Genomic DNA, 72,089 nt, shown 5'->3' with positions numbered 1-72,089 from the left:
CCTGGACTCTGTCAGCTCTGTCAAGTGCTTTACATCTCCCCCTCTGCTGTTCAACCTAACATTCACTATTACCCTAAATGTGAACCTATATGTGGGGTTGTCTATCACATGCCTACTTAGGGCATTATGCATGTCTCCATTCCTGATACTGGATATATGCTGCAAGACCCTTATTTTTAACATTTTATTGGTCTTCCCCACATAAAAACTGGGGCAGTGACTGCACTCAGCTAAATAAACTATGTCTGTGGTGCGATAGGTGGCCCTCCCCTTCAACAAAAATTGCCTATGTGTAACCGGGTGTACAAAACTAGTCAACTTATTGATGCAACCACAAGCTTTGCATCTCCCACATGGAACTGTACCTACTGTTGTAATGGCCACTGTATTATTAATATTGGACCTCTCTTTACATAATAAATCCTTCAAGTTTTTATTCCTTCTATATCTGAAGGTTGGTCTATGCCCTATTAAATCTTTTAAACCCTCATCACTGGTTAGGATGTTCCAGTTCCTACGAACAATATTGCAAATATCACCTATATTACTACTATCAGTAAACATTAATTGTGGGCCTCTATGATTCCATAGATTTTTTGGATGTTAATATAGTACAAGAGGATAATGGTTTTAAATCTAGGTTGTACAGAAAAGATTGTTGAAGAAACACATTATTGTCATACGACAGCATGCACCCCCGTTATACTTACTCTAATATCGTACAGGGGCAAGCCAGCAGGGTCTCTAGAATATGTCTGGCTGATAATGATTATGAGGAGGAGCTGAATAAACTTAAGGGGTGTTTACAACATAGGGGATATCAAAGCAGTACAGTGAACAGAATAATAGACAATAGTAAAGGTTTTAGGAGTAATAAGTATAAACCATGGTTAAGACGGACTCCAGCCGAGGTTGTTACCACTGATGATAGACCCATAGCACCAAGAGGCCAACAATTAATGTTTACTTATAGTAGTAATATAGGTGATATTTGCAATATTGTTCGTAGGAACTGGAACATCCTAACCAGTGATGAGGGTTTAAAAGATTTAATAGGGCATAGACCAACCTTCAGATATAGAAGGAATAAAAACTTGAAGGATTTATTATGTAAAGAGAGGTCCAATATTAATAATACAGTGGCCATTACAACAGTAGGTACAGTTCCATGTGGGAGATGCAAAGCTTGTGGTTGCATCAATAAGTTGACTAGTTTTGTACACCCGGTTACACATAGGCAATTTTTGTTGAAGGGGAGGGCCACCTATCGCACCACAGACATAGTTTATTTAGCTGAGTGCAGTCACTGCCCCAGTTTTTATGTGGGGAAGACCAATAAAATGTTAAAAATAAGGGTCTTGCAGCATATATCCAGTATCAGGAATGGAGACATGCATAATGCCCTAAGTAGGCATGTGATAGACAACCCCACACATAGGTTCACATTTAGGGTAATAGTGAATGTTAGGTTGAACAGCAGAGGGGGAGATGTAAAGCACTTGACAGAGCTGGCAGAGTCCAGGTGGATTATTGAGCTAATGGCCAATCGGACGCCTGGACTGAATGATGTAATACCTGTTAAGCCCACCCTCCAAAACAGGCGGGTTTTTCATTGAGTGCTATTGGATATGGTTTGTTTAAAAAGGTATTGTTTAAAGAGAGCTTTGTCTGATGAAGGGAAGTATCCCGAAAGCGCTCACCTTGTGATTTTATGCAATAAAAGTTTTAGAAGTTTTAAGGAATAGCAGTGTCCTGCCGCGTTTTTTCTGGTATCACTGATTGGTCTCGCCTGGTTGGACTTTGGTACAGCACAGAATTGTTCATTCATCTTTAGCACAATGTATGCACATTTAAACACTGGAGCGGAGCATGCAATTTTTAAGATATGAGTATGGATTTGGATTATTTATTTATTTATTCAGTTATTATTTATTTTATTTAACATTTGTTGACCAGGAAAGTCTGACTTGGAATGAGCCAATTTTCAGTGGAGACCAGGAGAGAAACACTCTAGATGCATTTCTTTGTAACATGGGAGGAAACTCGAGTACCTGGAGGAAACCCACATGAACACAGGGAGGACATGCAGACTCTGGACAGAAGGCACCCCAGCTGAGAGCTGAACTGGAGAACCTCTTGCTGGAAGGTGACAATGCAAACTGCTGCACTACTGCACCACAGTTATTATTGTGGAGAATTGCTGTTGCCATTCTGGATGAACACTCAGGGTTGTTTGTGAAACAAACAAACACAGAGCAAACTCATTAGTAGAAACAGAAACAAACACAGTAGTAGAAAGGTGGGTGTGCATCTGAAATGCTGTTAGGGATGTCAGGTTGGTTAAATTATTCATAGTCAAACCCTTTATCTTGAATACAGGACCACATAGCCTGAATCCTCTACATCAGCTGCCAAACTGTCATCAGTAAGTGCATTTCAAAGGCTGTTGAGTTTCTGTGCATTTTCAACATTGTTGAGTTTCTGTTTATTTTTAAGGAATGTTGAGTTTCAAGGGAAGAGAAGTCTATTGTTGTCCATGCTAAGTCTATTTTCAATGAGTAACTGTTTAGCAAATACCCATCATCAATGCTTGTGCTACACATTTTAAAAGCAGTTAGTAACACAACAGGTTGCATAGTTGACTTTGATGCAGAAAGCTGTGGGTTTTACTCTCACATCCTGAAGATGGAGTGTTGATATTGCAGTGCCCCCTTTAAGGGGGAATGAGGGTGCTGGTGCACTCCTGAGTGTATCTTCCTTTAGATGAGATGCCTAATAACTGTTGACATGTTGCAGGTTTGACAATCATTCCATATTGCAATATTACTATCTTACCAATTTTCTTTTTAATATAACATGGGCAGTTTATTCTTCAAGGGAAGCAGGCACTGCATTTAAACATGAAAGAATGAAATGTAAAGTTGTTTGCCAGAAGCAATCTCTTCATTAGTTATAGATCTCTTTAATATGGAATTATTCAGATGACTTTTACTTCTGCAGAAATTGAGTATATTGACTGATATTGGTGAATTGTAATGACAGAAGTTTGAGTGGCCTTTTCTGGCTGAAATGCTCTGTAATATGTAGTTTTGTCATTACTGGTTCATATTTTTTGTTTCAATGCTTACTGTAAAAATGTTCAAATCTACAAATCTAAAACTAACTCTAACAAGTGGTGCTGTATTATACAAGGAATTTAACTTAATGTAATCAGGGTGGTGTCTTAAATATCACATGCATGTATGCATGGTCCAGAAATGTGTGCAAGGGGCCTATGGTTTGAAAGCAGTCAAAATAAACTTAATCTGCCACTGACCAGATGTGTTTTCTTTGAATGTGGGTTTTAGTTCCATTTCAGTGAATGTAAGTTTCAAGAGCAGAGATGCTTACTGTTCATGCTAAGCCTATTTTTATTATAAGATTATTATTTGGTTTAGAAAATGACTGTGAGTGTTTATGCTATAAAATTTGAAATACAATTTTTGTCTAATTGTTGTAGAAGCAAAGTAGAAAATAATATGCACACTGACAGGTTTGAACTGTTTATGGTAACTGAGGAGAAATTGTGAAGCAATGGGACACTGGAATGGCAAGGTGGGTGCCACCTGGGGGGGATCCATTACCCTGCCTAGGGACCCATTTGACAATGATCTGGCTTTTGATGCACAATGGCAATGAATTTTGAGTTATGAGAAAAAGTCCACTTTATGCCTGTTGATCCTCAGTCCTGTAATCTGGGTTGAGTCATCCAAAACCTCTTATGTTCTATGAGTGTGCTGGAGAGGTTTACCCAATCACAATACACAACTGTCTGCAAACCAGGCTGTAAGCAATAAAGCTGTGCTGTGTATTTTTATCTTACAGGTGTGTTGGGCCTTATGCAGATATGTTGATTATAGTCATAGCCATAACAAAAAGAAGACAAGAAAAGGGGCAACCTTGTGTGGTACCCCTCCTCAATTCAGTATTGCTAGAAGGCATACCATTCATAGCTAACAAAGCTCTTGGGGTAGTGTACAGCTCCAAACACCATTTGATGAATTTTGCAGGGATTCCCAGTAATGTCATAGCCTTCCAGACAAAGTTCCAGTGAATCAAATAGAAATCTTTCTGGAAATCTATCATTAGTGCCCCTCCCAGAATATCTTCTTGTTGACACACACTGCCTCAGTATTAAACCATGTTCTTATTCCATCTGGTTCCTTGACTTTCTTTTATAAATCTCAAATGGCTAGTGCCAATAATATTTTGGAGAAGCCCATCTAGCCTATGAGCTAATAACATGGCATAACTTTTAAGGTCAGTATCTAAAAAGGAAAATAAGCTGATAATTAGGGGTCTTTTCCTTATCTCTATCCCTATCCCTATCTCTATTTGGCTTGGGAAGCATTATTACCCTTGCTATAACCATAGATGCTGAGAATCTTCCTTTCTCCAGAGTGTGCTGGAATATATTCAACAACAAGAGTCCCAACCGCTTTTTAAAAAGCTTGAAAAAGTCAGTATTTAAGCCATCTGGTGCGGGGCCTTCTCTCCTAGAAGCTAATCTATCAGCTCCAGTACATCCCATAAGGATATTGCCTGTGAACTCCTTATGCATAACTGAGTGGAAAGCCAGGCTCACTCCTCACTTCACAGTGTCCCTGTGCTCCTGAGTATCTACAGTCACAGTGCTACTATACTCTTCTGAAAGGACTGTTACTATTATCCTGCATGTCCAATGTAACCTTCCCCAATTTTTTTACTTAAGTACCCTAACAGTCACCTCTGCACACCAGTCCTTCCATTTGCTGGCTAGCAGTTCAGAAGATTTTACCTTTGGCCTAATAAAGTAACCTCCATCTCTCCCATCTTGTTGTAACATGACAATACTGCAATTGTCTATAATCTTGTTTTACACTTTTAAGTGCCCACCAACTATCACTAGCTTGAAAGCTTTTTGTGTTGTATCTAGCCTCCAGTTCTTTAGTCCTTCTCATGATACTGTTCAACTGAGTCCTGGCTTCCTTCTCTTATCTGAAGTTGAGCAGCCATGCCTACCATTTACACTTGTCCTTAAAAGCCAACCATGCAGTGTCCTCCTCAAGCACAGCTATTTTATCCCTGTCTCAATACTCCTTAATCCTACAAGCAACAAAGGAACAGTTTTCCTTTCTTTGTAATAAGAGTGGATCTAATTTTCATGGGGTCTAGATGCCTGGCCACATGTTAAAATTCTTATAAGACTCACAATTGAATGGTCTGAGAGCAAACTTGTTTCACTCTGGACTTCCTGCACCATATGTAGATGGGTTCAGTTTGCCAGCACAAATTATAAATGACACATGCTCAAAACATGCATAAAATTTGTATTCAAACTCCCTAGGATGCAATACAATCCAGACATCTTCTAGAATGAGGTCCATCTCCATACAAGCCAGTGCCTTTCTCATTTTGTTCCACCTAATGTTGCCAGCTGGCATCCTGTCTAGGACTGGGTCCATAACAACATTAAAATCCCCCCTATCAACAATGGGCAGTGGTGCTTATGGGCCTCTTGTGTAGCTTTATAAACAACAAATGGTGATTCCACATCATTGTCATTTGGGCTTTAGTAATTTGCTACCATTATATCAGTGTGGGCTGTTTCAAATACTACAATAAGCTGTCTCCCTTGTAGATCCTTAACAGTAGACTTAACCCTCCAGTTAACCAAAGTATGCAACAATATAGCTTTTATCATCTCTTTGCTGAAGCTGAAGCTACAAAAAATACTCATGTCCTTGTATTTGCCAAGGGGCTTCCCTTCCTTGTACATTTTAACTTGCCTTCTTGCAACAACAACAGTAATTGTGCCTTAACCTTGTTGAGACAGCACAGTAGAGCATGTGCTTTAAGATCAGTGGAAATCCCCCTAACATTACAGGAAATGCATCCAACTTTAATCTGGTTATATATATTATATATATATCTATGTATATATATATATATATATAGATATATATATATATATATATATATATATATATATATATATATATATATATATATATATATATATATATATATATATATATATATATATACATACATATACAATACTAGTTTCAAGTTTGTGATTATTCGCTCATGTTAGTGTTCGAGAGTTTGTGTTTTCGGTTTTATGACATAGACTATATATATAGACTATATATATATAGTTATATATATATATATATATATATATATACATATATGGATTCACTTTATATACTCGAAATCCTGAAATATCGAATTTCAGAATCTCGAGCCAATAAAGTGGAAAGACTAAAACATCAAACACCCAGAAGCATGAAATTCAGAATAACGACTTCTATACTACACACACACTGCACACATGCACATACACATACACACACCTTTCTCACCACAAGCAAACACACAACCCAATCCTATGCATTCTCCATGTGGGGGGCTGTGCCCTCCACACTCCTCCTACTTAAATATACTAAGTCCAGGTTCACACTATATACACAAACACATGAAACACCATCACACAAGCTATATCCCCCTCGCACACACACACCACAGTAACAAAACACACAAAATCTCCAAAATGCGAGATTTTGAATTTTGCGCTTCTGGGTGTTCGATGTTTTAGCCTTTCAACTTTATGGGCTCGAGATCCTGACAATTCGATATTTCAGGATTTCAAGCATATAAAGTGTTTCCATGTATATATATATATATATATATATATATATATATATATATATATATATATATATATCGAATGAGCAATCGTCCGAATCCATAACAACCGAACACACTTTAATGAAAGTGCTTTTATCGGAAAAGCGCTTTCGTTAAAGCGAGTTACAAAAAAAAAAAACACTGCCCCCCACACCCCCCTACTTTAATATTCTCCCTCTGAAACTGCACTACAGCGTAGTACGGCCTCGGCAACAGGCATACTTCTTCGATGAAAAGCACTTCCATGTAAGTATGCCCGGCTATTTGGGTTTCGGACGTTTGCTCATTCGAGCAAACGTCCAAGACCCATATATATATATATATATATATATATATATATATATAGATATATATATATATATACACATATACATGTATGTATGTGTTCATATAAAATAAAAAGTAACCACACCTTGATCAGATCACTCTAAAAGCATTTGACATAATTACACAAACTGGAAATGTAATTGTGAGGTACATGCAAAACTTTCCCAATAACAAACCATATACATGGAGTACTATTAAATTCTTGAACAAGTAAGAAATGAAAACACATTTCACAACACACTAAAATAATATCTCTAATTTTCACCAGGAAAGCAAATGGTCTGGGTACCAAAGGACAGATGAACCTCAACATTTTACTTTCAGCTAGGATCACAAAACCCTCATTGTGCCAGTTTGAACTTAGTTCACTGTGTTAGCTGTACAGCATGTGTTTTATAAATATATATATATATATATATATATATATATATATATATATATATATATATATATATATATATATATATATATACATATACACACACACACACACACACACACACACACACACACACACACACACACACACACACACTCACACACACTCTCACACACACACACACACACACACACACACACACACACACACACACACACACACACACACAATAGCAACCAAGTATTCTGACAGCCCTTACCATACCAACCATCAGTGAGCATAGAGTTGCTTGGCACCATGAACTTGCAGAGGGGGGTATTCATGAGAGTACCACACAGCACCTAAGTTGAGATCAGTCTTGTGGCCTAGTCATTGTGCTGACTGCCTTATAGCCATCTTCCACTTTCACCAAACCTTATCCCCATCCAAACTTTAACTGTCAACATGCGAGGGATAAATTAAAAAGAACAGCCAGCAGATAAAGATATGAACCCATAAGTGCCCACATAGAAAAAAAAAAGCAAAACAAAAAGTAATCCACATCCCTTCAAAGAATGCATCAACCTCACACATAGTGATAAAAAAGGAAGCAAGAGTTCTCACTTACCACTCTTGCCCAAGAACCTCACATCTGAGGGAGTACATTCAATCCTAGGTAGCAAAGCATATTTATTCAAGGCATATCAACTTTCCTTCCCAACTAGACCTTACTCCCCTTAGCTCATGTGACAAGAAGTGTTCAGATTTTCAACCTGCTCAGCAGATCTTTCAACAATTAAGAAAGAAGTGTCATTAACCCCTCTGTCACTTGATGGAAGGATAGCAATGGCCTTGAATCTGTTATCCCCTTCACTCCTGGTTGGTAAAAGATTCTACTTGTCCTGTATAGGTTTGCCACCAGCTAAATGTGAGTGTCAAGCCCGTGTCTCTCTTCATTTCTTTCCCACTAGGTGCTTCATCGGAGAGATTGACTGTTAGCTGTCTCTCATGTTTTGAGATGCAGGAATGGAGTGGTCTTCCTCTCATAGCTTTGACATATGTTAGGGGATCGTTGTGAGATAATCTGATCAAAATCTGCTCCACTTCTAAAGGGGAATAGAACTGGTGTTGGTGACCATTTTTGTTGATATGTAAGGTCAATGAGAACTTCATATTAACCAACAATCCCATGTCACTTCCTGCCTGCTGGAAAGGGATCATCTACTTTCTTTTAACAAATATAACAGTCCTGTAGTCTGGAATGATCCTTATGGAATGACCTGTTATTTTCAATGATGGACCTTCTTGCCAGGCTTTTTTAAGGATGGCGCCTTAGTTATTACAATCCAAGTACTTCACAATGAAGTGTCGAGGTGCATTGAGTTGTTTGCCCTTCAGATTAATCCTGTGCACCCTTTCTATCACCAGGTAGCAGCTTGACCCCAACAAGTTCCCTAGTTCTCTTTTAATAAAGTTTATCAGATCTGGCCTTTCACATTTTTACACAGACCAATTATTCACTGATTGCTCAGCCAGGATCTATTCTCAAGATCCTCCAACTTGAGCTCCAACCTTTGAGAGTGCACCTGTAACTCCTGAATGTAGTTTGAGTGGGAGGCTATAATTGTCCATTGTAAGTTCAGCTCATACTGTCGCTATGACAAGGAGTCACTTATTTGTTGTAACTGGGAATCCAGGCTGGCAGTGGTAACATTGGTTTGCTGCACATCCACTATCATCATTTGTACCAGTTTAATTAGCTATTCCAAAGATAAGCAAAAGGCCCATAAGTCATCAGTCATGTCACAAGCCTTGGTAGCCATGGCATATTGATCAATCTCTGTTGCTTACACGAAGAAATTCTATAAGACTATTCCAAATTTAAAATTTTCTGTTTTTCTCCCTCAAAGTATTTCTTGGTGATTATACCTTCAACATATACAAGATGAAAAGTAATTGACTGCCAGCACTGGCTAATTTAACATAATGGTAATGATCATGGCAGTGGAACACAAATGAAATTACTCCCTCACCATGTATTGTACCATACGCACCCCAATATTGTACATGTTCTAGTGTTCAGTTATGGCTAAAGACATTGTTCACATTTTTATCAAGTTCCTGCCAGGCCCTGGTGAAGGAAGACCCAATCTTTCTTATCAGTATGAAACACCTGCTGACAATGTTCACATAAGACTTGCTGTATGATGTCATTCTCTGCCTGGGAGAACCTCTTCATCCTCTTTCTGTCCTTCACAGTTATTCTGCTCTGAAAATGTGAGGGCAGACACATGTAGGTTATTAGTTTGTTATATCTCTCCTACCCACAATTCAGCACCCCACAACAAAGCCTGGTGCTACCCTGGAATGTGTTATATCTGACCCACAAAAAAGTACACACCTTCTTTACAGGACGTATACCATTTTGTGGCAGTCAGTACATCACTGTATATGTGTCCTTGGCACACAAAAACATTGACATTTATCTTCCAAAAAAACGTGCTATCCAGAAGGGATATCTGAAGTATATCATGTATTCTGTAAGTCATGAGCTCACAACATCATGAATACAGTAGCCATCACAACTTTGGATGGGTAAAATTGTGTTCCTTGCACACTATCTGTCTCCCTAACTGCTGCAGTGATTCAGGGCCTACCTATGTACCTGCATGCCATTCTATGTCTCCCACTATTCCCATAACACATACTATTAATGAAAAGACACTCATGCATGCACCATGAATTTTGTTCAGTTGTGTAAGACCCCTGGCCTTTGTATGTGTAGGTTGCAGACTTAATGCAGGCCATGAGTGAGCATATCATTAACATATCCTATTATGATCCAAATACTAACTTTTACACATAGATATCAGTACAGCCCCCATCCCTCCATCCAGCACACAGAAACATGTGATAGATGTATTACAACCCATTTCATATAAGCAACATAGGTTTTATAAACTACTTCACTAAAAGCAACCCCATAAATATAGATGGAAATCCCAACCTCCTTGCAGCAACACCATGGCTGTACAGTTAGCACTCCCCCCCCCCCCACACACACACACACAAACATTGAGTACCATAGGTGATTGTTAGAAAATAAAATCTCTCCATCGATGAAGGATGCTGCATCAGACAATAATTTGCACTGAATGGTCATGCTCAGTTACACTCCATTGAGCCATAGGCTAAAATGTACCAACAAGTCGACAGCAAACCAGGATCTGCTTGAAAAATCATTCACCCTACAAGCATCTACCAAATCAGAATGACATACCAACTGTCATTTTCAGAACCCTGTTGCCACAGTTCCACATGACACATACAAACAAAACAGAACAACAAAGGAAAGTCAACAATGTGACATCCACAATCTTCAGCATAACCATAGAGCCTATGAGCTCTTTGTTTTACAAAACAAACCACAGTCCTCTTGCTCTTGCACTTAATGTACAGCAGCGGCTTACTTCATAATAATTTAAATATCCCCGCTTGTGTATATCTCTCCTAGTCAGCTGTTAGTTGTTTTCCAACAATAATGCAATTTAAAGAAACCTCATTAAACTTGGCAAACAACCAGAGATCTGCAGGTGATGTACTAAACCTATTTCCAAGAATGTGCAGACAGTATCCTCTTTTCGGGTACCTCAATATACTGTCAATGTCCGGGAATTTCGATTTGCACCCACTTCCTGCAATGGCATTGTCTTCTGTACTGTCATGTCATATTCCTTCCTCATTTTACCACTGAATACTTAGCAAATGGTTTGTACTTCTGTAGCTACCAGTATGTCTGATAGTCACATACAGATATGATAGTAATGTGTATTTTCTCCCTAGCTCTTTCTGTTTCTAGCCGCCTTTATATTTTTTGTTTGATGTTTATTGTTTTAGTTATCGTCATTTCTGTTACTGTTTTTGCAATGTCGGACACAGGTATGCCTGTAGTGTGCAAAGGTCCCCATAATGTCTTCCTACCTTGCCTTTTCCTGCTGGGTCTCTATCTGCCTCATGAGGTGCCATATAAGCTATCCAGTGGGGGTGACCTGGAGGCTTCCATGGTGGTCTCCAGCTTTGGCTTACCAGAAAAGGATGCTATTGCCCACTCCTCTGGCACTACCAGTTGGACCCAGTATGTAATTCAGAAGACATTGGAAGAGGTGATGATGATATTTGTGGCCTGGCAGCTTTACACATACATTGGCTTTCTGGAAAACATCCCTATGTGAGAGTCAGAGTCTAACCACTTCCTGGGACTACCCGACCTGATAACAAAACTAGGACCCTATAGAGGGGGGCAGTCACAGAGGGGACTGAACTCTTCCTGGATTCTTCCCTTGTGCAGAGTGAAATAGAGCAATCACCTCACCCTAATACCCATCATGGTATTCCCTTTCCTTGGGTTTCACCTCTCTTTACAGTTTGCATCCCCCTTTTGTGTTTGCATGTCTCCTGTGGCCCTTTGCTTGTGCTTGTATGCCACTGCTTCCAGCCCTATACCCTCTTTTCTTTGTCTTCATCTCACATCCTCCCCTACCCATTTTAAAAGAATGAAAATCAGCCCAAAAAAGATAAAAATACCCATTCTCCCCATCCTATCAACCTTTCTTTCCCTGTGCCCTTCTACATGTCCCTCTGCTTATTCTTCTCCATTCTGATGCTCAGTTCCTGTCATCGGTAGGGACGTTTTCTGGGGGCCACATAGTATGGATCTCAACGGTACTTGCAGCAGCGTGACATTGCACTGGTGGATGCACCTAGCCACATGCGTGCTACATGAACACTACTGGCATATCCCCAAATCACATATTCACAGCCACAGTATAGTATTCTATTCATGGGCAGCGTGTGTCATTTGTATGAATAGATTAATTTGTTTTATGATCGCTGTAATGTTAATTGACAACTAGTAAGTTGATAATTAATTTAGGCAATATGAGGATACTTCATCTCATTGAGGTGGTCATTGTGTGGCCATTTAAGGCATGTTTGTGAATCTCAGGGTATTTCTTGCATGCACTAATACAGGTTGTTATATATAGCATAGCTGCTGGAAGTAATATAATTATTTCTCAAAGAATATAAAGAACAGATAACAGTAAAATATGTGCTCACAGACTTTAAACATATTATTTTAAAATGCAAGCATGAATCTGGAGAGTACATGAATAAATAAACAAACCCACCTATGAAATAAAATTGCACTTTTAAATTATTGAACTCCGCTCCTTCTCAATACCCATACACAGATGACAATGCACTGTTTATCTAAGGCTTTAGATATGCTCTCAAATGACATTGCCATTCAGATCCTTTACTTAATAATACATTCATCCCATTACTTCTTAAAATGTACCTGGAAGTGGTGGTCAGTCATCGGAATTTTAAAATATGCCCTTCTTCTTTCTTAGCTGTAGTCTCTATAAAGCAGTATATCCCCATCCAATCCAAAAGTGAATGGATTTCTCTTTTTGGAGCTCGTGCAATTTATTTCTTATAGCCAAAACATTTTGTGTTGTCAACCTTGTCATTCTTGAGAAGGCATAGAACACAAATCGTACACATGCATTTGCCTGAAATACATATATTTATACAAAATACAGAGCCAGATATAAAGCAAACAACACATATTAAATGTATTAAATCCCTATTTGTGTTGATTTCTTGAGTAACATAAAGAATTTCTTTGTCTCCTCTACTGAACGAAATAGTGGAAACGGCTGGCACTACAGAAACCACATACAATTTACCGAATGGCATGTTTCTCAGATGGGTAGAATGGCATTATTAGCAAGCTTGATGGGGAGAAAAGACTGCCCATTTCAGGATAGAAAGGATGTGTAAATGTTTAGGCAGTTGCTGGAAAGACTGATCGATGTATTTTCCACTGACATATTGCCACATACACAAAGTGCCATAGGCATGCCTAAATAGTAATGGGCATAATTTCAGAACATAATTCCAAAATGTACAGGATTCCACACAATGTTTTAATTTATGCAATATATTTTGGGCAGGCCGTACAATAAGATACACAAGTCAGTTGGAGACGTCATAGGCAGCTAATGCAAAACACTTGTTACTCTATCAACTGGCTAATTGTCTAACAGCAATATTTAAAATGTATTCATGATAGTGTTCATTTATCATCCAATAAATGATGTATATCTTCACAAATTCCTGCACTAAGATTTTGAGAACTAAGAAATGCACACAGGACAAAGTGAATTAACAATTACATATATTCCATAAAAAGTGCATAACACATCAAATGCACTATAACTAACTGGTTTAGCCACACTCACAAGCAGTTGGTATAACCTGTGGGAAGAACTTTTTAGTTTGCTTAAAGGTGTATATATGGCTAGATGTCTTATGGTCCCTGTGATCTCAAGTCTAGTATGTTCCAATGTTCCTATATTCCTCTTGGTACAGTGACACATGTAAAACCTCAGAAAAGGCACCACAAGTATATGATTGAAAAAAAAAACACAACAACAATCCAAACATTTAGGCATCACTTTGCCTACAACTATTTCAATTGCCAGTACAACATAATCTGGGGAGCTGTACTCTGAGATATTGCAATGTGTCAGGTACCCACAGTCAGTTACCCCTCCCTCAGTCTATAATAACAGCTAAGCATAAAAGCCACAGTGGTCAGAATCACGTGTACACACCACAGCATAATACTGCATTACAAACTATACAAGTGGAAAAGGACAATTGTAAATGTCATGCCATTAGCATACACTAAAAGTATCACAACCATGAAGCACAGCTAACAGATACATACATAGAAACCATAACAAAAACAGTAAAACACATACAATCACCTATGACAGTAAACATACAAAATATGCTACCTACACCAGTGTCATATTGTAAACACATCACTGCACTATAATAACTGGCAGCATGTTCAGCACAAATAAAAATTCACAAGGCAAATAATAACATAAAATAACTTACCCTCCAACACCATTAAGGGAAGAATATCAATGGAAAATCATATCAACAACTCAAAGGAAAAAAATGAAATTAATACATTTTCCCATTCATGTACATCTTTAGTCACAGCATAAAAAGTCCAGTGTAAGGCACTGTTACAGGAATATGACTAAACCTTTACCCACCAAGTGACATAAAAAGTATGACAAATAATATGGAAGACATTCCTATATTACCACAAAACATAACTGCACACACAAGTATCCATGGTCAGTGTACATGTGTAAGGATTCACAGTCCAACACTGATTTCTATCCAAGGGAAACCATATCCCACTGCTGTAAAATATATAAAAGCTGATAAGCAATGTCCAGCAACAGTCCATCAGCAACCATCACTCACAAACAGTGCCATCTCCAAATGTAGTATCAAAGCATACAGCCATGGAATGTAATGCCCAATGGAAACATCCACAATGACACACATTATTACACAATATGACACACAGTGGTGAATACTAGGCATAGCACAAGAAACAGTGTGCAGTCCCCTGACAGACTGCCTATAACTACAGAAAATTAGTTCTACATAGGTGAAAATCATGTACAGTTTATGGTGCATATGGGACACATACAGCACACAGAACAGACATTCACTGGAGCAGCTATAATCATGGAAATGGCACAATGTTGCCCTCATCCATATTGAACACAGACACATGACAGTGAGGGAGCAGAACACATACTGTACATCTGCCAGCTGCCAGACTCACCTGACATTTCCATTGTCACATTGCCACATTGATGATGTAACTGTTTTGCTACCCATTGCAAAATAAATATGTTACACTGCACTGTATCAGTCCACACACTAAACCACTAACAACTCCAATGTGGATCACAAGGGAAGACAGTGAGCAATGACCCTGAGATAGTTATGTGCACAATATGTTGTCATATATGTTACTAATGAACAGAGGTTATCATTGCATTTGGTCCACTGGCACCACTTGTGGGAAGGTGGTAAGCCACTTACAATGGACTTCCTTGGTCTGTCTACATGACCATGCTCATAGGTGATGACATTCAGAAGTTCATGCAAACCGACAAAACATGAATGACACATGGACCTAAGGCACCTGTGCCAGCCTTCAACACTATTTTGTGTCTGTGAAAGTGCAGTGGCAGTTAGATGCTGCACAGACAAGAACGTGGGAGGAGAGGGTGGTGAAGTACTCTGGGCACGTAACATGTTGGTGGTGTCTTACTTTTGTTGATGGCCCCAAACATAGTTATCATAAAACTGCTCCCTGAGGGTGATGGTCAAGGGTGATGGTCTCATGGCAGCATTGCTTGGAAGACATCACAAGCCTCATGGATATCCCCAGTAGGTAGGAAAGCCAAAGGTAGTGTTTTCTTCAACTTCATCTGGAATGACGGTACACTAAAATACCCCAGAAACAGATCCATCTGCTGTATCTGAATAATATTTACCCATGAAGAAATGCATACCTCACTTCATTCACTGCTTTATGACATGCTGGGGATGGAGGTCAACACCTAAGCCCTCTGATGATCTAATAATATCATTAAATAGGTGATCATATGCATCCTGACATACCTTCCACAGCAAAACCCACATTACAAAGATGATCTAGTCCATCTTCTACCTCAAGGAACTGTACTGCAGGTTCAACTCAACTCAGCAATGAGAATTTTACTAGACTCTATATCCTTCTGTCGTCTCATTTCCTTTACTATTTGTGAAAGCTACAGCACTAACAAATGGCCCCAAGCTATTCATTCTTAATTTAAAGATTTTTATGGACTATTTTCATCTGTTGAGTTAGATATTTATTTTTGTTATCTATTATAAAGTCAGATCATCTTTTTTGCTGTTTACCAACAAGTTCTGTTAACCCTGCAGTTTTCTCATCCTTGTCTCATGCGTTTTTTTTTTTTGTGTGTCTTTTTCCTCCCAGTTGCTTCTTTCAGTTAGTGCTAAAATTTGTTCAAGGTTAGATTAAATATAAGATAAAATATAAGTCAACAGAACTAGGAGTTTATAATCATATTAACTGGTCTATACTGATATCACATGAATGATTATCCAGCCACAATTTAAATTGTCCCAACCAGTCTCATTCCCTTACATATCCTTACAAATCTTGGAAGAGAATTTCATAATTTGTCCACCCTTATGTAAAAATTATATTTTTAATGCTGTCATGCCATACTTTGCCTGTAGATATAGGCTACTGTTCTGTGATTTGATTCCATGTTTTATAAAATTGAAATTCAAGGTTGGTGGCAACTTCTAACCCATTCTCTGACATCTATACAGCTGGGTTTGGTTACATTTATTTGGATTTGGCTTGACTTTGAATTTAATAGTTGGTCTGTAATATGGTTTACATTTGCTTAAAGTACTCTAAATGCAGTCACAAAATTCTGCCTTCTGACTATCACACTATCTGTAATATATTTAGAAGCTTAACATTTTTTTTTAGGCTGTAAGATTTTCTCGAGTTTTGAAAACATAAATTTGAAGGACTGTAAAAATTAACTTGTTCTTAAGGGGTTGCTTGGTAGGGACAAGTATAGGAAGGGAAATCTACTTCTCTCCGTCAGTGTCTGCAACCCAAATTTTAGAAGAGTCATGAGCCTTCCGCTTCCCACTCTACATCTCCTGTCTTTGTCAATAAATCACGAATGGAGGACAATGAACTGAAGGAGTATTCTGATCAGGATTCCTTATTTCAACCCTTCCATTCAGTGTAGTTTGACTCCATCATCAGAATTAGAACTGAATAGACATACGTCTTCCAGGTTTCCTTCATTTAGGTCTGTCTATTGTATCTCAGCCCATCAAAGTACTTCAGTGGATATTAGCTATTCAAAAATAATGATGGCATTGTTGAAAGTGGAGTCAAATATTGATCTTATTACATTTCTCTCTGCATCCAATGTGGACCACAATTCTCTTCTTCCTGTTTCTTGGCCCCAACCTCATTGTGCCTAGTTCTGAAGTTTATTACTGTGGAATCTGGTGGCCTACAGCCTACATCTATGCCAACACTGAAAAATATCTTGGGAATGACCACAGTCACTAATTTTATCCCTCAGATTTTTGTGACTTAGGCAACAGGTCTGTCTTCTCTACCAGTTGTTTTGGATCCACTGACTTTGGTGTTAGTGGCACAAACAGTTCTAAGATTCCAGGTCAGAGGCTCAAGGTAGGTGCTAGATCTACTTCCTTTATTGCAGATCTGAACTTTAACTTCATCAACCTTCAAGTTTTTAGTGTCAAGTGGAACTTTAGTACCGGGGTATGTGACAATAGAAAGACACCTCAACATCAAAATTGACATTCAGTTCAATATTTGCATCTTTCTGTGCTAAGTGCTAAACATCCACCCTCCTGTTTCGATGACACCATGTTCTAGTAAATTTTACAACTAATGCATAAGAAGGGAGAGTAACCTCTTTGCACTCCCTCACTTCAGATGAAAGCTGTTAAGAAGGCCTTTTATAATCTCACTTCAATGTCTAAGCTGGTATCATTGGCAGGAAATAAAAAAACAATATCCTTTGCCATCTGGGAGGTTTGGAAAGACTCTAATGTGGTGCCTGCCGTGCCAAGAGGAATTGACCATATACTTTAGCTGCCTTCCTTCTGGAGTACATTAGTATAGCTTCCCATTATTTATTCTTTTTTTTGCTGCAGCAGCACTAAGAAGGATCCAATTGTTCAGAATTGGGTAATCAACCTTCTCAACAAATAAGGAATACAGGCCTCTGGAATGATACAAGCACCATGAATTTGCAGCTTCTGTGTCTGTAGTATGGGTGCTTAATTGCTTATGACATATGTTAATACTCCATTGTCATCTTGAACATGTGTATGAGTTTCACAAGAAACATAACAGTTGTTGGAGGAGATGAATGAAGTCAGTGCAAAACAGATGTCTTGGAAGGTAATGGAGATATAATTTTTTAATATTTTTATGTGCCTCATGCATAATATCATGGGTGGCTAGATGAGCAGGTATAAGCATTGTGGTTTGCCACAATGCCTGGCTGTTAATATATTCATGGAGAATTTCAATACATTTTCTTGAATGGTCTGTTCAATCACTCTGACCTTTTCAGATTATAAGTAATAGAACAGCTCCATGGAAGAAAAGGAGACAGAGGAAGAAAGAGAGAGAAAGTGAGTGAAATAGTGAGAGAGATGGCAAAGCTTTTGCTACTGTGGCGGTCCATTAACAGACAACAGACAAGAAAGAGAACATTCACTCATTCACTATGATCAGGAAAAATCCTAACAAATGTGGTTCAACTGTATCTCCCAGGAGAAGAACGAACAATCTATGAGGGGTCAAAGTGGCTGAGTGTCTTTCCAAAACAGACTCCTGCTCAGACTGCAGAAAAATAGTCCTCAAGAATTCTCATCTACTAGGCAATCCCAACAGAAATCCTGAAGGCTTTCTCAAGTGTCTAGCACTGGAGATATTATATGAAATTACATATCACTCCATTTTCTTGCATTGATGTTCATCACACAGAACAACAGGATAAGGGCAATTATATCCAGAGGCTACAGAATTCCATCCCATACTCCCCAAGGCAGTTCTCAATTCATTGCATGATACCCCACCCCATCTAAGGAGAGTGGCAGAAGAAGAGGTAAATATTCTCATGGAAAGAGAGCAATCACTCAGCAAATCCATCTAAATCAGACAGTGTCTATCTTTTATTAGAGATTCTTTTTGGTTTTGAAGAAAACAAACAACCTCAGATGGATTCTAGGTCTAAGATATCTAAATGAGTTTATCCACAAAAACATTTTTCTGGGGGTCTTGGTGCAAACAGTTCCCCTTCCCTATAAATGGGAGACTGGCTGTGCTCTGTACATATCTATGACACTTAATTGTGCATCAAAATAAGATTTTATGATTCAGAGTAGGAGTCAGTTCTTAACAATTTTGAGCCCATCTATTTGGTCTCACAACAGCTTGCAGGGTTTTAACCAAATGGGTGTTGGCTCGGGTCTATATTAAATCAGTGAATTCTTAAAAAAGTGAATACTGATTTGTCAACCCCATGTAAGTGAAAGCTTACAATCCCGAACAGTTAGAACAGCGCCCCCCCCCCCCCGGGGAAAAAAATTGCTGCTCCAAAAAAGGAAAAAAAAACTTTAAAACATTACATAAACACCCCCTACTTAAATATACCAACTCCGAGATCACACTACAGTGACAAAAATGGAAAAATAATGAAGGCGGACAAGTGATTTATTTCCCAGGGAGAAAATTTGCTTATATGCAGCTTTGGTATTTTGCCGTTTCGTGCTTTCAAGTTTGATCAAGACACATTTGAAAGAATGTGTCTTCGATCAGATAATAGGGAACTGTTGGCTCACCAGAGGCAGCAAGACACAAAAGTCTTTCCTACTTAGATGACTATCTCTTGGTTATCCCAATGCCAGAAAGGCTAGTGCAGTGGGAGACTTTACTCCTTATGTCTTAGCCTTTGGTGCAATTATGAAACCTGCAAAGGTGCAAATGAAGTCTACGCAAAATCTGACCCTCAAAGGATAAAATCTAGATAAACAATATTGCAGTCATAATCACATGGCAGAATCCCTCCCTTTTAGTGAACATAGTCCTTCAACAATCTTCAGTGCCATCTCAGTTATTCCTTAAAGCATTAGGCCTGATGACAGCAGTTATATTTCTGGCTCTTCGCACAAGGCTTTATTAGTGAACCCTTGAGACATAGTGTTAACAAACACTTGACCATCTTTCTCCCCTCAAATCAGAATTTGAAGTCAAAGTGATCTGATAAAATCACAAGTGGGTAAGTACAGCACAGCCATCACAGGCAGTAGTGACTATCACTCTTTAAAATGTCCTAAACTGCAGAGGTAAAGACATTATGGAAAACTCCTTTCAGGAAAAGCTCTGCACACTGACCAGCCCATATCTGATTATCCACAAGGGGAAAGTAATGTTATGTACTAACCCTTCATTTATACCAAAAATGGCTAGAAATACTAACTTGAACTAAAGCACTGTGCTTCCAGTCCATTTTTTCTATTTCTTGTAATAAAAGAGTGAATTTTCAACATTGTCTTGATGTTCATAGGCCACTGATATTGTATTTGAACAGAACAAACATACTCAACAGAAAAAAAAATAAATTAATTGTCAAGGTATATTAGCAGTATCAACTGTGTGGGTTATGCTGTATTTATCCACTTTTGCTTTTCTTAAACCACTCTGGATTCACCATCATGAACAAATCCAGCACTTGTGGGTAGAGTACAGCCCAAAAAGCCAGTGTTGATCATTGTTTATTTACACAGTTCTCAAGTGGTCAGGAGCAATGGTATGCAATGTAGTCACACATTAAAATAACTACAATCCTGGCAAAACATAGCAAGACTATAATTTAAATCAATGTTTGAGAAGAACTGTGATTTAAAGATATATTGATTTAATGAATTACATTAAATTAGTCATGGGATATAGCAGTGTGGTAAAAATAAGCAAAGATGAATACATCACCACCGGCAGAGACCATAAATTATAACTGTCTAAAGAGTGCAATAGCAATGTGGTAAAAAATAAGCAAAAAAGAATACATCACCACCGGCAGAGACCGTAAATTATAACTATCTAAACAGTGCAAGAGGTAGTCATACAAATATTTATTTACTTATTTATTTATTTTGAATTTGTTAACCAGGGTAGAGAACTGATCCCCTTGCACCTATTTCAGTCTCAGCCAATGGTAAACAGAACAGCTATATGACATTATATACAAATTGAAATACAAAACGCAATATATACATATATTATATATAAAGTGAATATCATAGCTAGCTTGAGAGCATAAAGGCGATAGATAAATAGATATGCTCAGAGCAATCATAAAGTTTGCTTTAGTAACTTGATTCCATGCTAGAGGAGGAGGAAAAGGTATTCCTGACATATACTCAGCTAGCTTTACTTATTCATATCAAGGTAATTTTTAAACTCTGAGAATGATAACTCTGTATACATCATTCCTTTTCCTTCTTTCCACTGGTGTATCTTCAGTATTCATTTTATTTTTGCTATTTTGCATTTGGTTACTGTGATAATCTGACTGGGCAATAAACCCCTTTTCAGTGGAGGCCCAGAGAGAAAAGCTCCACAAAACTGCAAAAAAGTAACATGCAGACATAAACCTAAATACAGACAAAAAATATAACATACTATAGAATGGTTAACAGTATTTGCAAGGCATACTATCCATGAGTGGTGAGGTGTTGTCCCTTTTTGAACTGATATAGTTGAATGTGGTCGACAATGCCAGTGCCAGCATGCTGAGGGGGTTATTATCCCAACCACTACAGAGTGTGTTTTGTGGCCTAGCAGACTGCTATCATAACGGCATTCCTACATATATTAATTTATTAATTCATAAATGTAGGTACCTAGCACTAGGTATTGTAAAATAAAACAAATTAATCAGCAATGTAAAACATAGCAGATTACAACTGCTTCAATATGGTAAACAAATAAGTAGTAAAATAATTACAATAAACTAAGAAATGCAAAAACACAACCAATCAGCAGGCTCAGATAGACCCTCTTAAAATGACTGTACTTAAATGTGCTCGAAAAACAGGCCCTGCCATTGTTTCCTGGAATCGGGGAAGGGAGCTGATTCCAAAATACCTGAGTCACAATGCATAAATGAAAACCTGCCAAATATCTCAGGACTGGTCTTTTTATCACCTTGCAGCCCCTCACCTGATGATTTCAGTAACCTTACCAGGGTATTGGTCATTAGAATCAATTTTAAATACACAGGAACTCAGTTTTGTAGCATATAAATACCTTTTGCTAAAATTCACTCCAAGATCATGAATGTGTGATGCAGATTCCAGAATACCCCCACAAAATACAATACGGAAGTAAAATAGAGAACAATTAAACAAATGGTGACATGAACTTGAATCACCTCAGTCTTTGCCATGTTGAGCTTTAACCAACTTTATGCCATTCAGTGAATGATGGAATCCAAGCAGTCTTCAATGGTGGTAAAGTCTTTCACAATAATTTGACTACAAGATAGTTAAACTTGAATGTCATTAGCATATGATTGATTTCCAATATTTTTTCCTTATACTGTAACTGAAAGAGAAAATAAAGTTCCAAGATGAAGCATTTCAATTTGATACAGAAGAAGTCTCACTGGACAAAAAAGCCTGCTTCTTATTGGACAATTTGATACAGGAGTAGTCTCACTGGACATAAAAAAAGACTACCTTCTTATTTTAAAATTTGACAAAGGAGAAATCTCGTTGAAAAAAAAGCCTGCCTTCATATCTGGCATTTCTCATTAGTATGAAGAATGATGAGCATTCAGACTAAACTTGACCTTATACAGATGGCTACTCTACCTTTTATATGCAAACTGTTGACTCAGTATCCACACTGCATGAAGCAAACCAATGCTTAAGGTAGCAAATCTGAGGAATACATGTATTGGGGTGACAGTACCCAAAACAGTAGCTACAAACAGAATGTTGGCTGTAAATAGAATGTCTGGATTGGTAATGCAGTTTTTTTATTTATTATTTACTTTTTATTTCTCAGAACTTCATAAAGAAAGGAACATGTAATAAAAGAGATCTCCACTGGAAGATGAGATCATAGAGGCACAGACCAAGATCAAATGAACATTTATATTTTACCTTGCAAATATATATCAAAATGAGGAGCATACAAATGTAGTTTTTACTGAGTACTCAATATAATTTTAAATGGTCATCCAGGTCTCTTATATCTAATAGATTTAACACATAAAAACTGGATCCAAATGCAAAAAGTTATTTTGCGTTGCTTTCTGGGTAAACAAGAGATACATCTTTTTATGTCTCCAAATTCAGATGCTGACTTCACGATTCAGGCTCTCTGCAACAAAACTTTGTGTTTTTTTTTTACTTAATTAGACTTTAGTTAAACTTGAAGTTGTATGCCTATGTAAAGGGTGAAGTACATTAGAAATACTAATGCTGAAGAATAGCTGAGTTGAAGCTCGTTTAACAATACTGTCTCTATCTGAACAGGAAGAGAAAATTTCCAAGTACTGAAACTTTATGTAGAAAACTTTAACCAACTATACCCTGGAGATACGACTGAGATGGCAAGACATTAGATAGTCCAAGAATTGTACTTCAAAGTGAAATGGCTAATTTAGGGACATTAGCAAAACTATTATTTTACCCATTCCCTATTCCAGCTAATGCCAACATTGCTTCATAAGAAACTACTAAGGCTGTTAAGAATAAATATAAAGAAATTAGTGCTCATCTTCTTAATCTTTCAAGTGAAATTGAGTAAGAAATTAAAAGAAATAAAAATCAAAGTAGTCAAGGTAATAGATAATGAAAAACCTTAATCAGTAACTACTTTTACCTTACAAGGAAAAAGGTTAGATAGACATATTAAGAACCAGAAACTGAACATAGTCGTTTGAGATTAAGCCAGTATGCAGAGATCAGGCATCATTAATATCATCAAGCAAACTTAGATTAATTCCCATTTGAAAAGTAGAACACATTACAATCAGAGCTTATTCAGCCATTTGCAGAATGAAGAGAGAGACAAACACCATAGTAAAATATTGTACTGTATAGGAGACAGTCTACTTCTTCACCTCTGTTTACCATATATATTCAAAAACTAAACACACATACACACTACATGCGCACTCACCAACAAACACTCTCACATATGCACTAAACACTCTCACACATGTGCTCACATGTACAACCACACTCACAAATGTATATATTTCCATATTGGCATTATACATCTATCTGCATAATCATCTATACACACACAAATGCACACACACACAGATACACACAGACACACATACACACACACATATTATCTAGCAATATATATATATATATATATATATATATATATATATATATATATATATATATATATATATATATAGATAGATAGTATTTTCGGAAATTACAACTATGCATGCAACAATCTTTAGTATATGTTCAGTTGCTTTATCAAAACAAAGTCAGCAGTCTCAAAGCTGTAGAGTACTAATAACTTTTATTTAACCTGAAATTGTCTTCCAGACCAATTCATGAGATATACTTCTCTAAAACAAAACAACAAATCACTTTAATGAAAAACAGTCTCAGTTTGTTTCATAGCCCATTCTCTTGTAATTTAGACTGGATGCCTTCTTGTAGCATTGTGTCTTGTAACTCAGTAAAATAATACAGGGTGTAAATAAAATGTTCTATGCAGACTGCCTCAAGGCCATATCCCTGTATTCTGTCCACTTTTGAGGGGAGATCTATGCCTGGCATACAGGGCACTGTCAGGCCCCACTCTGATGGACCTCCTGCATATCCACAAAACAAACAACACCAGAATTACCTGTCCTAAAGACTTAAACCTTGCCTGTGATATAAATAAGTCCTGCTAGAGAGATAGGTATGTATCCCACAGACTACCGGGTCTATGGAACAGGCTCCCCATCCATGTGAAGCAGTGTTCCTCAGTAACCCAATTCAAGTGCAACTTGGACAATTGGATGGGAAACTGGAAATTCATCACTGGTTTGGCACTTATGTCTCTAATGGACACAGGTAACCTGTAAATGGTTCATCTCCCAAACCCCTGCTTACACTTATCAGGGGTATCAGAACTTGTCAGAGATTTATGATGCATGGCTAGGCTTAAAAAGGACCTTGTGGTTATTAGCCTAGTAAACACCTATGAACCTATGAACATGTCCATGCTATATTTCTGTTCATCTGTAACATTAGCTGTTTTGATTCTTGCAAATGTCAAATGACTCACCACCAGTTAACAACTCTAACTACAATGCTCCTATCCCAGCCTATTTAGTCTTTGCTTTCCAGCTCTGTCTCTTTCTTGAGCTATTTTCAGGCATCTGCCCATCTCTCTCTTGTGAAGGCAATGTCTATACCACTGTCTCCATCTCTGTCAGTGTGTCTGTCTCTGTGTCTAATCTCTTTCTCTGTCTCTGTCCCTTTGTCTGTCCCTGCCTTTGCCACTGTCTCTGTCCCTGTGTCTGTCAATGTCTCTGCCTCTGTCTCTGTCTCTGTGTATCTGTCTGTCTCTGTCTCTGCATCTCTCTCTTTCTCTATAGGACTCTGCTTTTCTTATTCTTTCTGTTCCTGGCCCACCATGTGTTGTTAGAGGGGCATATGTGAGTCTTCCTCCCATAATGTTTCAATACCACAGCTCCACATACCTTCCTTGGTTGCTAGGGGCACTATATCACATGACGCCTCCAATCTCAGACCTTTGGATATGACCAACATTATCCAAAGAGATCCTACCATATATGACTTACACACTCAAGTACACATGGTTGCTTTTTTCTCCATGCATTCTTCCAGCTGGGACACTCCCACAGATTCCTTTAAAGACCCAACACAGGCTATATGTCTCATGCTAAAAAGGCCCTGCTCCCACAATATGCCAATCTGCAATATATGTTAGCCAAGACAAGCTAAGACCTCATTATCAGCTAATTTTTATGTCACTGAATTGCATTTACATTGATATGTGCTGATTGCAAACTGTTACTCATTTAGACTGTGGCATCTACATAGTCACTCTCCCACATGCACAAGTACACAAAACATGAAAACACACACACACACACACACACACACACACACACACACACACACACGCACACACACACATACACACACACACAAAATCACAAAAAAGTATGTCATACGTACCCTACACCATCTTACTTATGTGTGCTATCCCTAACAGTAACTCTAACTCTAGTCCCGCTTCTAACTCCTGCATACCTCCACTACATAAAACTAATTCCAACCATATGTTATTCACCTAACTGAGCAGTTACTCATTTGCGCTTTCTCTTTTTTTGCATCAACTAAACTTTTCTAACAAATGTGTATTCAGCCTTTTTTGAGTTACAACTATATATATATATATATATATATATATATATATATATATATATATATAAAATACACATACACATATATATGTATACATAAGACACACACACACACACACACACACACACACACACACACACACATATGGTGGTTGGGAAACAAAGAAGATTGGCAATCATACAGTTGTCACAGTAAGGTAGAAAAGTAAGGTAGATAAATAATATTAATAAAAGGCCATGTATTTCAGTCAAGCTATAAGGTATGAAGTGATACTTTTCAGAAATATAGTAGAATAAGATGGTAGGGAAATAGATGGGATATAAGGATAGTCTGGTGGGATTAGGGATTATTTTCAACTGTCTTGATGATGGCTGGCATTTCAGTTTAAAATTGATAGAGGAAAGTGTTCAGAGGGCTGTTGCTGCTATCTGAAGACTGTCCAAGTTGAGGTCCAGAAGTGTAGGTGGTGGCCTGAAAGGGAGGAATGGACATTTAGAATAGTGGTTTGGTAAATAGAGGAATCATGTTCCTGATCAAGAGGTAGAGAATTACAGTCAAACTGACAAGAGAAATATACTCTTGGTTTAAGTAATGAAACAAACTGAAATAAATGGGAAAATCTAAAAATGGTGGGGCATCCAGAGTAAGTAGGATCAAAAAAGTTGTCAATGAGGATGGATCTAAGATGGGATGTATGCTAAGCAATCAATTTTACGGTGATGAAGAAATAACTAATAGTAAAGCTGGTAAAAGAATGTAAGAGTGTGGTGATGACCTGAAGTTGGACCAAATGTAAATAACAAGTCAGTTCTTTGTAAATGTGCAAAGTAAATTGCTAATGAAAAAAGAGGGGGATCTATATCATACCATGTTTAAGAGTGATTATAGAGAAGTGACTAGGCCAGACTAATTTTAAATACACTCTGGTGAAACATTAAAGAGATAAATAAAATTGTGGTACTAAATATGGTTGTCTCAGATCACTCAATAGTGTTAGCAGAGTAGATGATGTCTATTGAAGGCACAAACCAAACAGGCAGCAGGGGAATTAGCAGTCAACAGTCCAAGAATAAATTGATTTAAAACTTCTTTAATGAAAAGACATACGAAGTGGTTAAGTGCTTTCCTCTCTACAATCAAAAATTTCATCAGAACTAACTGAAAATTAATTACTTGACATATATATTTAAAAAGTACCAATCATATGCTAGTGTTAATTAAAATCAATTAGTTATTTAAAGCAACACTCTTAGTAGTACAACAAAAGACATAGAAATGATAAAAAATGTTAAAATTTCAAACCAAAGGTTAATAGTTCAAATAAAAGTCTGTTGAAGGCATCCAGGAAGTAGAATCTAAGGAAATATAGAAATGTAATAAAGGGTAGCTACTTAAGGGCATGAAATGATCAGTGGTAAGTGAAAATGAGACAGATGATAGTGGTTGGTGGATTAAAGAATTGGTGCAATTTAAAGTAGCATGAGTAGGTATGATGACGTTTATGGGAAGAAAGACAAGAGAGAGAAGAAAGACAGATAATATCAATGGAAATGTGTTCCAATGGTTACAGAGCAGAAGAGTAACATTTCATTGGTAGAGATGAACGGATGCTGAGATGAAAAAGTGAGAGACTTACCAAAGATATAGGCTGAAGAAGAAAGGGGTAAGTGAACACAGAAATGTTGGTTTATAAATTAAAATCTGTAAAGCAGAGGGCATGTGTTAGTTGTATAAATGTGATGAGAGAAGAGTGTATATTACAATAAGGATATTACAGTGGTGTTTTATTATTATAATGTTATATAACTAAAGATGGAAAGTTATTAATTTAAGTTATAGAGGACACTAAAATGTGCAGTGGAAAAAAGGATTTAGAATACATGAAAAGATTAGGCTGGGGGAGGTCTTGTGTGTCTGAAAGCTGGGAAAGTAAGAAGAAACAATGAGCAATTGATTGCTTTCCAAAAACAGAAGGCAATAAAGATTGTGCAATGTATGAGTATTAAATGATGTAATAGGACAGGGGGGTCTATCAATAACCATGACTGAGGCCACACTGATAATTTCATTGTCTGCAAAAACCACATTTATACATACCTGGTGTTTTATTACTGTATAAAGGGCCTAGTAATCAGAATGTTGCTCTAAATAATGTTTCATAGTTTTACCTTTCATATAAACTACAACTGTTTTTTCCCCAATTTTCTCCAAAACATAACTAAAACAAGAAAATATTACTCAATTTTTAGTCAACACATTCCTAATATACGAATCTTCTAGCCAATGCTTGATAGAAAACCCACATATTGTTATAGTTCGTTGCATTTTGAAAGTAATCATCCAGTGCACCAAAAAACTGGGATAGTTAAGTGTCAGTACATCTGGTTGGCCAGAATGCTCTTGGATGATGGCAAATTTAGAAATGAATATTTTAAATTAGGTGAAATATTTTATGCAAGGTGATACCCTGAACACACGGTTATGAATGTTATGGTAGATGTTAGTAGTAAAAGGGAAAAAAGTGAGATTTTACCATGAATTAGATTTACTTACAATTTGGTGTCCAAAATGGTTAGATACCAAAAAGATAGGTCAATGAGTAATCACCCAGTTTTTGTTATCGAGTGTTGGCTAGAGGATTCATATATTAGGAATGTGTGGACTAAAAATTTCATAATTTTTTTCCTGTTTTAGTGATGTTTAGGAGAAAACTGGGGAAAAACAGTTGTAGTTTATTGGAAAGATAAAACTATGAAGGATAATTTAGAGAAACATTTCAATTATCAAGGCCCCTTATACAGTAATAAAAAACCTGGCATGTATAAATGTGGTTTTTGCAGACAATGTCAGTATATTTTGGAGAGTGAACAAATAGTTGTCAATGGGACAGTCATAAAAAATAGATCATATTGTAATTGTAACACACAAGGGGTGGTATATAATGTACTTTGCCAGATGTGTAAACACTTTCATGTAGGTAAAACAGAGAAAATTAAGAGAAAGAATATATGAACATGTTTTGGATATCAGAAAAAAGAACTTGAAAAATGCTTTGGTGAAACACTTCATCCTGGACATGGATTTTTATTTTTTGTAGTAGATCACATTGTGAATAATCCTTGGGGGAGGGCATGGGAAGATCTTATAGAAGAGAGGGAGTTGTGGTGGCAACTTAGATTAAATGCCAAGGGCTCCCCGGGGTTTAAATGATCATATTTCAATCAACAGTGTTCTTAAATTGAAATCATATAAAATTTAAGTTAGGAAAATGTTTATGAGATTTAAAAAATATATATTTATGCATTTATGATGTACTAAGGATTTTAGGTATTAAAAGGAAAATAATATTCTTTTTACTTTTTATATACAACAATTAATTATTTAATTAAGTGTTTCACAGCCATGTGCTAGGGATAGATGGGATAAATAAGATGTATGCAGTACAGTATATTGATTTTGATTAAGTCTATGGTGATAGACAAAGGCGCTCAACCCTGTATTCATTTATTTATTTTATTAAACTATTTTATGGTTATTAACTTTTTTCTGGTGTGACCTGGACTTTTGTGGCCTCTTGGATTCAGGTGTTGGCTGATTCTAGTGGATATTGTTGCATGACAGGGTTTGGTTCTGAGTTTCTTGTGGTTTGATTTTTGGGATTTGCTCTGCTGCTGTGTTTTTTGCCTTTTCAGTACTTAGCAGGTTGACTGCTTACATTTCAATAGGGCATATTTATTTTCAGAGTACTGCATTTTTATTTGGAGAAATTAAATACATTTCTACCAGAGATCTTTACACTATTCATTTTTTGGCTAAGTCTGATTTAATATTTCACCAAAAGAAATTTATGATTATAAGAAAAGACAAAGGGGATTGGAGGGAGGAAGGATTGCCTTGATTACAAAGGGATAAGTATTTATGTTTTCAAGATATATCTAACGGTACAAGAAGCTATGAGTACCAACATTAAGGAGGTAGGAGGATAAATAAGGGTATACAGGTTTGAAAAATGTAAGGATGGTTTGGTATACCAGATTTTAGAAGGAATGTTCTGGCTAGTAGGTGAATAGTATCAAGATAGTAATCATACAATGGGGTATTTGGGAAAAATCAGAGTCTAGAAATATGCTCTTGGGAATGACCGAAATAGAAATTGACAGAAAAAGTAGCTAGAGATATTGTTATGAGGTATTGTGCAAGTGAATGAGGCCACAGACAGAGAAACTATGGCATGGTATGCTTTCACAGTGAATTGGGAATAAAATAGTGAACAGGCAAATAAAGGGAATACACAAATAATGGAACAATTGCAAGACTAAGGGGAGGGGAATATAGTGAAGATTCAAACCCTACAACAGAAATATGGATTGGAGAAGGGAGATTGGCTAGTTCTGAGGGCTATCATAGCTCTTTTATTCAACACTTGGAGAGGTGTGAAACTGTGAGTAACCAGCTTTTCAAAAAAATGGAAAGAGAAATAAATTATTTTAATTATTTCTATTCTGCTTAAACGTTTGAGTTGCACTTAGTGACGTGAGGTGATACAAATTCACACTTTTCTGCTCTGTTCCATCTAATTGCATTTTTTAAATTGTTCCTGGACCTTAGTTATTCTGCACTTCTACTTCTACAACTACAATTACTTGTAAAAGCTGTTTATATTTTAAACCCTGCTGGGCCAAAGACTTGTAGTTTAATTCACAGTTGTGGCATAACTGGGCAATACCACTACTAGATTTGTGCCTTAATCATTTTATTACTCCATGTTTTTTCCACAAACAGTGTTACTGGTCAATTTCTGCATCATGTGGTGCCTTAAACTGTAGTAGAAGTTCAATAGTGAGAGAGTTGTCTCTATTCCTGTTTGTGCTTCAGTGCTTTTATATTTTGCATATCATTTACCTGCTTGCATTCTGTGTCTGCCCCATCCTCCACTAACATATTAAGCTAAAGCTTCTGAAAGAGCTCCAATATTGCCTTTATTTGATTGGATATTTTTCTATCTAGCTCCTGTTTCCAGCACAGTTACCCCTTCCCAGTGTCTTTTATGCAGTACGTGGAGAGGTGTGGAACTGTGAAGTAGCTAGCTTTTCAAAAAAGGAAAGATAATTCAGTTATTTTAATTATTTCAATTCTGCTTACATATTTAACTGCACTTATAGTGCCCAGTGTGATGTTACTGATTTGTAATTTTCTACTCTGTTCCATCTGATTATATTTTCAATTTGTTCTCGACCCTTAGTTATTCTGCGCTTCTATTTGCACAAGTAGAGTTACTTGTAAAAGCTATTTGTTTTTTAAATCCTGCTGGGCCAAAGTATTGTAGTTAATTCACAGCTGTGGTAGTACTGTATAGTGCTACTGCCGGACTTATGCCTTAATCATTTTATTAATGCATTTTCCATTAACAGTGTTACTAGCACATTTCTGCATTTGTCTAGTACCTCAAAAAGTAGTCCATAGGTTCACAGAAGAAGATTAATAGTGATAGAATTGTCTCTGTTCCAGTTTGTGCTTTAGTGTTTTTCTATTCTGCTTATCACTTACCTGCTGGCATTCTTGATACTCTCCTCAACTAACACATTAAGCTAAAGTTTCTGAAAAAGCTTCAGTATTACCTTTATTTAATTGCTAGCCTCTGTAGCTAGCTTGCTTGTGCCTTGGAAAATTCACAACCACCCTTTTGTTGTTGTTGTCTTAATAATAAGGCTGTGGCCTGCACCCCTTATGATTGTCTGATTTCAAAAGTTCCTATCTCCCCTCCTTCATTGCTATTGACTGTTATATAAGCTATGTATCTACGCTTCCCACCCATTGTTTCCATAGACCCATGATTCTGAGTGCCCACCCAGCAAACCAGTGTTGTTCTTGAGTAAACCTCCTTTACTACATACTGTCTCCTGCTCATTTTCCTGGAGCTGACCAAAGTTGTAGTACTAGCCTGCATTCCAGAAGTGTTTTACTTGTATCCAGAGCCATCCAGGGAAAGTTATTGTTAAATTGCACTTACGTTATTTTCAGTGATGATTTTTGTTTCCTGCTTTTCTGTTTCCATTTCACTGATTTTTTTGTGAAAAAACGCTCTTCCTCTCACTGTTACTTTCCTCAAATTTTGTTTCTTGTTAGCATTCCACTTGTGGGCCTCTTTTACTGCGTTTTAATATCAAGAGGACTGCGTTTATTCATCTTTTTGCAGGAGGTGTTTGCCTGCTCTACCTGAGCTGGAAAATATGCAAAGAAAGGTCTCATAGTGTAGTCATTGTAATGACCAGAGGGCTCATTATTTAGTTTTCCATTTTTCTGTGCTGCTATACATTTGCACGTTTCTCTGGGTTAGCAGTACCCTGTCCAACAGCAAACACTGACAAAGCAAAGTTTCTCTATAGAATGGTCCATAAAACTGTAACCTGTAAAGCTGCAATATTATGCAAAGAACTTGTGCTCCACCAAGCTTAGAGCAGCTAGTTGGGCCTTGAGTGGCAATACCTACAGATTTAGTAGAATTCAATATTGTATAAACAGTAAAGTTAGTAGAATTTAGTACTGTTTAGCTGAAACTGTCCCAGTAAAGCACCATTATTAGTCTGTGCAAACAAAACACCCTTAATAGCCTTCTAACCCCAATACACTAATCCTTGTAGCTCACAAATCAATGGAGTCAATGTTATGGATATGCAATTTCGTAACATTTCTCTCATCAGCTTTGTGGATATGGGCATCTTGAGACAATGGAACAATTGTGTCATGTTTACTAGCAAACACTTAACCCTTAAAAATTCAGACAGTATGCAAGAGGTGTAATTACACAATGACTCTAGGGGATAAACTGTTGCATACAAGTCCACATCCGAGTGTCAAAACCACACTCACAAACCCAAGTCAGATACTATACAACAGACCCATAGAGCAACATATGCTGAGGCACTTAAAAACACGCTTCCTAAACAACGACTTCACCTAAACAACCTGTTGTCAAAGCTATGCCTAAACAAGCCCGAAGGCACTCAGAAAAAAAAAAAAAAACACCTAACACCACAAATACCGTCACTTTCAGTGGAGCCGCAAACTCTAAGCAACTAAGGCAAGAAAACCCACTTCCCCAGGAATCTTATCATAGTCAACTCCATTGTAAGATATACCGATGCCTCTCTAACCAGCTTGGACATGGAGAAGATAACTGTTAATTGCTTATCTGGAGCCAGGATTCAACAGATCATGCATGTACTCAAGTCAGTATGCCACAGGTACTAGTATGATCCCATCATAGTCCATGCAGCTGTAAATGACCTGAGTATACCTCTATGGACTACAGGAAGAAAGACATTATGGAACTCTCAGACTATGTGCCTTGGGCTGGTATGACCCTGGCACTCATTCTAAGCGTATTCAGTATTTGTCAGATTGTGAGAATATTGTCAACAGACTATGCCGCTTTGTCATGGATGGTCGGCACCTTTCCCCTCTAGGATTTTCAATACTAGCTAAGACTTTGTCTGATCCATAGTGCCTTTTTTTGGGCAATGCCAAATTGACAAACCTACCAACACAGTAAAATCAACTCAGCTGAACCTCAAGGTGTTATTGCTCAATACCAGGAGCCAAAAGAAACACTACACTCCATCCAAGCCCTCCTCACACTTGACAGTTCAGATATTCATGCAGTTACCAAGAAATGGTTTAAAGAGGCACAGAGCACCCTGGCAGTTCAAGGTTTCACTGCCTTCCACATTTTTAAACTAGCAACTACACAGACAAAGGCTAAAGGTGTAGGTGTCTCAATATAAATCAGTAAGAAGCATACCTGTATGGTGGTCAAACAGGATGATGTGCAATATCCCATACCATATCCTAGCCAGCTATAGGTCAGCCTCCATGAACCAAGAAGATCACAATGCATACTTGGACCTACAGGAGACACTTAGTATCTAATCTAACCTCCTACTCATGGGAGATCTTAATTACACCTCTATAGATTGGGAATCCACTACAGACTGGTGGAAATTGGGCTATGGTTGGCCAAAGGAGAAGGAGAAGAAGAGGGGGGAGGCATGACCAGAGGCAGAAGGAGAGGAGGAAAGTTAGGCATGTGGAAGTAAGGGTAGGAACTTTGAAGTTTGCCAATATGACTGGTAAAGGGAGATAGCTAGCTGATATGATGGAGAAAGAGGTTGACATATTGTGCATATAAGAGACCAGATGGAAGGGGAGTAAGGCCAGATGTATTGGAGGTGGTTCAAATTATTCTGCTATGGTGTGGATGGAAGAAGAAATAGGGTAGGGGTTATTCTGAAGGAACAGTATGTCAAGAGTGTTTTGGAGGTGAAAAGAGTGTTACATAGGGTTATGTTTATGAAGCTGGAAATTAACTGTGTTATGATGAATGTTGTTAGTGCATATGCTCTGCAAGTTCTGTGTGAGATGGATAAGAAAGGAAAAGTTTGGAGTGAGTTGAATGAAGTGATAAGTGCAACCAAGGGTGAGAGAGTGGTGATTGGAGCAGATTTCAATGGATGTGTTGGTTAAGGGAACAGAGGGTATGAGGAGGTGATGGGTAGGTATGGTGTTAAAGAGAGGAATGCAGAAGGTATGATGTTAGTGGATTTTGTGAAAAGGATGGACATGGCTGTGGTGAATACATATTTTAAGAAGAGGGAGGAGCATTGGGTGATATACAAAAGTGGAAAAAGATGCACACAGGTGGATTATATCCTATGAAGGAAGGCCAGTCTGAAGGAGATTGGAGACAGCAAAGTGGTGACAGGGGAAAACATAGGCAGCATAGGATGGTGGTCTGTAGGATGATGTTAGTGATCAAAACAAAGAGGAGCAGATTGAGGGTAGTGACAAGACTTAAATAGTGGAAGTTGAAAAAGGATAACTGTAAGGTGGAGTTAAGGGAAGAGTTAAGGCAGGCACTGGATTCTGTATGGTTTTGAAGTGTTACCAGATAGCTGGGCAGTCACAGCAGAGGTGGACCACTGGTGGTAAAGGAGACAGCAAGAAAGGTGCTTGGTGTGACATCTGGACAGAGGAAGGAGGATAAGAAGACCTGGTGGTGGATTGAGGAAGTACAGGAGAGTATGCAGTGGAAGAGGTTGGTGAAGAAGTGAGATTGTCAGAGAGATGAAGAAAGTATAAAACAAATACCTACAAACCAGGAACCTCACTAAAAGGGCAGCACAGCAGAAGAAAACAAAATGGAATAAACCAGTACTGGAAAATGCAGCTCAATCAAACAAGTAGAATCAAGATAAAACCATTTATTGTAAGTGCTTCTATTTAGAACAATCTCCAAACTTCATCAGGCAAAAGTATTTTAAAAATTGAAGAAAAGATAAAGAAGGTATACAGGAGTACAAGGAGATGAGGCATATGGTGAAGAGAGAGGTGGCAAAGGCTAAGGATAAAGTGTATGTTGAGCTGTATGAAATGTTGGCCACTAAGGAGGGAGAAAAGGACCTGTACCAATTGGCTAGACGGAGGGACCAAGCAGGGAAAGATGTGCAGCAGGATAGGGTAATAAAGGATAATGAGGGAAATGTACTCGCAAGTGAGGAGAGTGTGTTCAGCAGATAGAAAAGTACTTTGAGGGGCTGATGAATGAAGAGAATGAAAGGGAGAGAAGGTTGGATGATGTGAGGATGGTGTAAGAGTGGTACAGGATATATACTAGGGCAGTGTGACAGTGGTGAGGTCTGCAGTAGAACTGACGGATGCATTCAAGGTGGAGGTGGAATTACATCAAAGATCAGCTCTGAACCCTTTCTTATTTGCAATGGTGATGGACAGGTTGGCACATGAGATCAGACAGACAACCCCATGAATATGATGTTTGCAGATGACATTGTGATTTGTAGTGAGAGTAGGGAACAAGTTGAGGAAACCCTGGAGAGGTAGAGATATTCTCTAAAGAGGAGAGGAATGAAGGTCACCAGGACTAAGACAGAACATATGTGTGTGAATGAGAGGGAGGATAGAGGAATGGTGAGGATGCAGGGTGTAGAGGTGGCAAAGGTGGATGAGTTTAAATACGTGGGATCAGCAGTTTAGAGTAATGGTGAGTGTAGATGAGAGGTTAAGAAGAGAGTGCAGGCAGGGTGGAGTAGCTGGAGAAGAGTGTCAGGAGTGATTTGTGATAGACAGGTACCAGTAAGAGTGAAAGGGAAGGTCTATAAGATGGCAGTGAGACCAGCTATGCTATACGACTTGGAGATGGTGGCACTGATGAAAAGACAGGAGTCAGAGCTGCAAGTCGCAGAGCTGAAGATGTTAAGATTTGCATTGGGTGTGATGAGGATGGATAGGGTTAGAAATTAGTATATTAGAGGGTCAGCTTAGGTTGGTCAGTTTGGAGACAAAGCAAGAGAGGTGAGATTGCATTGCTTTGGACATGTGCTAAGGAGAGATGCTGGGTATATTGGGAGAAGGATGCTAAGGAAGCTGCCAGGTAAGAGGAAAATAGGAAGGCCTAAGTCATGGTTAAGGATGTGGTGAGAGACGACATTCAGGCGGTTGGTGTGACACAGCAAACTGCAGAAGACATGAAGAAATCGAAACAGATAATCTGCTGTGGCGTCCCCTAATGAGAACAGCCAAAAGAAAAAGAAGAAGATTGGGAATCCTGTATGGTCTCAAATCAACAGGAACTGAGATTCCTGGACATCATAAATGCAAACACCCTTGACCAAAGAGTGAATACGCCCACTAGGGGCTTCAACATATTGGATCTCATGCCCCCAATGTCTTAGCCACCCTGGTAAGGGCCGATCTTAAAGCTTTCTCCTTCAAAATCAAATTCAACTCAATAATCCCATTAAAACCAGTAACAGTTAGGAACTATTCCAAGGCAAATTAACTGTTATTTAGTGATGATTTCACAAAATTACATGCACCTCCAAACCTCAAGAACACACCAGCCTCTGCTGAAATCCTCTCAGAAACTCTGTACAGCCATGTCAATGACTGTATAGAGGCTGCTGTACCTACAAGAAGTAGCTGAAAACTATCTCCACAAACATGTCGCCTTTGTGGAATCCCAAATTAAACTTGACATACAACAGAAAGAAAAAAATATGGCAAAAGTCAGGAGTGGTAATTCCCGTGAAGATAAAAACTCTCTGATCAAAGTAAATAGAATACTAAGAGGGTTACTTAGGTCCAGGTAATCAAACACTGAAGTTAAGATATCCTCCCAGGTGAACAATGACTATAATGCCTTCCACAACCATATCAGAAACCTCAAGAGCAACACACAGCAATGTTCTGAACTGGTGGTTAATGTTCCACATTCACTGAGCCTGGCAGTATAGCAAGCCTGTTAGAGAACAAATTTGGTTTCAACTTTACCACCATCCCTCCAATAATTCCCCTCAAACATAACTGCTCCAACTATAACTAGGGAACATGTGCTGGCTGAACTCACTAAAGCCAACAACACAGTCTCAATATGCCCCAATAAAATCTTGGGATGCCTACTTAATAGTCTGAAATACAACTTATCATGACCCCTAGAGTCATTATATAACTATAGTGTTAAAAACAGGCTTTGTGTTACTGTGACAGTCATCTACCTTCATAAGGGAGGACCTTCAACAGATCCTGGAAACTACAGACCCATTAGCCTGACAAGTTTTATTTGCAAAGCCATGGAAAGAATCATTATGCAAATTATCAACAAGGATATAGGAGACCTCATGATACCGGATACAACCCAGCTTGGCATTGTCAATAGAAGTTCATGCTTTCTGAATCTATTGGATTTCTTTGGAAAGGTTACAAAGGCAATGGATGAGGGGAAAACTGTGCATACTGCCTACCTAGATCTGGCTAAAGTATTTGATAAAATACCACACTTGGGCATTGTCAGCAAACTTACAAAACTAGGTATAAACCTCCTTTAATAACACTCTGGATAGCTCACTGCACACTGATAGAACTCAGGAGGTTAGAATCACTGAGGCCACCTCCACAAAGAGGCTGGTCACCAGTGGAGTCTCCCATAGCTCTGTCCTGGGCACACTCCTCTTTGGCATCTGTCTCTCAGATGTCAAAGCCAATGTCAAAGGCTTCTGGCTAACCATATTTGCAAATGATTGCAAACTGGAAACAGTTACTGAATTCCCTAGGATGAGACCACCCTTCAGGAAGGTCTAATTTTGGCTTTATTGGCCTGAATGTGTCTATTAAACTACTTAAAAAGAAAAAAGTCATGGGTATTTAGAATCGCCATATAGCTGAAACACCTGATGTTCTTATGGGTCATTTGCATATATCCCATGAGCCTCAAATACAAGACGTTTAAGGATTAACACAGTGGAAATTCTTGCATGGCTCGATTTTTCTTGTAGTTTTTACTAATTGTTTTTTTCTATGTGACCTTTTTATTCATAGTTTTAATACAGAGAAACAAAACATTTGGTGCCAAAGCCATGTCTTAAAACTCGATACCAAGAAATGCATTATAGTGCCTTTTAGGAAGTCTGCCACCCCGGTTAACTATAGCATCAATAATGCACCCTTAAAAGTTGATTTACTAGTCAGGGATCTGGGAACTTATGTAGAAGGTAACCTAGTCTTTGACCAACATGTGTCCAAATTAGTAAGTCAACCCTTCTGCGTTTCTCAACTTATAAGCAAGGGCATGGCATCTGGGTCCAGAGTGGTCATCATACCACTGTACTCTGCCCTCATCAGGCCTATCACAGAGTATAATGCCACTTTTGGTATGCACCTGACTAGACATATGCAGCAACTGGAACACTGACAAAGATCCCTTATTAAAAGAACACAGGGAGTAAACACAATGTCTGATACTGATCACCTCAATGCCCTGTCTTTTACTTGGTATCATACAGACTTCTGAAAGGTGATCTTTGTCTGGTGTACAAGGCATCTCTGGACCCTGTTTTGATTAAGCTTTTGTACATCCACAAAACAAACAGCATCAAAACTAATAGATTAAAAGACTTACATTTTCCTTGCAACATAAATAGAACATGTTGGAGAGTGAGATATGTTTCTCAGAGAATTCCCATTCTCTGGAACAGGCTCCCCATCCATGTAAAGCAGAGTTCCTCCCTTTCCCTAGTTAAGCACACCTTGGACCAATGGATGGGTAATAGGGAATTTACCACTGGTCAGGCTCCTATGTGTCTGATGTCTGTGTGTCTGTTTATCCCCTATAAATCAAATATAAATCAAATTTGTGATTTATATTTGGGTTGCACAACTAGGCGTTTAAAGGCCTTAATGATCATTAGCCAAGTATACACCTATGAACCTATCAGGAAGAGTATTGTAAAATGCAAATAATATAAGAAAAAAAAATGAAAAGAAAATATTAGTGGAGAAACAGAAGGGGCTTATAGTGGTAATATACACATAGTTGCTGACCAAAGGTCTTGAAATTGCTCAGTTTAGAGCTACTTCAGTTAAACAACATATCAAATTGTTAGAAGAGGAAGGCTGAGAGGAAGTTTGGAAAACATTACATACCTTGAGGGAAGCCAGTCTAGTTCAATATATTCAAAGCACTTTCTCCAAGATGGTATAAAACCTCTAGTAGAATAAGGATGGAGGGATAGTAGGATGATTTTGGAGGTATGGTGACATTGAAGCCAACAGTAAACATATCTGATAGAGTTGTGAATAGCTCAGAAAATTGTAGCGAGAACTGGGAAAAAGTTGCAATATATTAAGTGAGAAAGAGGTGAAAAGGTTTTTTTTTTTTGTTCTTTCTCTTTGGAGTACAAACATTTTTATAAGATAGTCCTATGAGTAACAGAACTATAATTTATAGCAGGCTTGTTGAAGACTGCAAGAATATGAAAGAAGGTAGAAAGGGAGGAATTGCAGAGGAAAGCATGAGTTTGGAGCTCATGAAGGGTCAAAGGAGAGGTGTTATATGAAAGGAGAAAAAGAAGATATAAACAAATAGGGATAGGAGGAACTATTGTGGAACAATTCCATAAACTTGAACAAAATGACAAAGTAACTTATATATAAGGTGGTTTATATATACACTGCCCTGAATACCTGTACAAGAAAAGTAAAGTAGAATAAGGTGCATATATTAAGGAACAGTTGTTGAAAGAGAAAGTGTCATTAAAGTAAAAGAGTACCAACAGAATTTTTTTCTCGACTACAAGAAAATCACATGGTTTAATTGCACAGCAACCATGAATGGAAAATCTGTGAATATTGGTATATCAACAATGGAGTTTAGTGGTGGAAATACAGAGATGAAAATGCAATAAGACAAGTTGCTTCCAAAAGCCTAGAAGGAGTAGGGTTTTGGCAAGATTAGATTTACATAACTCAAATGAATACTTCTTTTATAGCACAGCGTACATTCTTACACATTTGTTGTGTTTCCCTTTTTTAGAGTACTGTTTTTATCCCTTGTTTAAAGTATTGTAATTGTTTATTGTTTCTTATCATGTTCTGTTTAAGGAAATAAAAAATGAAGAATAACAGCAGCACGTTATGAAGGACTGATAGTGTAAGTTGGCTATTTTGCCCTTGATATGACATTTGACATTATTTCATATACTAAAACAAACAGAAAAATTAAAAGCATTAAAGTGTCAATCTTTAGATAGCTCAAAGGATAAAACACTGATTAAACAACAGGATAAACTATTGCCTCTCTGTCATGGTCAGAATTACCACTTGTTTCACACAGTGCATTTCTGGGGGAGGCACTTATTATTGGACTATTTTTTTTTTCTCAGATGTAAATGTGGGCAATGAGCTACATGTAACTAGAAGTGCAGATAAATGCATCCCTCTTTTCATTAAGGGATGTAGACATTGGTGAAGATGTTCTAGACAATATATATATATATATATATATATATATATATATATATATATATGGTTCGACAACAATATCCTTACCATTGGTATAACTTAAAGTTGCATCATGAAACTAGTCAGAAAAGGACCTAAGTTGCAATTACAAAAAAATGTTCAAACTAAAAAAAAAATGACTGATTACTAAAGATCTAGGGATAATGGTAAACAGCAATTTAAACTTTGAATAACTGTATGTCTGGCAAGGTCAGAGAATTATATTTCCCTGCTCTTCGACTGATAAGTGCATATCAACTCACTTCAAGAAGCTCTTTGCCTCACTTTATAACACATTAATATCATTAATACGACAAATTATTCAATACAATGCTAGATGTTGTAGTAGTTGAATAATCTACCTGAAACGCCTCTGGAAGTTATGACTCCTTAGTAGAAAAAGTATCAGGTTAGAAAATTAAATCCTCAGAAAGGGCTTTTGGAATTCATTATTTTAATTAAAGTGACTCAGAGGCAACCTTTGCCCGTTCTGTAAGCTAATAGTTGATCATGTTCTTTTTAAACGACTAGGTATAGTTGGGTGGTTGTGTAACACTGGGGAATGTGATATAAAAAATAAAACAAATAAATAAATAAATGCATATCAGTGATAAAAAAAACGTAAAATTTTACAGATATTTGGAAAAAGCTTCCTCCTGCAGTCAGAAGTATTCAGATGTTAGTTACCTTCAAAATAGTCTTGACAATTAGATCAGAAAAAAAATATTACTTGACCTATGACAATTTGAGAGGCTATAATATGATTTACACTTAATTATTTCTTGTAAATCAAGAAAACTAACTCAAAAATATGAAAACAACAAGCTCCATACCCCCTTTATGTTCCCAAACAGATACAATATCTTTAGATGTTTAGAGAATTTTAATGAATTAACAGGTATTTAAAAGGGATTAACTTCTAAATCTCAAAGCCCATATTATTGAGTCTTAAAATCTCAAAAGGAAAATAACAAAACATCAGAATCCTGAACGGTGGATTTCACACATGATAAGTAAACACTAGGCCAACTTACACTGAAATTCACACCGAGGTAAGTAAAACTCACATAGGTGGGCCCCCCAACCAAATATACCAACTCCAGGATCACACTACAGTGGAGCTCAGGGAATGTTAGCTTCAGTGTGGGTTCCAGTTGGCCAAGCATTTAATTACCATGTGTGAAATCTGCCATTTAGGATTCCGATGTTTCATTATTTCCATCTCAAGATTTTTAGACTCGATAATATGGGCTTCGAGGTTTAGAAGTGAAACCATTTAAAATCAATGAGATTGGCAATGTTTTATTATTTGATTTTTGCTAACATGACCTGATTAATGAACCCAGAATTGCCTGCATTTGCAATTGATATGGTGTGATCACTATTATTAACATATTTAAGTATACCTAAATGTTTTCTTTATAGGACCATCTGATCCAAGAAAGTTGAAACTACAAACCAAAAAATATCCAAAAATCAACATAAAAAATCCAAAGAAGCAAAAGAACACTAGTGCAGGCTAGTGTCACAAGTGATAATTCAGTAAAGGTGTTTGAAAAAAAAAAAAAAACAAGTTAAGTGTTTTCATTTCATACCATAAGGAACTTCTTCACAACTGAACTGAAATCTGAAACTACTATACTGCCTTGTTCCAGTGTCATCTTCAGTTTGCATGATCCATTACTACATGATTTTAAGTCATTTAATGTTCAGGAAACTGTAGTTCTTGGACTGTGGCTGTACTAGCTTCTAATGCTTCTTTTATTTACAACTACTTTTTTACTGTAGTATCATTTTGTATTTGATTAATGCCATAAGATAATTGTTTTTGTTTTCATAATAATTTGTGGTTCCTCATTCAATGTTCCTCATCTATCTTTACATTGCAATTCTTGTGCAAGATCCATATCATGAAACATCCAATGCAGTTGTACATTTCAGTATACTGCTTTTGAGCTATAAACATTTCAAAATCTGCCCACATGAGGTACATATTTACATTTCAGAATCTACCCACATGAGGTACATATAAACATTTCAGAATCTGTCCACATTAGGTACATTTGTATTTGTTGACCAGGGTACAGCACTGATCTCCATGGAGCTTTTTCAGACTCAGTCTGAGACTTCTGTCTGGTTAACTGACTTGCTCACAGTCACACAGATAGACAATGGAGGCTGAGGGAATCAAACCCTGAACCACAGAAAGCAGCTCCTTAACAGCTCCTTAATCCTTTACATCAACTGCCATACATCAGATAATAATGTGTACATTACAGCGCATGCTTGGCTTTATCTAACTATCATAGTATGTACAATCGCTGAAGACATAAGCAGTTTCGGTGAAGTTTGTGAAACAGAGTTCAGTTAAACTACTAGAGATCCAAAATGTTTTAATAAACTGTGCTGACGTCACAATAATTCACAAGTAGAAGGCAACTTGCAAACCTTTTCACATAGTTAAACATAAATAACTTAAAAGCTGTAGCATATGAAGGCAGATTACATTTCACTACAGGTTGAATACAAAATATCATAGCCTGAGTTTCCAGTCAGAGCCCTACATCCTGATTCACGAAGTCACGACTGCAAGAAATATCAAAAGTAAATACAGAGATGAAAGGGGAAGCACAAGAAGCCAGAATGAAATACTGAAGCCCAATCTAAGGTTGTGGACTCAGTACAGCATTTATGGGGCTGCTGTGTCCTCCATTTACTAGTCACTTATTTTTTTCACAAAATCAATAAGAAACTGACTAATGATGTAATCTCTGATACTTTTTTATTCCAGATCATGAATAACAACATAGCATGGATTGCCTGGGTGTGTAGTATTGCTCATTTATTTTTTTATTTGTTTGTTTGTCTATTATGATTTTTTTGACTGTGTTATTCACATTATGTGTGGTCTCCTATTTTCAGGGGAAACTTGAGGTCATATTCATAGTGAATGAATACAACTTTGTCTTGAGGACATTTAGCAGCTCTGTAAAGAAGGATTATAAAAAAATTCTTTAGAGCTTTATTCGAAACTTGACTGAATCATATAAAAAGGAAGACTTGCATAAAGAATAACATAAAATATTTGTCCCTCAACTTTATTGAAAATAATTAAAAACATAGAAATGAGTAAAAAGGGAAAGGAGCAATGGGACATAAGGGAAATGGGGGGGGGCAATAAGCACAAAGTAAGCATCCATCAAATGTTTCAACTTTCCAAAATAGCATAAGATTAAAAGCAATGATTAAAAAAATACATGAAACAATACATTGCATGAAAGATTATTATAATTTAAAATATTAATTACAAAATAAAATATTGTCCTGGAAACAATAAAGATACAGTAAAAAGTATCTATCAAAGCAGAAATTCCTAACTTAACTAACAGCAAAATTTGCCTAAGGTTGTAAGAGAATTTTTTATTGAAAAAACATCCATGATCAACTTAAACCAATCAGCTAATAAACAGAAGTCTGTTTGTATTGATTTTAAACACATTTAGTTAAAACTGATACCGATAATGGAAATCAACATAAAACAACATATTTTGAAAAAAAAATATTAATAATACTTTTCATTGTTGGAAAAATAAATACACTTCATTTGAGAGTTTCGATTTTATCACACAAAACAAATGTGTGATTCCAATAACCCAAAACATTTTAGTTATACCTTTTTATGGATTGTCAGACATTTTTTATTATTAAGAATTATCAGACATTTTATATTATTAATGGAGAACAGTTGGACACAGTAAGAAATAAGTACAAAGGCATCCAAGCATAGATTCTATAAGAAGGAGAACAAATAATTACAGATGGAATACTTAATAAGGTCTCACATTCTTTAGAACAATGGTGATAGTTGGCATGGTAAAAAAATATTCCAATATATCACATATAAGGGATAAGCTATGTTTCTCAATAAATAATAAAACACAACATAGCGTCATGCTCTCAACTAGCATTACTATTCCCTAAATATCAACCATGAAACAGAACTTCTAGATTGAATATTGATTGATAAATAACCATCAGTTAAGTTTTTAGCAAAATGTTTTATATGCTTATATGATTGTTTTAGCTATATATGATCATTTTAGCTTAAAAAAAACATTTTCCACTTGAATTGAATTTTAATCCATTCTGTTTTCTCTCTTTCTAGATAGATAGACAGATAAATACAGACATATAAATTAGCAGTTCACTCTGTCAAACATTTATTTTACAAAGGAGTGAAGTGCTGTGATATTTTTCCATATATACATTTTATTAAAACATTTTTTGATGACAAAAAGAAAGAAATAGGGGATTCCTAAGTGAAAGACCAGCACTGGTAGAGTTTTTAGTAGAATCTAGAACAGAAATTGCCATTAAGAAAGGAACAATTGAGAGCATATAAAATATTGCATGATAACTATCACAATCAATCAGAGGAGGTTAGAAAGGAGTGGGAAGAGAGACTGGATAAGAAATTCACAAAGAAACAGTGGGGATATATGTATGCCTCCCAATATGCAGCAAAGTCCTGAAGATTTAACATCTTTGCTTGGAAGTGTTTACATAGATATTTTTATATTCCACATAGACTCCAAAGGATTTTTTCTCAGGTAAACAGCAAATGTGGGAGGTATAATGGGGAGGAAAGAGATAACTGGGAACATATTTTCTGGGAGTGTAATGAGTTGACAGACTTTAAAGATTCCCTCCAGACTGCTCTGTCAGAGATACTGGGTGAGCAAATTGGCGTAACTAAGGAAATTATTTTTTGACCTAAAGTCAAAGAAAACTTTATTGCCATTCAGATCTATACCACAGTGTAGCTGAATGAAATTGTATTCCTTTGTTCTCAGTGCAAGAACATAGATATAGAAAATATTTTAGTAAAAAGTAATTTGACATCATAAAAACATAACATATAAATAGAAATAGAACAACATATAGATATTTCACAGTGTATGCTGCACTCTTGAATTTCTCATATAAGGGTACAGGTGAAGAACAGCCCAGTCAAATATGGACATTGACTATCTATATTGCACTCATATGAACTATGTAAAATTAGTAAAATCTGTAGAACATAATGAGCCTGTAATGTGTACTATTTGTGATCAGACAGCTACATACATGCCTATGTGACTGCAGGTGATGAAGGAGCTGACTTTCTTCTGGTTCACTTGTCGAAAGAGTTCAACAGTCTACTGGATAAGGGGAAAAATGTTGTTCAGCCTGGAGCTCTTGCAGTGCATACTTCTGTATCTTCTACCGAAGGATAGGTGGGAGAACATGCTATTTGCAGGATGGGTAAGGTCATTAGTTATCTTTCTGGCTCTTCCCATGCATTGAGTCTTGTGCAAATCTTCCAAGGTTGTAAGTGAAGAACTAATAATTTTCTCTAATTTGTCATCTGTAAATGTGATGATTTTATTGGACTCCTGGCTGACCATGCAGTCATGTCTCAGCAAGGTGAATAATAAAGGACTTAGGACAAATCCCTGCAATACCTCCATGTTCAGAGTTATGCTTCCAGAACTGTCACCCACACAAACCTTTTGAGACCTGTCTGTGAGGAACCTTAGGATCCAATTGCATTGGGGGGTGTTGATACCTGGCTGTACTAGTTTCCTTACTAGATTCTGAAGGATGACAATGATGAAGGCAGAACTGAAGTCAATAAATAGCATTCTGGCATAGCAGTTTTTACCTTCCAAGTGGGTCAAGGTTTCAGGAAGTGCTAGAGAGATGGCATCTGCTGTACAGTGGTTCAGCCTATATACAAAATGCAGTGTGTGCAAAGTTGTTTGTATGCTTGAGGTTATGTGGCTTTAATCAGCCTTTATGAAACACTTCACTGTCAAAGTCAGAGCAACTGGTTGGTAGTCATTTAGACTTTGCTCTGGTTTCTTGGGTAACAGAATGATGGTCATCTTTTTAAAGCACCTCTATACACTTACTAATTGCAGTGAAGTGTTGAAAATATCCATGGGCACCAATGCCAATTGTGATGCACAGTCTTTTAGTACCATGCCCATGATGTTATCAGGGCCAGCAGCTTTTCTTCCATTGACACAACTCAAGGTTCTTAAGACGTCTATTGTGTTTAGGTTCAGCACTACTTCATCCTTACTGAAAGGGAGTTGGTTTGCCACCATTTTGTTATCCATGTGAAAGCTGCTGAAGATGTTATTCAGCTCATTCAAAATTATGCAGATTTGTAGTCTGTAGTTTGTAGCTATGATACAGAATCTGAATTGCCTAGAAATAGTAAGATCTTGCTTAATCTAATTAATAGAATATGGAAATCAAAGTCTAAACCAACTTTACTAGAACTAACAAAGGTAGTAACAGAGATAAAGCAAATGGAATTGGGATCTTTAGAAAAGGGTAGGAGCAAATTACATAATAAAAACAGGAATTGTGGGATCAGTACATGCAGAGGAGGAACAAGGTTTAAAAGAAGGCAGGATTTGAATGAGCTATGTAATGTTTGACTGACCATGACTGGATATATTACAAGTGATGTATAATGTTCGTTTGTAGCAGTTCTTGATGAATTTCTGTTTGATGTTGGGAAAGTGCTTTAGTGCTTTTGTTTACATTAAGTGTTTGGCACTATAAGTGGAGGTGTATGTGCAGCTGCTGGTATGTAAACTTCAATGTAAGGACTAGGTAAGAGGATAGGTTTAAATTTGTGCAACTGTTCATATATGTGAATATAGGTAAGTGTCTTGTCTAGAAGTACTATTAGAGAAAGGTTTTTTTTGAAGATGCAGAATTGTGGTTAAGGGCAGAGATAGGAAGAGGGTTTGCAATTAAGAGTAAGGTGGTGAAGGGGAAGCTTAAACATATCAAGAGATTTGCATAAAAGTTTTAATTTAATGATTATTGACAGCCCGACCACATGCACAAAATAGGAAAAGGGGTTGAGGATGGATGGATTGTTTTTAAAATGTTAATTAATAGTAAAATTATGCAGTTAAAAGCTGTTAAAATTAAATCCAATAAATAATCATACATACATATATATATATATATTTTACATATCTATATCTATATATCTATATATCTATCAATATCTATCTATCTATATATCTATCTATATATCTATCTATATATATATATATATATATATATATATATATATATATATATATATATATATATGTGTGTGTGTGTGTGTGTGTGTGTGTGTGTGTGTGTGTGTGCATACATGCATATATTTGACATAGCTAAATAGATAAATAGGTAGATAGCTAGACAGATATGTGTGGTTCTAACTCAAAAGGTGGGTTTAAGAAAAATGGGAATGCAAAAATGAGTTGGCTCATTTATGTGAATCACATTTGGTTGACTTTAATTTTAGGTAGTGAAGGTGGAGGTAAGTAAGAGTGTGCAGGAAAATTAATGTTTGAATGAAAATTGGTATTTGTTAAGCTGTCAAAGGTAGTCTTATAGCAGTTGATGTATGTGCTAGTGCTTGTGGGTTAGTGTTAGAGTGTTAGTTAAGGAAATAAAGTCAGTCTCCTAGATTTAATAAAATCTGTGTAGGTCAGTGGTGGCTGGTGGCTTCAAATCAAAGTGGGGCTGCAGGAGACAGTTGAATGGGTGGTGCCAATAAGAAGGGGTGTGGTCAATGAGTAAGGGGTGGAGCTATGCTCAAAACCACAAAAACTGGGACTTTAATTAAATACACTGCCATGGGTGGCAAACCATTATTATGAGAGTCCAATCACGACAAAATAAACTGGAGAAGAAAAAAATATTTCGATGCATTGGCTACATGAAAGCTTACTTAATATCTAGATGGAAACAAAAAGGTTGTGAGGCATGAAAAAATACTTTTTAAATACATTACTGGAATGCTAGTCAAAATCAAGTATAAAAAAACAAGCAGCACTCAAGTCAAACCACTTCTCCTTGCACTGCAGTTCTAATTATAATTTATATTCAGCTTTATAAAAGTACCACAAAACATGCTGAAAGTAGCAATCTCTGTGATACCCCCCACTTGTAAAAATGTTTTTTATCCAAAAAAGATCTGCTACCTGACAACAACTATCTACTTGCTTCATGGACAAAACATGATCAAAGTAAAGAATGAACAGCAAACAAGAAACAAGCTCAAGATAAATTGCTTAAAGGATTACTACACAGGTTATGGACCACACATAATAGATTGGCATTCTGTTATTTTGTGGGTAAAGCCTGCAAAAATGACTGCAAGTCTCCAACAAATGCAATGAGCTTCTTAAAATACTGTAATCCTGCCCTATATTATAAATACTGTCATATGCATTTTAATACCTAAGGCTTATACGTCATCTAGTTATGTAAATATTCTTTGCATGGCAACAACAAAAAGGCTTTCAATGTTGATAATTCTTTAACAGTATGCTTATTAAAGCTTACTTGCATCTTACAATCTCAGATAAGCTTATCTGATGGTCATTAAAGCATTACTACCTAAACACAGAGCAGCAGGCACTGCAACAACATGCATTTTGTGAATAATAAGAAGCATAAATCAACAATACAAAAATATGACAGAAAACCAGAACATTCTGTAAAATCAAGGACAGATGAAAAGCCACTGTAGTACTTGTGTCTACCTTGGATGGTGGGATACTCTGCACACTTGCACTGCATAACTGCTCCTTGCATTGCTTGGACACATCCAGAGTCACTACATGGGGGAGTGGAGTACAACAAGTATGTCACAATTTGAAATGACTTTAGCTGATGGTGATGGCCCTGACACATTTGTCATACCTCTCAACCTCAGAGTAAGAAATCTGGGAAAAGCCATAAATAGAAGTGGGACAAAGGCCCAAAAATAAGGACAATTTTTAAATATTGCTCTTATAAACTTAGAAAGATAATAGAATAGTAGGTCTTGCATTAGTATGAATTTTCTGAAGGGTATGAAATCTGAAACTCAAATGTATGTCATTATTTTCTAAATTCAGTCTTTAATGATTTGCCACTAATTTGCCAGAAAACCACAATTTTATGAAAAATGGACCAAAAATGTGATGCAAAAATATAAAATAGCCACACAATTCAGCTGGGAACCTGTCAAAGAAGGATACTATTTTAATATTAGTACTGATAAGGTGAGCAGCTGAAAAATAAGAGAATCTGCATGCATTTCTGAAATAAAAGTAATCTGTAAAGCTGATCATTACAATTATTTATTAATTGTAAACCCTCCACGTTTCTTCCTAATTTGCTATTTTGCGGAGGAATTATCAGGGGGAGAGCAACATTTTGAGCCAAAATCAGGGACAGTGGAGAGGTTTGGATATATCTAATTCTATAAAGTGATTTATTTACACATCCCCCTCAACCTCTTAATGCAGGAAATCTGGACAAAGCCATATATATTGGGGGAACAAACAGTACTTAAAAATTGCTCTTGTATAAACTTAGCCAGTTGATAGAATAACAGGTCTTACTTTAGCATGCATTTTTCTGAAGGGTATACAGTCTGAAACTCAATGTCTGTCGTTATTTAGTGACTTCATTCTTAAATGATTTGCCAGAAAATCACAGATTTTATGAGGAACAAAGCAAAAATAAGAAGCAAAAATCTATTCATTCTGCGAAACTCTTGACAGTTGAGAGGTATAGTTCAGCTCGGAGAATTGTGCGGCAAAGATTCTACACAACAGACTTAGCTCCCTGTGTGTGGACAATAAGTACCCCCCTCCTCCCCCCAAAAAAACAAAGATCTCATAGAAGTGATTGCTTCAATCTGGCTTCATCACCTTTAGTAGTATTCAGACTCAATCAGTGAAAATATCCGTTAACGAAAATAGTTTGTGCTTGTAGACAGTTGACTTAACTTGTTCCTAATTGAACACATCCAACCAAGAACTGGGAGGGGGTGTACCTGAGCTGATCAGATAATCAATAAACACCTTCCTAATTGTATTCAATTATATTCCTTGAATAATACAGTACAGTTGTTACAGGGTATTTTAAATGTATCATTTTGAACATGTTTCCAGTAAAGAATTAAACAAAACACATGCACTAATAATGACAAAACTGCCCACTTCAGAACATTCCCATCATAAAAGTCTACTCAAAATTCTACAATCCACAAGTATCAGTAAATATGCACAATCTCTGCAGAAGTAAAAGTCATCTAAATAATTCCACATTAAAGAGATATGCAACTAATGAAGAGGTTGCTGCTAGCAAACAACTTTATATTTCATAGTTTCATCTAAAAATCAAGTGCCTGTTGCCCTTGAGGAATAAATTGCCTGTGTCACATTAAAAAATGATAAACTAGTAATATTGCAATAGAGAATGGATGGTAAACTGATAACAGGTTCATAGTTACAAGGTATCTCTGCTAAAGAGGACATTCTCAGGACCGCAGCATCCACCCCTTTAAAAAGTACAACACAGTGCAGTACCAGCAATGCATCTACATATTGTGGGAGTAGAACCCACAGCCTTCTGCATCAAAAACAAGTATTCAACCTGTTATGCTATTGATATTGCAAGCAGACTCTCTATAATCAGCAATAAATTTATCTTCCCCTGAAGCTCTCAGCTCCTTGTAAAAACCACTCGACACTCAACTGTATCTCTCAAATTTGCAGCACAAGAAATCTGAAAAAAGCCAACATTTATTGGGGGTGAGCCTAAAACCAAGAACACATTTAAACATTGCTTGTATAATCTTGGAAAGTTGCTAGAATAAAATGTTGTGTTACCACCATGTGTTTCACTGCCAAGTCTTGAACCCAGGACCCTGTGCACTACAATCAGAGCAACACACCACTACGCCAAATCAGCTGTTTCTTAAATGACATGACTGAAACTTAAATGGCTATCATTTAGTGAATTCAGTTCTCACCATAGCTCTCAACATCTTAGCACAAAACACCTGGTCAAAGCCAATAACGGGGGAATACAGCCCCCAGACATATTCAGTGAATTCGGTTCTTTCCATAGCTCTCATCTTCTTAACACAAAAAGCCTGGACAAAACCAATGCTGGGGGAATATCGCCCCAAAACTAGGGACACATTTCAAATATTGAGCTTATAAATTTAGAAAATTGCTAGAATAAAAGGTTTTGTGTTACCATGTATTTTCTGACAAATATGAAGTCTGAAATTCAAATGCTTGTCATTATTTAGTAAATTCTATCCTTCACTGATTACAAAAATCCAAAAAAACACAGATTTTATGAGGAACAGAACAAAACAAAAATATTTATTTTTATTTTATTTTACATTTGTTGACCTGGCTAGTCTAGCTGGATATATGTCCATTTTCAGTAGAGGCCCGGGGAGAAAAGCTCCACACAGTTTAAACAATGTTAACATAAACAACAAAATAGAAGAAAAAAAATAATTTTAATAGGCTTAGAATAGTTAATATGAAGGTACATTTATGTGTTGCTAAAGAGTATTAGTTGCAGGAAAGAAGTTAGTAAAAGTGTTGATATAGATAATAGAGGAAGATAATGAAAATATATGGAGGGGTTGTTAGGTAAAGTGTGTAGTAGGGATATGAGTCACTTTAAAAGATGTAGTACTAGTATGGAGTGTGAGGAGCGGAAGCATGGTAGTATCTAGAAAAAAATAGAAATAAAGAAATATGGATAAGATAAGTTAGTGAAAGAGTGGGTTCAGAGATGAAAAATTTTAGATGAGTAAGTCAACAGTAGATAGGTTGGTCAGTCTGGTTTAGAACAGGGGCACATCCAGTGTGTTTTAATTGTGGTCAGTTCAGATGGAAGTTGATTCCATGTTTTTCCAATGGAAACAGAAAATAGAGAGTCTCCTGCTCTATTGTTTGATTTGTTGATGTGTATAAGAGATTTTTGTGATGATCTTAGGGATTTAAGGTTTACATAGGGTGGATAAGATTTGTTAGGATGGGTGTTTTTCAGGTTGATACAGAATTTTGTGGATGATGGTAAGTTGATTATATTTCAGATGCTGCTGAAGTTCAAGCCATCCAAGGAGCTTAAGATTAATACAGTGATGAGTTCTGTAAGGGCTGCCTGTGGCAAATCCGGCTATGTTATTAAATGAGTTTTCTAGTTTTTAAGGTTATTTTTGACAGATTGGTAAATATGGGTGAAGCATAATGGACATAAGGTGAGTGTGGGCAATGGTAATTCTAGTTGCAGGAGTAAGGAAGGATTTGATCCTATAGAGAGAGCCTATTTTTTTATTGGTAGTTTTCAGAATGTTGTTGATATGGGCCTCAAAGTTTAGGTTATTATCTATGGTCATACCTAGCAGTTTGGTAGTTTGATCTTGTGAAAAGGAGAAGTTTGGTGGAATATGAGGCAAAAATCTAGATGTTTTTCACAAGTGGTGGTGGGTTGGGAATTCAGGCTCTTGCTACCTGTACCCAAGGTACAAGGTTTGAGCCTGAGTAACTCTAGCCACCAGATGTATTTAACTGGGGCATTTCACAAACACACACTCACATACTATATTCCCTTGCAGCTTCATTCATGGAGTCATCCCTTGCTTGTAATAAATACAAATTCCCTTCCTTGCAGTGAGATCAGTAGCTATCCATGTCATATGTGACTACGGATGTGGCAGTCTGATCTCCTTCTAGTCTATGTGGTTACAAACCACATAGACTTCTGGGCATATGTACTCTGATGCCTTCTCTTTGTAATCTGGACAGGTTTAACAGCAATCCAGATTTACAGAAACCTCCAGAACTCACCGATCACGCATGCATAACTTGAGTTCCAGGACTTCGCTAATTATTTTATTTTTTTAATTCTTTTTCTTTCATTCTATAGCTGAGGGGCTGCAGTCCTACAGTCTGATAGCATGAGCCACCCCTGATGTAGGCATAATGTAGAGCCTACATGGAATGCTACTGTGTCTGTGTACATGGTTCCCCCTCGGCAGTATGCCAAGCATATTAATCATGGTGCATTGCTGAGGTAGAGCTGTGGGACATGGTTATTGAACCAGTGTAGGGAGTGTGGCGCTGTGTCCACAGATGAAGAACACACTCCCTGCACTGTCCAGTTGTGTTATAGCAATGTAATTTAACTTTTTTTTTTTTTTGAAAAGTATGTTTGCATGGCTCAGCTCAGAGTGCAGCAGTGCTAAATGGTGCATGAAATACCTGCCAGACATCTAAAAATAGAAAATGGATATATTTAATTAATCTGTAAAGGTCTAAAGGTCATGTTTAAGTGTAGCTGAGTGGTTTTGCCTTGCACCCCACAATGCTTAGCATTGATTAAAGCTAGCTCAGAAGTATATGTAAAGTTATAACAAAATGTCACATATACAAATAGCTAAATGTTTAGAGCTATGGCCTCATGTGCAGTAGGTGCATGGTTTGAATACATGGAAGAGCAAGTTAGCATTTTTGTTTGAAATAGAAATTATGCATATTTTTTTTAAATACTGGCCTGCTGCACCCATCTAAACTCTGCTAAGACCTGCTAAGCCTTGCTAAGCACCTCATAAACACAATAATGGCTGAAATTGTTTATAGACTACTCGGTTCTGCTTAGCTGATTTTTGCATTGCTAAGTACTGCTAAGCATGTGGGTTTTAGAAGTGCTCAGCTCAGCTGTGCTGGTTTGTGTACTGCTAAGCAATGTGCCATATTTATAACTATTGCCCAGTGGCATATAAGGGCAGAGAAATAAGCTCTATTAACTCCAGTAGGTAGAAATACAGCATAATCCATTGGAGCTCTGCATCTGAAGGTTACAATGGCAGGTGATGGAGAGGATTTATGCTTTTTGGTGCAGTGGGGGGCATTCAGGAGTCTAGGGTAATGGTCAGACTCCTTGTTAAAAACCATGAGGGATGGTAGATGCAGGGAGGTTACCAGGGCTCAGAGTGCAAGATGTAGGCCTGGGACTGGCTGGCAAGGGACCTTCTCAGTGCAACTGGTATACCCACAGCTGAGCAGTGTCATCACTGCCATAACAACCTGAAAAGACAGACGAGGGCCCTCTTGGACACCTGAGTCCATGAATTCTGGGCTGGGAATGTCCCACATGTATGTAAGTACCATTACCTGTGTTTCACCAATATCTAAACTTGAATGTCTGATAAACTGGTATGCATAATGGTGTGCTTCTCTCCAAATAGCTGCAGAGGAGAGGGTTGACAACATTGAGGTGCATGCCAGGCACTTGGTGAGGTTGCACCGTGAGTGTGATGAGTACATATGGATTTTGCTATCCATAGTCAAATAAGCAAGACAGAGTAAAGCATTAACTCAAATTAGGTATATACAATAAAGATTGCATTGCAATGAATGTGGATTTACACCTGTACTGCAAGAAGTGCATACTGCCAACTGTAGTGTCATAAACAGAGAAGACTAAAGCATTAACTGCAATAAACCATATGCAATAAAAGTTTGTACTGCAATAACTGTGGAAATACAGCTGCATTGCAACACATGCATAATGACAACTGTTGTGCAATAAAATGACAGTATAGCAGTAACTGATTGATGGTTTCTCTAATAAAGTATGTTGTGCAGTGACTGTGGACTTAGGGCTGTTTTGCAAGATATAGATTATTAAAACTATTCTGCAATAAAAACATTAAATAGTATGAGTACCTGCATGAAGGTATGTCTAATAAAGTCTGTTGTGCAATAGGGCTGTTTTTCATTAAAGCAATTATTAAAACTGTTCTGCAATTACAACACCAAATAGTATCAGTACCTACATGAAGGTACATCTACTAAATCCTATTGTGCAACGAGTGTAGGTTCTGAGTTGTTTAGTAAGAACTGACTTACAACAACTGGTCTGCAATGACAGATGGACCAAGAGCAATAACACCAAGGTAAATCAGGTACAACAGGATTGTCTTGTTTTCGCCAGTGTATGCCAGCTACAAGCATTCAAGCTGTGAGGTATGATGCTGCAATAAGGTATAACAGTGTACTAGTTGTAGACTGCAAATAGCAACCCATAATCGGATATTGTTTGTTGACTTCACAAATATTTCAACACACTAACAATATAATTTGTACACCTGATTTCTATGTAGCAATGTATACTTTAACTAGTATCGCTATCATGCTTGAATGCCATGCATGTGTGTTCAACTGTCACAACAGTCAAGTATAAAACTGTACCATTATTAGCAGGTCATATTTTGGTGCCAGTTGAGCTCTAGGCAAATATCAGTCAGTCAGTACTCAGCAGTGACTTAGTAGCTCAGTTTGCTAAATGCTGTGTATAAAATACATTTTTGCCACACACAGACCAGGGTTTGAATCCAGTGCTATGTAGATTTAAATATTACAGTATCAGTCATGTAATGTTTACATTTTTTCACTCCACAGGAACTACAGGTAAATGGGTGATGTATCCCATATTATGAGTACATTATTTTGTGTTTACATGTCACAGACTGTTACAGTCATTACCAGAAATGTGAAAATACAGCATAAAATACATAATAAGTGTAATAATAATAAAAGAAAAGAAAAGAAAAGAAATAAAATGTGTAAGCTTTGGTATGGCTGCATGCCTGGAGTGTGTGTTAAAGGTTGCTGCAATTAATAAATATTATTTATTTATTTATTGATATTTGTTGACTGGGAAAGTCCACTGGGGCAAAAACCCATTTTCAGTGGAGGCCCAGGGAGAAAAGCTCCACAGGTAATCAAATATTGTACAGAATGAATACAAAGTGAAAGAGATATAGATGCATAAGCATAGGGTGGAGAGTAATGATATATAGCTAATACATAATTATCAGACTGTATGGATACATAATAACATACTTTCAATCACAAGAAAGTAATCATAATCATTAGTAAATTTCACATATAGGTAGAATAAACTGTCATATAGATGAGGAAGAAAATAATATAACAGAGAGTTAAAGAGTAGGATCTGAGTAGTTAAGTGTGTGAAGTTAACGGGGCTCACACTGTATTTCACAGGTACAGCTGGGATTATTTAAATAGTGGGTTTTTAGTGCAGCTTTAAAGGCTATTAGGGAGTCAAGATGAGTAATGTATGAGGGGAGGCTATTCCATAGTTTGCCAGTGTTGTAAGAATATAGGCATTGTCCTGCTCTTTTGTTGGGTTCAGCTACATTGAAAAGTGTCCTTTCTGAAGACCGGAGTTTTCTAGTTGGGGTATATGTGTGTAAGATAGACTGGAGTGTAGAACAGCTATCAGGTTTGAAAATTAGCTTATGAGCAAGTGCTAATTGAGTATAATAGAGATAGTGGTGAAATTCAAGGCATGACAGGTTTGAGATAGCTTTGCAGTGGTGTGAGTGGTTGGGCATGTTAGAGACAAATTTTGTTATCTTGTAGTAACAAGATTGTAGCTTATTACTGAGGGATGTATAGAGGTTGGGGATGTTTTGACCTAGGGGACTGTAGACAGCAGCAATGCAGAGTTGTTTATTAGGGTTTATATGAAGGGATGTTATTAGGATTTCCATACTATTGACTGTGGGGAAAGATTTCAGATGAATATTTATTATTAAGGAGTCTCGATAAATTATGAAGAATGTTGTAACCTGGTGGAAGGATTTTGGTGTTGGATATATGTGTTTTAAGCCAGGTTTCAGTTATTGCTACTATGTCTGGTGAATGTTGACAAAGCCAGAACTAGAATTCTGCAATTGTGTTGCAGAGGCTTCACGCATTAATTGTTACAAAATATAAATCATGGGTTTTAGAGGCATGAGTGCATTTTTTTGGACATCAAGTTGAAGGATTTGGTAGGACATCTCCACATTGTTGAGTTGTTAGTGGGTGGTTGTTGTTGTGATGGTGTATTTTATTGCAAATGGTATTGGTAAGTTGTGGTTTGTGGTTGTGGTTTGTTATTTGTGGGGGTGTTGGTAAGTATAGGGAATAGGGATGATGATGTTGGAAATAGGGATGGTGAGATGTTGGAAATGAGTGTAGTAATGTATGTTGTGTGTGGTATGTGGTGTGTGTGTTCTGTGATGTGTATGGAAAATAAGAGTAGTAATGGAGATAGTAAGAGAAGTAAGACATAGAGGAGATAAATAAGTGACTCATATTGGATTGGAGTTAGTTGGTTGTATATATGCTAAAAGAGGTGGTGGAAAGTGTTGCATTACAGGAGGGAGGAGGGGGAGAGAGGAAGGTTGCTAATATTATATGAGGTAGGCTATGGATGGATGGATAGAGTTACAGGGTGTATAGAATGTAAAAAAAGAGAGGGATGTGTGGGAATGTGGGAATGGGGAGGGGGAGGGGGAGCCCCGTAGTGAAGAGGAGGGCAAATGGAGTGGGTGCTGCCTGCCTTCACTTGAAGGTGAAAAGAAAACCATGAGCCAAGAAGCAGAGGTAGAAAGAACAACAGTTGTAAGTGGCAGATATTATTTAAAATACATGAGTGTACATGTGTTGAAAAGACTGGAATATTACAAAGCTCAAGGGGTTGTTAGTGTACCAAGTCTGAGTTAGAGAGAATTTCAGAAATTAAACAGAAACAGATGCCATTGAATCTTCTACATCACAAATGGCACTTACAGTTGTGCACAATACTGAGAGATCCCCATGGGACAGAAAGAAATGGAGTGTAGTCAGCAGAGGTTTTTAGTATTTAAAGATGGCGCCACAGTTCAGGGGATGAATAAGTAAACTGTCAAGAGGAAGCGTGAGGGAATAGACAGGATTGACAGGGCTAGGAAGCTCACAATAAGATTATGTTAGGAGAACAAGGAAAGGAGGGGAAGGCTATGAACCAGGTCTTGGAGAAAGCTGTGGGAAGAGAAAAACAATCAACCAGCTAGCCTTGGTTAGTACCTAAAAGCATCTGTTTATCTATGTAAATTCAAAAACAGATTTAGTAGAGCATCAGGGAAGAAGAATATAAAATAAATGCAAATCTTTGGGTAACTGTATATATCTGTTACAATAAATCGGAGAATAAAATATAAGAATATAAAGTAAATGTAATATATAAGATAAACAAAATATAAAAATATAAAATAAATGCAAAGCTTTGGAAAAAATGTATATATTTGTTACAATAAATGGAAAGAAAAGGGAGGAAGGGGTCCAGTAATATGCACAACAGAAGAATCAGTAGGAGTATCACAGAGAGAAGATTATAATAGAGCTACACTGCTTATAGTCTGTTGATAAAAGTAGGACTTGCAGTAGCTTTTATTGGTTTGTATGGGGTTCCGCTCTCCGTGTTCTTGTATGCAGGCAGTTGCTTCAGTTTTTGTTTTTTGTTTTTTTTTTTGTTTGTTTTTGTTGGACATTTGAATGTGGTTAAGGGACTGTAAGAAGAGAAAGAGAGATGTTAATATGAATACAGAAAAGGGTGTAGGTGAAGTAAAAAAATGGGAATAAGAGACAGACAAGAAAATATAACAATTTAAGTAGTTTAGCTGAGCAGTACTTAATCAAATGAATTAGTTAAGGAACAAGCAGTGATAATTAATAAGAAAGTCACCCTGTTCAGTAATACGAAATTCAATCTATTGCCATCTTAATTTCACAGAATGCAGAGTAATTCATTGCTAGCAAACTTTTCCAGCTATTTGTTGCTACTTAGTAATGCATGCCAAAAGAACTGAGCAATATAGTTGTAGGACATAAAATTACAGTAAAATCACTCAGTTTCCACACAATACAGTAACAGAATAGGCACACAAAATAAGCTAAGTAGTAAAATCTAGCTAACACAGGTTGAAACAGCACAGTGGCTGACTATCGATGAGAGCACTCGGTACCAATTTAAAAGCAGTAACAGCAATGTGTTCTAGTAAGCTTTTTAACAAAAGCAGACTAAGTCAAGCTGAATCAGTGCATTTCCAAATTGTAAACAGTAAAATGCAACAGGTTTATCAAGAAAAGGTGGTTACTTCCTTAAAGTAAGCAAATACATTTGATGCAGATGTTCTCTGCAGTCACTGCTATTGGGTTCTATCCTCATGCCTGCCAAGCAGGGCATGATAGTTGTTTACTGTCTGTTCTGTACACATAATGTCTATCAAGTGTCACGTTGTCATGGAATGTAATTGCCATTGCATAACCCTCTGCCGCAGATGTATCATCGACAAGATTATGTAAATAGCAATGTATCTGTACATCAGCCCACAGTACACCTTGATAGTTATATAGGTACATCTGATGTGCAAGTGTTCTGTGTAGTTGTGTACCTGGAGTTGTTACTGCCTGGCCCATAGAGTCCAATGCAGATAGTTTAGCTTGAGAGGTATGTACATACTACAGCAACTATAGGATACTTTGACACATAAGGACAGACCTTTAGAGTAAATAGCAGTACTGTTGTCAACTATATAGCCTATAATGGTATTAATGGACTGTATTTCTCTCACTCCCCACCCCTTATCTGCAAATATTTGTTATTATTATTGTTATGCATTGGCTAAGGTTTACTATTAACATATGTTGTTACATAAATTTTATTTTGGGGCATGTGTTTTATTATTGTTATGTATTACAATGGTTGCATATTAACTTATCTTGTTGAATTACCTATTCTGTTGGCCATATGCCGTAACTGTTACTGGCATGCTGTTAATATACTGACTGATCTGTTATTCACTGTTGTGTTTCACATAATATGCACTGAAATGTAATGGGGTTATTTCCAATGTTCTGGCATGCTGTTGTTACTAATAATCCCTGGGATTCAATAAACTTTGTGCATTAATAGTGCTATTCCTGCACAAAGTGAACCGTGTCCATTTAGCATTGGTATTAACAGCAGCGCACCTTGTATATTCATGAAGGCACTCTGCTGCTAAGGCTAAATGGACATGAAGAGTACTGAGTGCAGTGGGAGTGTCTGAGCAGTGCAGGTACTTGCAACATGTCCCCTGCACTCAGAAAGAGCCGTATGGCACTTTTCAAAATTATTTGTGTCCGTTGACACTGAAATGAAATCAAATGAACATTTCAGTGTCTGTGGACATTGAAATAGTTAGAGGAGCAAGAAACAATGCAGGGGGTGTGTGACAGGTTTTGTCACATACACCCTGCATTGTAAAAGTGCCGTACGGCCATAGCAGTCAACTGAACAGGTGTCTGCAGAATACCTGGATGCCTGCCTCACATACTTCTCAACTTCCTAGAGCAATAAAGCTGTACAAAGCCATAAATAATTGTGGGACAAAGGCATACAAATAGAGACATTCCCTAAATATTGCACTGAGAAACATGGAAAGCTGATAGAATAAAAGGTATGCAGTAGCACAGACTTTCTGAAGGGTATAAAGACAGAAACACAAATGTTTGCCATATGAAATTGCCATATGGCCATAGCCATTAACTGCGCAGGTTGCTGCAGAATGCCCAGATGCCTGCCTCACATACTTCTCAAATTCCAAGAGCAAAAAAGGTGTACAATGCCATAAATAATGGGAGGACAAAGGCACAAAAATAAAGAATTCCCTTAATATTGCACTGAGAAACCCAGAAAGCTGATAGAATAAAAGGTATGCAGTAGCACAGACCTCCTGATGGGTATGAAGACTGAAACACAAATGTCTGCCATCTGAAAGTGCCATATGGCCAAAGCTCTCAACTGTTCAGGTGTCTGCAGAATGCCCAAATGCCTGCCTCACATACCTGTTAACCTTCTAGAGTAAAAAAGCTGTACAAGGCCATAAATTAAAAATATTTTTATTTTTCCATATTACGGTATGTTTAAGCATAGCTGAATGGGTGTGCGCCTTATGTACCTCTGCCCAGCATTGCTTAAACACCTTAGAGGAGATAAATAATCATATACAGCTAAAATCCTAATGCTGGGATAGTGTAGTGGTTAGAATCTCAACTTTGTATGCAATAATTCACAGCTCAAGTACCAAGACAGGCATCTCACTTTTACATAAGAAACCATGTTAAAATTATTTTTTTCTTTTTCAAATGATGTAGTAATTGATATTTGCCAACCAGGGTAGTGTAGCTGGTCTAAAATGGAAGTGTGAGTGCTTATAACATGTGAAACTACCCATATATACACAAGTGTCCCATACAGTATAGTCACACCCCTCGGTAATGTAATGAAAGCAGATAGAGGGACGTCATGTAAAGTAAATCATATACACTTACTAAATGAAGTCATTAGTCTGATATTTTTAAAAATTAAAAGTGAGCAATGGTTAGCAGTGCTTATGCTTAACCATTTTAAGCATGGCTTAGACATGAATGCTAAGGAGCAGACAGCTAAGCTAAGCTGATTTGCACACTGTTAAGCAGTGCTCAACAATTTCTCCTTTAAGCATTGCTAAAATTGGCTTACTGGGTTTGCACACCACTAAGCTGTACTGATCGTTTTTAAAATCAACCAATGATGGCAAAGGGCGGGAATATGGACTTATTTAAACCGCAAAGGAGGGAACACAGCCATTACCTGTTATAGTGCAACCTGTGCAGGAACCATGATTGGCATAGGTGAGGTTCGCACTTTAGGGCACAGCGCTGGGGCATCTTGTAGTTCAGGGTCATGGCTGGAATCCTCATAAATAACCATGACGAGAGACTGCTGCAGGGCCAGTACCAGGGCTCTCAGAATAAAGCAGAACCTTGGACCATCTCGCATGTGATCTCATCAGCGCTACTGGCATCCCCCAAACTGGTGAGCAGGTCCAGTACCACTATGCTGACCTAAAGTGGAGGAAGGGGGTGCTCTTGGACCAGTGGAGCCAAGATGCTAGGGACAACCATGCTCCAGCAGTTTGTAAGTATCAAAGATATAGGTGTACGAAATTGTAGCCTGAGGATGTGATAGACACATATGCTTAATGTTTGTTTTTCTTCCCTTCGGCTGCAGCAGAGAGGGCTAGTAGCATCGAATTCCATGGAGACAAATTACTGAAGCTGCACCGACAGGCTGGTTAGTAAATATCTATTTTGCAGTATATTGTGCACATAACTAAAAAAGAGTACATTGTTTACTGCTAGTAGGTATACTGTTACTGTGTTAACTGAATAAATAAAGTCTGTCTGACTAATATTGATCTGTAATAAACATCCCTAACAGAAACTGTTGTGTTTACTCTGGTATGTTGTTGTAAACTTAGAATGGAGCTGTAAAACAAGATATAAATTAAATGCGAAATATATACTGCACTAAGCTCTGAACCCTGAATACTAATGTGTGATGTATTAAAGTGTGTTCCATGCAGCATTGCCTTGTGTTAACCTTTGCTTTCCAGATTGTAGTAATCCAAAGGATTAATGCATAGTACACTATCTGTCATGCATGCATCACAGGATTACAAGTTCAGACTATCTAACCAAGAGACTATTAGGCAGAAACCAGTGAAACATGAAGCAGCAGTTCCCCAGTAGCTCTGTGTGATGAGAAATAGCTTAGTTGTTAATTTTGCACACCCACGCATGGTTCGAATCCAGGGAGTGGTACTAAGATGTGTGCATATCTACACACAAGGAATCAGGAATAAATGTAAAAAGAGTCAGGTAGTGTTAACAGATATTTTCTTTACAGGTAAGGAAATGTGGGTAGTAGTTGTACAGAGGTTATACTAATAAACTGTGTAGAACTGTTCCACTATCCCACCACGTGCCTGCAAATGACAACAGGATAGGTACATACAACATGCACTCTTCCCGATACATGTCTCTCAAGTGTCACACTGTCATCACTAGTGGTCACTGCTGCCAGTAATCCTGGACACAGACAGGAAACCAATTGAAGTATGCCAGTAGCACACTCACATAGCAGTTCAGTGCACCCCTTCTGTGGCAAAAATGTAACCCTGACATGTATGAGTCCCCTCTAGTCATGTACCCAGAGTTGTCACAGTTTGCCCCATACCATTCCAGGCTGACAGTTTAAGAGGTATGTTTGTGCTATAGAAGCTATGGGCCATAGGTAGATGTAAAGTGAAGGCAGACCCATAGAGTATTGAGCAGTACTGTTGTGGAAAATAAAAGCATAAACAGTTGTTAATGGATGTTATTTCTCTCCTCCCACCCCTTATCTGGATCAATACTATAATTCATATACTACGGGTATGTTTTACTCCAAACCTAATGTTGGGAATTGTGTTATATCATTGTTCATATATTTGATTGGTTGCATGTTAACATACCTTGTTCAAATACCATTGTTGGTGGCCTGTTGCCATCAATGTTACTGGAATGCTGTTATGATGCATACTGTTATTCCATTTATGCATGTGTTCTGTTTGCTATGCAACTGTTTCAAATCCGTTTTATGGGGTTAATTGGAACACCCACACATGCTGTTATAACTAACCTTGAAATACGTTGTTCATGACTAACCAACATATTTTGTAAAACCTCAACACCATAGCATGTTTGGGAAGGCAGATCCCAGTGGATCCATCTATCCCACATCATCTGGCCATGGCACCAGGCCCCAGCACGTCTGGGACCCAACGCGGGACATCCTCATCTGTTGGCCCTGCACCACCTTTGGGTGGAACCACCTTAGGGGATGGGGCCCGTCCCCCCCTTGGGAGCGGGCATGAACAGGTGCCTGTCACCCACAGTCATTTCTGTGGTATTGTGCACAGCATCTTTCAAACAGAGTTAGATGACTGTCTGCGACAGATGGAGGGCTGCCTGGAACACCTTGAGGGGAAGGCTTCCCCTATTGTCCAGCCCCCAGCACAGCCACCTTCAGGTCCGTGAAGGTGCAGTTTTGACTGCCCATGGGTGGGGACCTCAGTCCCACTGTATCCATTTGGGGGCTCATGGGCTTTGGATTCCCAACCACCCTCCCCGTCAAAGGTCTTTACCCTCTCATGTGTCATACCACCCCTGTATGCTGTCTTGTCTGTCTTGTCTGTCTCTCTACCCAACCTACATTCCCAATCCTTCCCCAACATCCCACTCTCACCTTTAAAAAAAAGGGCATCTGTCCCGAAAAAAATATTGCCCCCATACATAGCTGTCCATTTCAGACACATATCCACTGGACACATGTAATCCAGTCCAACTGGCTTGGCAACATATTACTGTTGTCCTCACACCTTTCTCTGGAGTTTGAATGCCCAAATTCTCCTCCAAATTCTGTTCAAATGCACAGCTGTTGCTGTATAAGAAATGGACAGCTATGGACCTTCCCTACACCAATCCTGCACATCCCTAGCTACCTTTCATATTGTTTTTCCCTCTACTTGCCCCTTTTTTACCACTTTCCTATCACCCATTTTTCTTTTCTTTTAAAGAAATTAGTGTGAGTGTAAGCGGGAATAAGAACCGCTAAGTCAGGCCAAAACTGACTAACTGTGTTTTGGCATCGCTTAGCATCACGCAAAACTGTGCAAACCCACTTAAAGCTGCTTAGAACAGCTTTAATCACTCTTTCTCCATCAGTCTCTGTTCTGGCCAGCAACAAAATAGATGACTGTGGCAGGTCACGAACCCATGACTCTGTACACTCTAGTTAAAGAAATACACCATTTGCACTGTAGGAATGTCTGTTGCTTTTCCAAACATATCATGCAATAGAGGCACTCAACATTAGGAAAAAAGCTTTGTGGAATTAGGCATGTTTTGTATATATAAATATACACACACACACACACACATATATATATATATATATATATATATATATATATATGTATGGTGATACATATATATGAAAAAAGTATATACCTGATATATATATATATATATATATATATATATATATATATATATATATATATATATGTATGTATATAACATGCAGTGCAGTCATACCTCAGAATCATAACTCCCAACCTCTTAGTGCATGAAATCTGGACAAAGTCCATCAAAATGTGAGGACAATAGCCCACAAATAGGGACATATTTTAAATATCGCCCTTAGAAACTAATAAAGATGCCACAGTAACAGGGTTTGTTTCAGCATACATCTTCTGATGGATATGAGGTCTGAAACAGAAATGTATATGTCATTATTTACCGACATAACTCCTCAGATCATCACATGGATTTAACAGACACATACAAATAATTAGTGGAACAGACCAAAAATATGAGCCAAACATCTGAACATCCTGTGGAATGCCTGGCAGTTGACAGGTATGCTCAGAATCCCATAGTGCAATGAATCATGACCAAGCCTGACAAAGTGGAGGGACAAAGGCATTATAATAGGGGCACATCTGAAATACATGAGTGGATAATCTGAGAAAGTTTCTGCAGTAACACTATCTGTTCTAATGTATATTGCCTGAAATATCACGTCTGACACTCAATTGCTTCTCATAAGTTAGTGACCTCAGTCCACACATCATCCCACTGATTTGTCAGAAATACACAACAGTTATGGGGACTAGGCAAATGATATGAACCACACAACTGGACATCCTACAAATATCTGGACATAACATAACATTAGTGAAGCTACACTGAGCTGCCAAGCATGTCACCAAGCACCGTCCAAACTACAGTCTGACCAGCACAGCACCACCCCATATCAGCTTTGTGAACTTACATATCCATTTGCAAATATAACAGGCACTACAGGGATGTAACAGTAGTGGAAAAGAGACACTGGTGTGAAAGTGCATACCCACAACCAATTGCATCACAGTCACAGTGACATATCAGTAAAACAACTGAACACTACAGTATAATGACTGTGTGAACAAAAATATCCTGTTTGCCACTCACACACTACCCCTACATATACTGCCCCAAGTCACAGTGTACTGGGAATCCTGAGGTGTTACGGGACATGTCACAGTCTGCCTATACAAACATATACTGCTGATAGACCACCAGAAACTGGAGCAGCATGCAGAATCAGATAGAAAGGGCCCATGACACTCACATGTACCCTCCTCTCAACACAGCCCAACTAACATTTACACACTACACTGCTACAGAATCCTGACAGTCTGTTAACAATGGCCAGACATACACAGACATCTCAACTGTACAGATTCCCACAGAATATCCAGGCTTTGGCCTCATATCTATGACCTCTTCCTTGTAACATGTTTGGGAGTCTGCTACATCACTGGGGTGATATCAGGAATGAAGGCACTAAATAATGATGTAACATACTTGTGAATCTCTTAATGCATGACATCTGGACAAAGCCTGACATAATACAGAAGCCAAAACACAGGGGAATATTGGAAACATTGCTGTCATAAACTGAGAAAGTTGATGGTGTTACAATGTTTGTTGTAACATATCTTTTCTGAGGGATATGAAGTCACAAATGGATGTTAGCATTTACTGACTCCAATCCCCAGAGTATCCTACTAATTTGCCAAGGACAAAAACTGTCTGGGGAACAAACTAAACATAACAGGCAAACCTCTGGCCATTTTCAAATATAGCCATACAGTTGAGAGTTATGTCACTCACATAACACTGTCAGACTTGAAATCACACTGAAAATGCATCCAGACAAATCCTGTTAAACTGGCATTATTCCAAATGTATAACAGTAATACTTACATTCTGTCCCTAAGTCTGGAACCTTCTCCCCCAGTTAGTTGGGCTGTCTCCACAAGTCTTGTTGTAAGAAGGATTCCCACCTACCCACTGTGATGCTGTAGCTCACATACCTCCATGATGTCCTCCTCACAGGCAAGGAAAATTGGCCAAATCCCACATGATGTACTCAATTATAGTAGTGTGTTGCCATGCCATTGGCTATTGGAATAACAACATAGCTGTTCTGCATGCAATTAGCAAGTGGAGAACACCAAATGGTGCACAGGCCATGACCTGCTCATGAGCAGTATCTACAAAATGCAAGCTGCTGCCTATGCACAACAGGTGTAAACCTCTACGCAAGTAGACAGAGACAGAGAGAGAGAGAGAGACAGAAAGAAAAACCACAAAACAAAACAAACAAAACCAAATCACGACTATTCAGGACTACTTAGAAAAAAAAAAACGGGCATGTGAAACAAGTAAGAATGTAATGGGATGCAGTAGGAGGCATGTAATAATGGGAAATAGGAAGTTAAACAAATATGTCCCAACAAGACTTGCTGTGCTGATATATTGCTGAACAGCACCTATGGCCATAGCATCCGGCTCTGTCTGCAGTGACATAGATCACAGCTTTGGCCCGTGAGTCACCCCAGGAAAGGACAGCTCACATATGGCTACTAGTGGAGTGTCTGTCAAACAATACTGACTGTGACATTGCTAGGCCAGCTACTGGGATGTTGTACATATCCATATGTTACTTGTGAATATAACTATGGTACACATGCTTGTGTTGCAAATCTAAAATCTACTGTTGCAGAAGTGTGTGTTGAACTGCATGTGATATACTGAGCTCATAACATTCAACTGTACAGTTTCCTGCTGCACAATAGCCACATGTGTGCCTAATATTTGTAGTTAATTACACATAGAGGTGTGTTATGTCTGGCAAACAATTGGCAAATCTGTGAACCCTGACATCAGAACATAATAGCATACTTATGAATGACAGACATCCTCCAAGGTATTTCGGAAAATGCAAAGCCTACTCTGCTACCAACTGACTTAGTTATGTTACAGCAATAATAATACAGTGTCAATATTTTTGGGCCTTTGCCCCCCATTTAGATGTGCCATCATTCAGATGTCCTGCTCTAACAGGTTGAGAGGTATGACTGAGCAGCAAGAGTGTGAATACAGTGTGCCATACTGACACAGAACAGGAATGTATATCAGGTATCACCTGTGCACATATATGTATGAGTAGGTTTAGCTGGTAGCCAGAAAACAACAGATATGACTTGCAAGCAGTCAGGTAAATAAGCTGTACATGTTGTACATGTGTCTAATATGAGTGTTAATGCATCCAACATACATACATGCCTTCAGCTACTGGTTGTTGCATTGCCCTGACACAGAAATGGGTACTACAATAAGCATGATTATTAGGTTGAAATTGGAGAAGTATCCAACTGTGTTATGTCCTCATGTCCATGCCTACTACAAACAACTATAGGAGCACCTACATAGCTGTATGGTCTCAGCAATACCTAACTCATAAAACCTGCCTCCACCAAGGTTGGGCAATCACCTTTGGTGGACAGCAGCAATACACAAACCACGTAATAGGTTGCTATATTAGCTGTACTGGGCCAAGTAGGTGCAGGCACCAACTTGGAAGCATGTCCACCTTTGTCTGAACAAGCATATAAGGTCACAGATGAATCCTGGTAAGGCTAACTATGAGTACAAATTGGACACATCCACTCCACCAAGGCCAATCACAAGGCCATCCTCTCATATGTCTTCAGTCACAGAGGCAACAACCCAATCCACCCTGTACTGGTGGTCAATCACACCACATACACACATGCCATAGCTATAGCCAACCCACTGCAGACAGGTTAAGTGGAAACATCACCCCCCTGTCCCCTAACAGTATAAGTGGATATGCACAGCACCTGCACCCCTCCCCTCATCATCAGGGAGCTAGGTCCATAATGCATAGTGAAAGGCAACAAAAGTAGGTCTCCATGGAACCTGATATCATCGATGTCTGCATCCTACATGAACATAGGCATGTTTTCTAAGCTCCATTACACACTGTAGTCAAACAAAGCCTAAGCACCATCCACAACTCATCCACATGGAAGATGGCCACTGTCATCCCTCTACACATAAGTGAATGATGAAGAGAGAATTATGCAATTTACTGGCTCTCACCGGGGGGAACATGGCATGTATGGACCAGGAGTTCAATGCAAGCTGATACTGTGCTGATAGCTGACAGGGGTATGATGTGGTTGTGAGTGGTGGATACTGCTAGTCAATGTTGATGTGCAGGTTCTGTAAATATCATTGACAAATGTATGAGGCCCTGTGATGTGTTTCCCTGTTCATGTCTTCCAGGTGCAATGCATCATGCCAGAAATCCTGCATACATGGCGGCTGAAACTGCAGTAATAACTGACCACATCATCCAGCACTACAGTGTAATGTTCAGCCAGAGGCAACAGCATCTGCGGGAGTGGACTGCCTTGTGGGACGACCTTGTCCACATGGTAAATGATGTCAGCCTGCATGCATGAACATACGGGCAGGTCCAGCATTGTGAGACTGACCTGATACACCTTTCCCGGTGAAGGGCTGATGCCATGGCCAGGGATCACACAGCCACAGGTGGGGGTCCTGCCACACAGACCCCACTTACTCCCACCAAGAACCTCTTTGCCAACCTCGGGGCACCCACCCCACCCCAACATCAGAGTCCAGTCACTCACATTGTGGAGGTGGGTGGCACCCAGACAATGGGCAAGGAGCATGCAGGTAAGGCCCCAGTGGAGATCAATAGATTAGCGTAGCATCCATACTGGCATCCATAGAGTATCTAGATGCATATGTCAGGTCAGAGCAGCCTGAAACTGATGAGTATGGAATTGTCCTGTTGTGGTTCGCCAATACCCAAGGCATGATAAGGGCATGCATTTTACCATGCACACAACTGTCACTCCTAGCCATATTACATTATGTGCATGTTCACTTGTGGTGGGGTTAACTGCATTCCATCACAGTGGTCACCACAGGGGCCTATATGCAGGAGATGTAACATTTCCGTAGCATACCTCACAACCTGTCAGTGCAAGAAATCTGGACAGAGACTGACAAAATGGGGGGACAAGGGCCCAAAAACAGGAACATAATTGAAATATTACTCTTATACAGTAGATATAAAAAGTGCACACACCCCTGTTAAGATGCCAGATGTTTGTGATATAAAAAAATGAGACCACAATATTTCATTCCACACCTTTTCCTACCTTTACTGTGACTTATAACCTGAACATTTCACTTAAAAAACAAACAAATCTGTCAGGGGACCAAATATGAAGGCTACAAAACTTACAATAAGCTGGATGCATATGTGTGCACATCCATCAGCTAAACCTTTGTTGGAGCAGCTTGTGATTTAATTATAGCATTCAGACTGCTTGGGTACACACCTGCCATCAAGTAAAGAGACTCTTAGTAACACCAAATAATGGTCTGCTGTCCTTGTAGAATATTCCTGACATTTACTCAGTTGCCTGCTACAGCAAAAGCCATGGTTCACAGAGAGCTTACAAAGCATCAAAGGGATCTCAGTGTTGAAAGATATCAGTCAGGAGTAGAATACAAAAACATTACCACAGCATTGCATATATCATGGAACACAGTGAAGACAGTCATCAAAAGGTGGAGTAAATATGGGACAATAGTGATGTTGCAAAGAACCGGACATCTCCCAAAAGTGATGAAAACGCATGACAAAAACCGGTTAGGAAGGCTGCCAGGAGACATACAGCAACACTGAAGGAGTTGCAGGAATCTCTAGCAAGTACTGGTTGTGTACTACATATGACAAAACTTCCCATATTCTCCATAAGACTGGCCTATGGAGTAGGGTTGTAAGATGGAAGCATTTTCCCACACAGAAAAACATCTAAGCCTGCCTACAATTTGCAAAACATTACATAAAGTCTCCCAAGAACATGTGTGAAAATGTGTTATGGTGTAATGAGACTAAGGTTCAACTTTTCAGCCACAATTCCAAATGGTACATCTGTTGCACAAGCAACACTTCACATCACCAGATGAACACCAGCTCCATGATGAGGCATGGTGGTGGCAGTTTCCTGCTTTGGGGTTGCTGTTCATAAGCTGGAACTGGGGTTTTAGTCAAGGTGAAGGGAATTATGAACAGTTCCAAATACCACTCACTTTTGGCCCAAAACCATCATGCATCTACCAGAAAGCTGAAGATGAAGAGGGGTTTCACCTTTCCACATGACAATGACCAGAAGCATACATCCAGATCAACCTAGGAATGGCTCCACCAGAACACAATCAAGGTTATGGATTGACCTAGCTAGAGCCCAGACCAAACTCTGATAGAAAATCTGCAGTGTGACCTGAAGAGGGGTGTCCACATGAGA

The sequence above is a fragment of the Protopterus annectens genome, chromosome 9.part0, assembly GCF_019279795.1.
Source record: "Protopterus annectens isolate FY-2018-M chromosome 9.part0, PAN1.0, whole genome shotgun sequence".
Taxonomy (NCBI): Eukaryota; Metazoa; Chordata; order Ceratodontiformes; family Protopteridae; genus Protopterus; species Protopterus annectens.
The sequence above is the reverse complement of the archived record's forward strand: the minus strand, read 5'-3'. Positions refer to the sequence as shown.